Source organism: Ischnura elegans, chromosome 10, assembly GCF_921293095.1.
Source record: "Ischnura elegans chromosome 10, ioIscEleg1.1, whole genome shotgun sequence".
NCBI classification, from domain to species: Eukaryota; Metazoa; Arthropoda; class Insecta; order Odonata; family Coenagrionidae; genus Ischnura; species Ischnura elegans.
This window is the reverse complement of record NC_060255.1, coordinates 38,401,136-38,473,224: the sequence shown is the minus strand read 5'-3', so window position 1 is coordinate 38,473,224 and position 72,089 is coordinate 38,401,136. Positions and strand designations below refer to the sequence as shown.

The following is a 72,089-nucleotide window of genomic DNA, read 5'->3' as shown; positions in this document are numbered from 1 at the left end:
AAATCACGACAAAGTGAGCTTAATTAGCTCCTATTAATAAACAATGAAAATTTATTCCAATCAGATTATCCATTCAGCGATCGTCTTAGCTGACAATATCCAGCGAAGGTTATTGGAACCATCTATATTTCCCGTTGCTTAATAGCCGATCAAGATGAGCGAGGCCCATTTATCATGATTGTTTTTTATTTTCATCAATCAGCAATTTTTTTCTGATGGTACAGGGGATGATGGGGCATGAATAAAAAGGGAATAACTTTCGTCATTAGACATCATGAAAAAAATTTCTAGCGATATCAATGCCCGAAAAAATTGATCCTCGTCCATAAAATTGAGTAAGGTTGATTAATATGGGGATGGCGGGAATCAAAAAAACGTCATCGGTAATCATCACACTCACAGAACTAAGTCTGTCATTAGCACCGTCATCAACAAAATTACTAACGACTTGGAAAAAATTAACACCTTTTGACAGGCGATTAATATCTTTATTATAGCTTTGTCGAAGGATATTCGAATACGTATTGATTATAATTTGACATCAATAACTTACAGACCATTACCACATAAACACGCATTAAAACAGCAGTCATAAAAAATCTCCTTCAGATGCCAATCATACATGGTTCGTACAAGCGTTTTACCAGGAAGTGAGGAGACAGAATATGAAAGTATGGGAGAGGAATCTGGTGAGGGGATATTAAATAAAAAATACGGCACATTTTTATCGGTGATTCCTTTGTAATGTAGGTAAAAGAAACTGACTATAAAGGTGGCTTCACACTGTCAAATACACGCTAAATTCCGTTCGAGACTCGTCCAATAAGCTTCCTCGATTGGATGAATGGATATGACGCCATGTCAACCGTCATGACTGCAAGCAGCTTGTCTTGAATCACTTCGTTTCCATCAAATTCGTCTGGTCTTGAACGGCTCTAATTTCTATTGAATCTCCAATGGTGTTGAAGCGTTTTGACCAATCAAAGGTTATCTAGCCCCCTCAGCACTACCTTGGAGATGGGATGAGTATTGACATCATGGTCGCCCTCCTTATATTTAACGAACATTTACGTTAAGCTAAAATCCACATGAAGCAGAAGAGAAGTTCATCACTTCAAGAAATGCATACAAATTATTTGCCTGTACGTTAAATTATGATCATAATTCTCTCTCGGTCCCTTTTTACGATTGCTATTATTCTTCGAATCAATTCAAGCATTTTTACAATGGTGTGAAAGGCCGTTCAACTCGATTCAAGATATGTCAAAAAATCGCTCTTGAAAGGCGGTCTCGAATGGTCTTGAATATCATTTAGCGTCCATGATGACTCGTTCCGCGTTCCTTGCCCAAGACATGTCAAGTAGTGTGAAAGATGCATAAGGAACACAGGCTGAACGGGAACGCGTGTGATAGCTACGTGAATTCAGTTTCGGTTGATATAGCGCAATTCGTATGAACCCTAGACTCGTGCGAAGTAAATTTTCTCCTCTGACATGCTCGTGACTTCCTGATACCTAGGGTCCATTTGCTTAGTATCTCAATTGTGTTGCACCCCCCTCTTCCATAATAACTAGGTTATGGTGGATCGTAAACTTTAGCCATTCGCTGGGTAGCCGATCATTTGGAAGAGGCGATGGCCTCTTGAGGTTACTCGCAACACTACGGAAATAAAGAGTATCCTTTTGGCAGGCTGTCCAAGTCCCTTGAATGATGGCTAAATTCATGTCACATCCACAGAAAACAATATTTGAATCGATCGAAGTCATGGTTGTCATGAAAGCTGATACATTTTTCGGAAAGTTTCCATTGTTCTGTTTCATAGATATAATTTTAAAACACAAAAAATTTCCCAACAAATCTGAATGCATTCCGAAAACTTTTGTAGAAGATCAGGCAATATCACTTTAAAAAGTTAAATATACTCATTACAAACTACTCGCGACTCGAGATCTATTGGGAATTTCATTAATTTAATTTATGAAATTACACCTTGAATAACTGTTATTTATGTGGACCATAATACTCAATATTTGGGTAATAATCAAAGGAAGGGAGTTATGGGCCAAACTCATAGAATTATCAAAAATAAATTCATTTCATTACGCAGGAATTTTTGGTTATTTGAGACTACTAACTATGTCAGGTTTATTTTGTAGAATAATGTTGACATTTTTGGCTGTTAAGCTGCATCTTTACGAAGAGTCAAATTGGTCAAACGCGGAATTCACTTGATGGCAATTTCCTTACCATTAACATTCAGCCACTAATCGGTGCGCTCAGTTCACAGAGAGCTTTCTTCCTGATTTTTCTGAGAGCTTGGCATCTTATAGTGCAGCTAACTTTCACTAAAAGCTAACAGTGTTACAGTTCTACAATTATAGCAGTTATTCAAGGTGTAATTCCATAACAAAAACAAATGATAACACCCAATAGATATCATATCACGAATTTTTTTATGCGTTTTCTGAGGCCCGTCATTGAATTTTATGTGCTTATTAGCATGGAAAAATGTACGTTTGAGTGTATGAAACAATAGGCATAGAAAATTTCCAATGTTCTGCTATCTCACTTCAAGAGATTAACATAAGTTTTACAACTTTTTTGTCACGGGCTTCTTAGCAAAAAGTAGAGAAAAAAACTTCAAAAATATCTGCACATGATAGATTCAAACAATCAAGTATTAGCAACTGACATCAAAATATACTTATAGGTTTCCATCCACAATTTTCTCGGTGAATAATAATTGAAATTTTTCATAATTTGGAATAGTGTTTCTATAATTTCGACAGTTTCATACTTCACATCAATCGCTGTGAGAAAAAAATGCCTTGGAACGGGAATCGAACAACGGACCTTTATCTTCCCTTTAGGACCATCATCCTCGGTATATTCTCATTTGAAAATCATGTACTTGAATATCGTAGTGGTCTGCGCAGTACCCCGGAAGGTCCGTGGCCCGATTCCCGGTCAAAGGAAATTTTTCTCTCATGGTAATGCATGTAAACTTCACTGCCAGCAGGAAGTTTTATACTTTTTCAACGCAATTACATTCCATTAACAGCAATAAATATACTAGTGCCTTATAAATAATAATTATTATTATTCATCATATTATTGTTATTATTAAATGCAAATAAGTGATTCCGAATATATGTATTTGATTGTATTTTGCAGCAAATATGGACTGCCTTAAGAAAATAATCTAAAAATATCACAGAATTACCTCCTCTTGCCCCATCCTGAACTATTTGCCATAAAACTGACGATAAAACTCCCTTCCAACTTATCCAGATTATAGCCGAGACCTACTTTAATAGTAAAATTGATATTATCGCCCACAGAGGAACCCGTTTCACAAATCTGCACCCATCCATAACGCTTTAATCCCCTTCTGGTAATACGGTCAGCCCAACAATAATAAAAATCAAAAAAATTTCAATACCCAAGTGGAGCTGTACCATTTCTTCACACCTCCATTCCCTACCATAACGGCGGGGGGTCGCCCCGAGAATCACCGGCCATTACGCTTGCCTCCCATCCCTCCGCCTCCATTAACGGGACGAGCAAATGCGTTCTCGTGTGAAGAGCGCCGGCGAACGCACGCGATCAAACAATTTTATAACACCCCGCATTCCAGCGGTCAGCCTCAAGGCGAGATCTCTCGCCGCTTACGTCCGTCCGTCTTTAAAAACGGTCGGCCGCCGATTAAGTAATATGCGCGCGCAATTTTTCGGTCGAAATGGAAAGGCCTTCTTCGGCTGCCTCCCTCCCACTCATCAGAAGAAGATTCCTTATAAAGAAGCGACGAAACCAGAGCAACCACTATAGCACCTCGTTAGCAATCTCACCCCCTCTACCCTTGGGGTGCCAGAGAAAGTTGGGTCCAAAAGAAGAAGATATCCAGAGCCTTCGGTATCCAGAGCTTCTGGAGAAAAGAGATGCCGTCGGCTATAGGGATGCCTCACGGGAGCCATCGCACTTCGTCTTAAAAGGATTACGTACAGATGATAAGGAAATAGGATGGATATACAGGGCGGAGAAATATTGTGTCAGAGATTTTTAACCCTGAATAACTGATGCCAGTGTGAGCCAAAATTACATAAAATGTTTGGCATTCGCGTATAAGAACAAAAATAAATAAATTAATCGGGATAAACCTTACCCGAAAAGGGAGGATGATAAGAAATTATTTTATACATAACTTCCATTGGTTAGAACACTATGGAGGATGGCGAAGAGGAAACGTGGATTAAAAAAATGAAGACACGTCGAGGGACAAGTGGATAGAATAGAATAGAATATTTTTATTATGCTCTAGGTAAAATCTATGAGAGCATAAAATGGAAACTACAGGAAATTTTCTACTCTTAATAAAAGGCATTCTGACAAAAATAAGGCGTTATGGAGATTATTGCTAGGCCAACAAGTAGTAGATATTTATACAAAAATGTAAAATATTCAATACTAATAACACAAAAATATAATTTTTAGCTTAGACAGTAATGAACGCACCCATAAATATACACATTTATAGAGAGTTTTGATAACAGAGAGTTCCAGAATCTAGACGCAGTTGGATGAAAAGATTTGAAATATATATTGGTGCGGGCTTGGGGAATTTGAAGGTCAGAAACACGGCGGGTGGAAATCGCAGTAACTTTTTTGCGGGGGATCAATAATTCGTGTGGATAGCAAGAATGAAGAAGGAAGATTCCAATAAAATATACGAATCAAGTAAAGATGGATGTCAAAGAAAGGTGAGTAGAGGGCCGCGTCAAACCAATTTTGAGAAACCGACCAGTAATAATGAGAATTGATAAAACAAGTATACATATTAATCATAAATAACGCAACAGTGGCTCAAATTCATCGTTCTGATTACGATTATCCGAGCGATCGTCCTGACGATAGTTGGCCGAACGAGCAGTGTGAATGCATGTCCTGACAATAGCTACTGTATTTCCGAACGTTGCCACTTCACGATGGTTTGGCGCTGGGAGACCGCAAGAGGAAGTGACAAGAGAAAGACGAAAAGTTCGTGAATCTCCGTTTGCTCGATTTTTTATTCATGCATTTCTCCAAGCAAGGAAGAATATGGACGGAAGAAAAATTATTGGTTAAACACACGCTGAACACAGTAATATCTTGACCATGCATACCGCAAAAGCTTTGCTAACCGTCAATTTCTCGTTCATTTTTGATGTCAGCACTAGAACGCAGCACAGATTTTAACCAACGTTGTGTGAATATACGATAGTTCCAATGATTGCTGGAACAATCGTATTCTGAACGAGGCAAAACAGATGTTGAGTGTCAATATTGACAACACTCATTAACGCTATTTTGCGTTACATCAGAGCTTGTTTGGATTTTATGCCAAAAGATAGCATAGATTAGAGCATTACAATTTTTAAAACATGTGCACATGAAAAATTGAATTCAATACAAATGAAAGAATCCGTAGTCCAAGAAAAAACCACCCTATAGGAACTAACAAGGTAACCGGTGAAAAATCGTGTACTTCAAGTAACTCCATTCCAAGCAGTAGGTAGAGCATAATAGACAGAGAAATTAAAATTCTCCAGGAATACTACTCAGTATTTATGAAGTCCTTTAAATGTTAATTATAAGAGAAATTTCATATTTTTAAAAATTTCAGAATTTTCTCTCCATAAGAAAAGTCGCTGCGCTTAGTGGAAACCAAGACACCTTCGGAGTGGAACGCGTCACGTCCCATCCTCATCTTAGGAAAGTAGAGAGAAAGAGATGAAGGAAACGGACCTCAGCCACCGGTGGCGAAAGGGAATGGAATAATTTAACCATTCAGCTCACGGCGAGTTCTCACAGATGCTCCGTTTAAACGATACGATCTCCAAAGGGAGTTGCGGAGGCGCTTCCTAGAGGCGTCTACGCGTGACAGCCGGCAGACGAACAACGACATTCCAGAATGGGACGACACCACCTAGTGACCACGACACTTCACGTCACTTGGGAGGAGATTTATCTAAATTTATACGCTATAATGACCATATCTTCACAATACCCAAGACCAGATAAAATGCATTCACCTATCAAGTGAAATAACAATTTTCTAACTAAAGGATGATAAAATGTGCACCATAACCATATACTAGGTATAAAAATCACAAAACCATTTATGCTGTCCGAAAAAAATAGCCGAAAGGTCGGAGTTGCCCAGAGGAATAAGTTGGAAACAATGCCAGATAGAAAAGAGCTTTTCACGTTCGACTTGAAGACGAAAGCAAAATGGCTGTCGCAACTGTCGCCACTCGCAACAGACGAATGCGGCTGGGATACCACGAAAACTGTATTCATCATGAACATCGACAGAGGAAGCCTTCAAAAGAATTTGATAGCCTGAGTGAAATCCGTTTCATAAAAGTCAAGAAAATTTAAAATTCGCATCCAAAGACACATAAGAATAATCAAAAATAGCTCGGCAACTCGGCAATTCCGATATGACTTAGAGTATTTAAATCATAATATCAACGGCGAAGACATAAAATTAATTTAAAATAAATCAATTACTCTTCAAATTAATCAGGAAATCAATCGAAATCCAAATAACTCCTATTCTCCATGGTGAAAAATGAAAAATGTGGTACCTACAAGACGTACAAAAAATGTATATGAGAACCCGGATTTTGAACTCAGTAGCCCTATACGACGAGACTAAATCTGCATCTCACTGCGGAGCCTGGAAAGTAAAATGCTTTCGTAAGGGCAATTTTAGAAACAAAACGTGGAAGCCAATCAACAAGCCTCGGACTTTTAACAAGAAATATTATGACGCTATAGATATTGTGATTAAAAATCAGTTTGAATAATGAGAAAAATGAGGCACTATTTAGCGTAACTTTTTTATTGAAATTTTCTGTTTCCAATTACTGTTAAAAGGCAAAATTGATTTGCAAGACGATGAGTTCTTTCCTCGCCGAAGTGAAGACACCCTCCTCAAAAACGAATTCTTAAGGTATTCACACCGAATTATACTAATTATGAACCACAATTTTTCCTCAGGAATGAGCGAATAACGAACACTTTCAAGCGAATTCATTGTTAAGGTTTTCACTTTTCTCGGATATAGGCTGGTTCCGCGACCGCCTCAATTTTTTATTCCCGTCATGTAATCATCCTAATTTGTTCAATTCAAAAGTTATTTTTCATCCATGTCTCAAAAACCAGTTAGCTTCCATCCAGTCACCATTCAAATTTTAATTACTACAAATTTTCTTCAATATAAATGCATCCTTAACCCATTTCCCAACTTTATGCTGATAGCGATATATGATTTGGAAAAATCTACATAATTCAGAAGAAATTTTTGATTAGAATTGAATTCTGATTCGAAACTCTAGAAATATAGAATATATTTAAGTGAATAAAAAGTATAAACGTCGATTAATACATTCACTGTATTTGCTAGTGGAAAAAAACACTGTGCTACAAATTCAACCACGGACCGTCGCGTCGCGTCGGCGTCCAGGGTTATCTGGTAGAAAAGGCACTATTCAATCCAATACAAGGTTCCCGTGGATAACTAAATACGACATCGGCTGTGATTACTATTTTTAAGGGAAGAAATACCAACTTGATTACACTAAGCCACTAAAATATCGTCGTTGAATCACTAGCAAAAGGATAAATATAAATAAACGGGATATAAACTAGAAAAAGAATGAAAAATATCCTACTGATAAAAATCGTCACCCTATAATTTTCAATATCACGTTTTAAACGGCAATAAGAGACAAAGGCTAAAAGAAACCTTTAATTTTCAATAAAAACCAGGGTAAATTAATTGAATTTACTCCACTTAAAAATAATGGACAACGATGAAAATTATTTAAATTACAATTGCTCGTATATACTTAGTTCTGTAGTAAAGAGATGATAAAAAAGCGCCTGGAACTACAATAATTCTTCCTTATTTTTCATGTTAGAAAGAGAGAAGATGCCTTTGCACTGGCAAAGCAGAGAAAAATTTTGAATGGGCAAATCCAGAGAGGCTTTCAATGAAGTAGCTACATTTATACTCATGATTTTTAAAAAAATTATAAGACTCGGATATAGGCTGGTTCCGCGACCGCCTCAATTTTTTATTCCCGTCATGTAATCATCCTAATTTGTTCAATTCAAAAGTTATTTTTCATCCATGTCTCAAAAACCAGTTAGCTTCCATCCAGTCACCATTCAAATTCTACTCTAAATCTACTCAAAATCAACTGCGCTTAATATCAGGTGCAGAAATTAAAAAAATATTGTGATAGCCCATTGCGCTACAATTTGTCCACGTTATAAGCCTGAAAGATTTGCATACCTTCAATGGAGCAAAATTCGTTTAGCAACCAGAAACAATTTTTTTTTTTTATTTTCGGAGTGTTCTAAAAAGGCAAATCCTAGATGAGAATAATACCTAAACCATCAAGGTATGTTTTGCACTTCGATAGAATCGGTTATCGGTAATATCCAAGTACTTCTTTAGTATCGATATGCAAATTGATGTTTGAATCGACATATTTTCGTAAAAATGCGTCTAAAGTAAGGACTTTGCCATAAAAATGTGTCTCTAAGAAATAACATTTTAAGATCGCAAAAAACGATGTTTTTAGCTTCGATAGTATCGAATATGGAAAGTATCGAAGTTACCGATACTTAGATAGTATCGTGTAAGCGAATTGCAAGGTCTTATGTAACCACTAAATCACAAGTTTTGCTAAGTACTCATACTTAAGTCCTTACCAAAGCTTACGTCCTCTAAATGTACAGATAAGGGGAGGTGAAATGTGTTAGAAAGGTAATGAAATTGAAATTAACAGATGGGAAAGTAAGTGGCGGGCTGAGTGGCCGGCGCAGCGTCTTAAAAATGTATCTTCTTACACATACAAATCGTTTAAGTAAATCATGCTCGTTTACTAAAAATACAATGAAAATCTGCCAGATCAAAAGAGCCGTAATCCTCACTAATATTTTAAAGTCTGTCCACGTTGTGCTGGTACCCAAACACAGAGACGTCCTGAAAAATATTTACCACTATTCATTTCAATGGTAAACTCCTTGCGGTACTTTTTATAACTCAAATTTAAACCGGTAATCAACATTATTTTCAAAAATCACGAATAATCCTTCGAAGTTTATTTTTCAAAGTTTTGTGTATACAATGATGCATGTGACTTAGTTTGGGGTGAGCTCTACCGTCCTCAATTGAACCAATCTTTACGTTAAAACACCGACTAAGTGAGTGAACCTTGCAGACAAAAAATCTTTTGAAATACCAGTGGACGGATGAGGTCAAGAAAGAATAAATTCCTCGAAGTGGAAAATATTCAAAGGAAATATATGACTGTAAACACGTTTTTTTAAATAACGATGAAGTAAGACATAAGTGTAATATGAGAAGAAATTGATCATGGAAATATAATGCTAAAAAATAAGTAAAGAGAGCAGAAAATATTAAAAAGAGGATATTCTCAAAATATATAATCCCCCTATATTTAAGCCTGCTCTATTCAATTATACATTTACATCATCCTTTATCAGTCGAATAATCATGATAATAAAACGAAGTACCAATTTATGATGAAATTTCATTTCTTAGCGGTGGATTTCATGGTTGATTCAACCCGATGATGTAACGCATAGAAATATCCGCCACGAGGTCTCAATGGTTGCTATTCCCGGCGAATTTTGAATTTTTAAAATGGAAAAAAATCTCCCAGCTGTTTTGCTCTGAAACAAACAATCCAAAAATGTCTTCAAGGATTTGATTCCACAACAACATAAGGTCTTTCATCCAGGTTTTGCAAAAACGGTTTAATGCGACCATACCCTTAAATACACATAGACTAGCAATAATATACAGGGTGTCCCATTTATCTTGACCACCCAAAATAACTTTTTGTCCAGATGCAAATTCAAAAATGTGTCAAGCAAATGTTCATTATCCGTCAGGGGAACATTAATCAGCATGATTGCCTTCCTTGTAGCTTTGTTATTTACAAAGATATGAACAGCGGTATGTCTTTTTTAAATGGGACACCCTGTATATAGTGAATCAAATAACATTTGGCAGTAACAATGCAACATGAGAAAGATAGAGCGTCTATTTGTGAATAAAAACGAATCCGAGTAAACTTTGACGGCACTCGGAAGATCCCCTGAGGATGATCAGCAAGTCGCGGATCGAAACGTCGGGAGACATGGACGACCGGTGGAAAACCCGAGAAACTTTTCTGTAACTCATGACGTTTGATTAAAAATAAATAGGTTGCACAGGATGAGATCTTTTTGAGCAGGCAGAAGGATTCGTTATAAGATTAAAGGAAAGGTAATACCACAAACTCAATTCACTATTTACAACACAGCAAAAAACATTTTTGTTACACAAGTTTGATTATGGTAAAAACCACACGTATACGCAACATTTCCATGCCATTTTAAGGCTCTGACAGACGATAATGGTGAAGAAGCGAGAAACGTCTCTGAAATCCACTTTGAATAAGACGCACATTCGGAAACACGAAATTTTTCACACGCGACAGCTAGTTCATTAGAAACTTCCATGGTAGGAGTACCTGTCGCACACCTTTGCGTGACTCGAGCATGAGGAAATGAAAATTAACTTAGTGACTCAAGGGCAATTGGTCAAAAACAAAGTGAGAACTAATTAAAACATCATGCTTTTATTGATGGGGATCCTGACCTCTAGTAAACACCCAAATTTCTGTTGAACTAGAAACATTTCAATTAAGGTGGGAGTTCTTTTCTTCTAAAGGCATTATTAAAATTACAAACTTAGGCAATAACCTACTCTAGAAAAAGATGACGAACGCTTTCAGGAACGGACGATGACTTAAGCAGGAATAATGAAGTAGACTCCAGGTTACCTAACAAGAGAGATACGTACATGAGCATCGGCCAAATGTGTACCTTCACCCGCATAACTGCTTCACATAATAAACTTACAGCTTAATGCACCCAAAAATTAGAAAAAATATGAAATTATACATCAAAGCATAAAAATTAATTGTAAAATTAGGGAATCATAAGCTTTAATTATTACTTTGTTTGCTATACCACTGCAGATAACATAACATTGCAATGAAAATAATAATTTATCTTAAGAAAGTTTGGGAGAAATTGAAAAGGAGTAACTTAACACCCGTTAACAATTATCGTACAGCCTGATCCAGTGGCAACTTATTAAGTGGTAAACCTGCGATATTTCGTACGTATGACGTCGGTAACAGACCAAGAATAAGTGGATTGAGTTGTTTACGCAATAACGTGCAATCTCCGAAAGCACGGGAACCTAAGGTATAATATTCTTGCTTGAGAATCTTATAGATGAAGAAATCAAAAAGGCACCAATTAATAATTTAGCCTGTAAATTATTGTATTAATTGTTCATACACATTATATATTTTCAAACTGTTCGGGGTCACGAGACCTTGCCCCACCTGCACCACATAACTACACCGCTGCGCATAACATAACATTGCAACGAAAATATTCCTTCCCAACATTAGTGTTGATAATTTGAAAAGAAATAATTCAGCAACCGTGAACGATAACGTTTCAGGTTGTGATAATTTTACAAAACGTATTATTTACAGACATGTGATATCTCTCTGTAATCACCTCTTTTTACACGTCAACCTTGGGAAAGAATAGTATTGTTTTCAGCGTCTGGGTATGATTTTTCCATCGTAGTTTGCAAACGGTTGCACTTATTTACAATCGTTTACACTGGTTAAATAAACATTTTAGGAATAATTCCATGCTTTTGTTCTTCATCTTATGAAAAAACACAATAAAACTGCAATTATATTATGATATAATAGAACTGACGATATATCTGCAGCGTCAGGCTGTTAATAATTATCTTAGATATAACTTTAAAATTCTATTTTACAGGCCAGTGAGTCTCCGAGGTCTTCACAAGAGATGAGTGCTTAACTTTCAAATAATCAAACTGCAAAGTATGGACTGATATTTTCCATGGTCATTCGTGACACTAATGAGGCTAAGTCCTCGAATCGGAATTGAAAGGTCACGAATTCGTGTCTAGTCTGTCTGGAGCGGAACTATTCTCTCCGAGTCATGGTTAAATATTTATCCATCGTTCTATATTATATGGATCCCTCAACAATAAAAAAAAATTAAAGACGAAATTGAACATGCACGCTAGAATGCAACTATGGTGCAATCCAATCAAAAAGTAATATTTGCTATTTACGATAAGAATTCCTGGAAAAAATTTAGACACGTTGCCTCCAATGCAATCAATATTTATTTGCACTTTAAAATTAACCACTGTTACATAAATATAAGCATGTTTATACAGTGACAACTCTGCTTCACGTTAACAATCATACCCAAAAAACTTTCATAATAACATAATTTAATTAGATAATTTTACAAAAATGTCATTTTTCGAATCTAGATCACATAATACGTCCAGAAACCGATTTTCAATAGCGTCATAGGTATTGCGTCATAGAGATTTTAAAAATGTAAGAACAGGCAGAGAGGCCAGAAAGGACCTCAGGGCGTTTCTAGGGTGTATGAAATCCCCCCAGCGACCGAATGCGAGTCATATACTATTAACACGAGCCTTATCGGAGGGGGTGAGAAGCCAAGGGGTAAAAAAGATTTTCTTTTCTGAACAGAAACAGAAGTTAGGTACAGAAACTAGACAAAGAAAACAAATGAGATATCCTGGCCTCGGTGGCGGCGGGGCAGAGTCCTTGTCTGCCAGACAGGTCGCGGGTTCGAATTCCTCTTGGATAGGAAGCCCTATCCGAGGCATGGTTGTTCGTGGACGTATTATTGTAAAATTTTGTTGAACATATTGATGTAACATACTTCATATGTGCTGTAATAGATGGTAACGGAGTAAATAAATATTATTCAGTGAAGCATTTGATTACACATTCGATTTCAGCAAAGAACAAAAATTCACTCGTATCCCTAGGCCATCAAGTTTTTTTTTATATTTCCTTTTCAATTTCTGAACCTGACTCTGATTAGAAAGAAAATCATTCGTAACCTTTGGCTTCTCACCACCTATATATTTTTAAATTAACCGCTCGGTGTGTGAAGAATTGAATCCATTTGATCATAAAGAAACCATGGAAATCTTCACGATGTAACCAACGGAATACGGAATTGATAAAGCTATATTGTTAAATAGCTTATATATATGTTAATTGTTTTTCGGGTTAATGCCGCGTCGACTCATTTTTGGTGGACGAGAGGTTCGGGCGCATTCCAGCTTCCGCCTTCGGATCCAAATCAGCGCGCGCCTGATTAGCCCTATATACGAGGGCGTTTTTTTTTATCAACCTCCGATCGCTCAGCAAAAACAGCACACAAGCGACAGGCGGATACTGCGCATCTTCCGCACACCACACGCTCAGGTCATTTCTGACCATAAGTTGTTAGTTTAAGGTTAGTAGCAATCTCGTCAACTACACTGCATCAATTGATTCTCCCGCCAAGGGTGCACTGTGGAGCGACAGCCAGAAAACTCGCCGAATGGATTCAGCATTGACGTGTCTTGACCTTAATGCCGATAAAAGAGAATTTTTTTAAAATCGAATGTGGCTAAAGTGTGAAACAGTGTGAAACATTACGCCCGTTCCCATTCAAAACAAAAGAGGAGACATGCTGACTTCTGGAAGTGTTCTGATCCATGACAATGCCGGTAATGTCAGCGCTGATACAGCCCAGCCGCTCCTGGATAAATTTCAACGGGACATTTTCGATCACCAGCCGTGCAATGACAACCTAATGCGATGTGACTTCCATCTTTAAGCTGAAATGAAGAATTGGCTAGGAGGAAAGCGTTTTCAAACGGACGATGAGCTTCAAAATTCATTGGAAGACATTGGCGGCAACACCCTATGAAGAAGGTATAGTAAAACTTGTCCACAGGCACAACCAATTCCTCAATCGCTGAGGCCATAGTTTTGAAATGCCATCACAAGTGTGCTCAATAATTAGCAATAAAATAATTTTTAATCAATCAATACGTCTTCTGTTTATGGCCCATAGGAGGTTGAAAAAAAATCCGCCCTCGTATAAGGAATAGAAGCTCTGTAGACCATTTGGACCCGAAGACGGGAGCTGGAATGCGTCCGAAACTTTGGTCACCAAAAATTAATCGACGCGGAATTAACACGAAAAACAATAATGAATTTAATAACCACGGAATCCTCCGTAACGAACGTAACGTATGATTTTACATGGCTTAACTTTCCCGGAGAATAAAATGAACTTCTCTCGGGTTTGCGCGAGGGTAAGAAAATCTAAGGCAGCCAATCATTTTCCTTACCCGCACGCAAGAAGTAAACGAGAATTGACAATAAGGAACTGATTAGTAATATTGTGAATGGTTGTTACTACTAGGCTACTACGAATGGTGTGCCATTAGTTTTAACATGGTGAATTTCGAAAAAAAAAAATTCAACGCGGGAAATTCTGGCGAAAATTATTCGACTTTAAGGCCATGTAACTTGTTAAAAAATATAAATTTTGAAAAAGGAATCGTATTGAAACATGCAATAATTCATTGACAACAATTGCGCAAAGTTTTAATTTTAATACTCAAAAAAAACATTTTTAGGTTTTGGACAGCATTTTTCAATTTCAGCCCACAGTGCGATTTATGCGTTTATTCATCAATAAAGCTCCCTTTCAGCGATGGCAGCAGGTGTAATGAGGGCTTCACGTCGCGGAAGCAGGGCAAACTGCAGCAGATTTGCATTCCCTAGCATCGCGAGGGGGGAAAAAGCGACTGGGCTCGAGAAGAAGAAGAAGAATGGGATGCGCATCCACGAGAGTCTTCTGCTTCGCGGACCCGTCGCTCTTTTTTTTCTCTCTCTTGACCTCGCGCTCTCCAAAGAGTGTGGGTGCAGAACGCGAGCACCTCTCTCTCTCTCTCTATACCCCCAACCCCTCTGCACCCTCCTTTCCCCACGATACCTCTCCCACCATAACGTACTCCTACTAACACACACACTGGAACGAGTCCTCCGGTTGCGCAAACCGTCTCATCTGGATCGAGGAAGAGTAAAAGGCGCGGCCGGTTCCCACACTGATGCGAGAGATGTATTGCACGCCGCCAACCCATCCTCCTAAACCAAACGACCAACCGGCTTAAGGGGGTACACCACCGAGGAGGAAAGCGTTACGCTCGAAAGTAAAACCAGCGATTATTCCCCTCATTTTTTATTAAAAAAGCTATGCAAAAATACATTTAAAATAAAAAATGTGAAACGGTTAAATTAAACCATATTTCGTGTTTAGTCGATAACGCTGTTTAGAAATAAGTGAAAAAATCCAGCGATACCCGTAAGTATTAAAAAAGATTTAAAGTTTCATTCATAAATGAGATAGTGAATGCTACACTTGTAAATTAATATCATCAGTTGGTCCTCCGTTTTTGTACAAAAAAACCTATTCGAAAAAGCATTAAAAATAAATGGTGGAAAAAGGTAAAACGAAAGCATATAGAGTTTTGTCTATTATGCCGTTCTAACATAAGCAAAAATCTAGATATTTACGTACATTAAAAGAATTTTGCTTTTCATTCATACATGCGTGCGTGCGTTACGTTTGGAAAGTAATTGCAGCTATTGGTTCCCCATTTTTTTGTAAAAAACATGCAGCAATACAATTAAAATTAAATGGTGGAAAAAAGGTAAAACAAAGGCATATTAAGTTTCCTCAATAACGACGATCTAACATAAGCAAAAAATCTAGAGATAACTGTAAACACTTACAATGATATAGTTTTTCATTCTTGCATGAGATAATGCAAGCAGTATCTAATCTGATTGACTTCAGCCACAGTAGTCATTTGCTAAAAACTCAAAAAGTAGTCCAAAGGCAATCCTAAATTTATATCAACATGAATATTAACGAATAATCAAAAATCAGTTTTTTGTCAAAAAGGCGTTAAATATTATGGCAGTTAAGAACAATTTACCCGTTCTTGGACAAGCATAGGTAGCCAAAAGAATCCGTATGAAAATACAAACTTTTAAACGGAACTCCAAAAAAAATAGTAAGAAAATCCTATTCATTTGCCCGCAACAACGAAGAACAATTAGAATGACAGATCCTGTAATTTTCACGATTGTGACTTACACTTTCTTTCTCGTACCTCAATTCCTAAATTTGTATCTACCTACATGAATCTTAAATAATTACGAACAAATCAGTTTTTTGTCAAAAACACACGAATATACTATTGCATTTATATTATGCAAAATATCAGACGGAACTCCCATAAAATATGGCAAGAAAATCACATTTCTTATACTTCGTTTCTCGCATTTTAAAATCTCTCCTGGCAATATAAATCCTAAATTTATATCGACAGAATTTTAAACGAATAGCAAACATCGGTTGTTTGTCAAAAAGGTATGACTATATTACAGAATCTATGAACAATTTACTATTCCTTAGACAAGGATCGCCATAATAATATGTACAAAAATGAAAATTTTCAAATGAAACTTTAAGAAAATATAGCTGGATAACCCTATTAGTAAGACCGTCAACAATAAAGAAAAATTAGAAGAACAAATCTTGAAATTTTCACGTTAATACCTTATACTTCTCACATCATAATTCCTTCATTATATATGCATGAATCTTGACGAGTAGTAATAACACATCAGCTTTTTTGCCAAAGATACGTATATATTGTCGCATTTAAGAATAATTCTCCCGTGATCAGGACAAGCATCGCCATAAAAGACAGTAAAAATGTGCAAAATTTTAAAAAGACTAACCAGGAAATATAGCAAGAAAAGCCTATATATTTATCCTTCAACGATGAAGAATAATTACTAGAACTAATCTTGAGATTCTCATGATTATCAAAAGCATAAGCCTTAAGGGCGTGATTAAAAATGCAAAATTTCAAATGGAACTCCCAGAAAATATAGCAGGAAAATTCTATTAATATGAGCGTCAAATCATTAAAAACAATTAGAAGAACAGATATTGAAATTTTCATGTTTATGACTTATACTTCGTTTCTCGCACCTTCATTTCTAAAGTTATATCTACATTAATCTTAAAGAATAATTAGTCAGTCAGTCGAACTAATCAGTTTTTTGTCAAAAAAAACATGTTTATATTATCGCATTTTAGAACAGTTAGCCTGTTTTTAGACAAGAATCATCACAAGAACCTGTATAAAAAAGGAAAATTTCAAATGGAATCCCAGAAAATATAGCAATAAAAGCCTATATATATATTAATCTTCAACAATGAAGAATACTTAGTAGAACTAATCTTGAGACTTTCATGATTACCAAAAGCATCGCCATAAGAGCGTGATTAAAAATGCAAAATTTCCAATGGAACTCCCAAAAAATATAGCAGGAAAATCCTATAAATTTGGCAGTAACAATAAAGGACAATTAGAGGAGCAGATCTTGAAATTTTCACGATTATGACTCAAAATTTTTTTCTCGCACCTTAAAAACTTTCCTGGCAACATATATTTTCCTCTTGTTTGCCCTCCTTCTGGACTGCACCTTTTCCCTCCAACTCTCCATAGACTTCCTTCAAAGGTTTTCCCGCCCCCTTCCACCGCCAAAGCCCATCCTCACGAGGGGAGGGAAAGAAGATGAGACCCCTTCTTCTACCATCCCCTCTCTTTTCGTCCCTTGCCGATCGGAATCCCAACATCTGGGGTGGGGGATTGGCGAATCCTCCTCGGATGCATATATAAAGGGTTGGCTGCGCTTGCTTGGACATCACTCACCACTCTCTCATCTCTACGGTACAGCCACAGAGAGCAGTAGAGCACCCTACAAACAGCAGCAGCAAAGGCTGTAGCAGCTAACTTCCAAACCGACGTCATGAAGGTGAGCATTAGTGAATTTTCTTGTTCAACGCTCCCGTCTTCAACTGATCAGGATCTCGGTTCATAGCCTTCCCAGTACTTAAAATCCTATTTCTCCGTTGACCAAGAACAAAATTTTTATTTTAATCTTCTCGATGGTTTCCACAAACTAAAGAGCCCAACTTCTTTCGACGTGATAGAAAACGCAATTCTTTTCTCTGGCGCTATCCTCTTCAACTGATCTGGTACTGGGTTCATAATCTTTCCGTGACCTAAACCCAATTTCTCTGCTGACCGAGTACAAAACATCTTTTTTAATTTTCTTGATATCTTAGCGTGCCCAACGTCTTTAGTTCTGAAAAACAACATAATCCTTTTATTCAAAGCCAGACTTTCAAAAAAAAACTTCAAAACTTTCGAGTAACTTCCAAAACAACGACATAAAAATGGATATTAGTGAATTTTTTTCAACTTCTATCCTCTTCATCTAATCTGGATCTAGGTTCGTAACCTTTCCAGAAATTTAAACCCTGTTTGCGTGAAGATTTCTCGGGATCGCCACCAGATCAGGAACTACACTACTGCCGACGTTTCAATATCCGACTCGGCCATCACCCTCAGGGCTTTGAGGACGGCGGCTGGGATTTGAGGACTTTGGCCGAGTCGGACATTGAAACGTCGGCACTAATGAAGTTCCTGACCCGGTGGCGATCCCGAGAACTCTTCACGCAGTCAATTCGCCGGAAAAGCACTTAATCTTTCTGAAACCCTATTTCTCTGCTAACCGAGCACAAATTTTTGTTTGAATTTTCTTGATAGCTTCGATAAACTTAAATGCCTAACATGTTTAGTTTTTATAGACACTATAATTCTTATGCTCAAATCCAGCCTTTCGAAAAATGTATTTTCCATATAACTCCTATGAAATAATAATAAGAGATCATCAAGCTTTTTTAAAAAAACAATCAGGGTTAGGAACAATGGACAATACAATCTGGACAATACATCAGAGTCAGGAACTACATTACTGCCTAGGGTGTCCCGTACGAAACTTTTCCCCGAGGCTTCGTGCGATAATAGCTGGTTGCCATGGATAAGTGCTTACCATACCAACGGGCATTGTACAAAAAATCTAATATTAAATCTTCAACTATAGACGCCCCCTTTAAAACCTATTCATAAATAGGTGAGTCCGATTTTTCCCCTTAAGCAGTAGTACAAATCTTTAATCTAATTGACCATATAGTTCTGAGTTCCACTGAGTTGGACCTGAAATCATTCATATCCACAAGGGCAGCCACAATAATCGTCGTTACCTTTATTCTGCCTCAGATCGATATCCAGCCCAGCCCTTTAACCCTATTTTTTCCGAGAACAACGGAGCGCAAGTCTAGATATGGATCTGAGATAACAGTTCTATTTTATACTACCACGAGAAGAGCACCCCTTTTAGTCACTTTGAATACACTGAAGTCTTGCACCGTTAAAATCGTTTCTCTGGGGATGGGCATGGACTTTGCAAACCTAGCACGCATGGGCATCACCCCAAAAGAAAGACAACCTAGACTTAAAGTCTAAAACCTATAGAATATTGCGTATCAGGAATAATTGCTATTTTAAATTGGGAAATTTTCTCCGACCAGACCAAATAGATCAACGTTTTCTAGAGTCTAAATCCGATCAAAATCAGTCAATTCTACCAGCTTCAGGGTACTTTTTTCTCTAAACTCACCGTTTTCTTAAAGTAAAATACAAAATACCTCCTCTCGAGGCAGGGGATGGGATTTTCTTGACGAATGTCGGAGTAGCATTTTCAGTTCATTGAGATATATATCGAAAGATAATTTTTGAAGCAAATAATCTTATTAATTTCGCAAATTTAATCGACTTCAATCTTGATCTGCGACTGTTTCATTTTTTCATAATCACTTTTTAAAACCTCGCAAAAAAACGGAAAATTCTTACATTAATTTTTTTAAAGCACCAATAAAGTAATTTTATTAGCAGTATCACTCACAACAATTGGCACGATGTAGTTCAAGAGATAAATTCAATACGGTAAAATATTGAACTAACAGAATTATGGAACATAACTAAACTTCTAAAATGAATAATCTGTCCGATACGCTAAAGTAAATCTATTTCAGGGGACCTAATACCCAAAGAGATCTTAGAACCAATGCCACATTCAAATTTGCGTGCAACTCACTCACTAAAACGCTACGAACTTTTTGTGGAGAATATCAAAGATTACAATTCACTTTATACGCAATGGAGCGATAAATAGTATTTTTTACTCATTACCAATAAAGAAGATCTCTTTCCGCTTCACTGATTAAATTTAAAAACTAATGCCCATATTTCAGCACTTAAAATGCCACGGGGCGATCGATAGGCCGAGTTTTTTTTAATTCGCTCCTTTTATTTTTTCCTTCATGTAGCTTTCGCAACACTTTTTTAGTACATGTCATGCTTTAACATTTACGTAAGTATTAAGAGCACACGAAAAAAAAATTAATGGAGAAAATAATTTCGATAAACAAGCGAAAGAATGTTTATATTTGAGACAAGTACGGTGCAAGTTGTCGGCCAACAAAAAGGCGAGGGCGATACTGCCTCCTGCAGTGGCCATTAACCGCTCATGCAACGCCAGCTTGCCCCGCCATGAATCACGCGAAGATGATGAGAAAAAACGATTCGTCATTCAAGGAAAGTGGACTCCGACGCGCTCAAAAATGACGGTGACCTCTGCTCTCTCTAAAACCGGGAAATATTTAGGGTTGAGGCAACAAGCTCCACAAAAAACACATCTGTAGCAAAAAAAACATCAGTCTCAATTCCTCAAAACTGGATGCTTTACTATGAAAAAAATCTCATTTAAAACATCACGCCATAAACCGGTTGCGCGCAATATTCTTTAAGCCATGCAGTTCCCGTATGCTCCCTTTTGAATCGTGATTATTATAGGCTTTTTCTCGTGAATTTCATGCACCATAAAGATAGCATGATGAAGAAAATCCCGAAGTAGATATGCGACATTAAGAAAGGCAAAATTAACTCTCACATCGGCTTTATTTACTCACGCTGTGCTTCTACCCCTTAGCTTAGGTAAGGATAGAGTTCACCCCGGTCCACAGGGTTATGAATTTCACATTCAAGGTAGGATGGTTAGTTCTATTCCCTTTTCCAACTCGCATATCGAGGAATTTAGCTTGAGGGCGTCCAAAGGGTTCATCGGGGGATTGATACCAGGACCGTTGGATCATTAGCCAAGCACTAGGCCACCAGGCTTAGAACAGTATTATTCACTGCCATACCGGAGAGCCATGCTTGGCCGGAATAGACATATGCGTTCATAAAAATGATGCTACCAAAGATACACATTTTATAAATAGTAATCTAAGAATATTTTTTGCTACTTAAAAACAACATTTGCCAATATTAACAAAGAAAACTTATTGCGCACTCCTCGCAATACATATCTAGGAGACCCATATCTATTATTTCACGGATAATGGCTGAATATTTCATATGACTGAAACGAATTAGGTCTTAAAGCCATTTAATCCTCATGGTGCCTCCTTCTTGGAAAGGCAGTGGCAAGAAGTACAGAAGGTATAATAATTAACGTAACATCTTCGAGAAAAACATTTTGAAACGAAATTTTTTTGTTTATAAACAAGTTTTTTATATCATTATATAATTTTTGAACTGTAAAATTAATCCTATTTTTTATCCAAATTTTATTTTTTGCATAATTATTAATTTCAAGAAACTCATAACCGATATTTCGGCTCGTAGAACTTTTCGCCTGAGAAGTAAAAGCCGGTGTATCGGCCTGCAGCACTAGGGCTCGGCACACGCCTTCCAGTACACCGGTGAGGTTTACCTCTACAGTTTTACAGATAAACCGGAGAATAAGTGCCAGCCACTGCATGCCAAACGGCACAGGTGACCGGAGAAGAACCGAAATTCAATTCAAGCAGCGTAGCCGTGTAGACCTGAGCGTGTGTGAGAATCACTCCGGCACGCCTATACAGTTTTTAGGTTAGTTATGACTAGCTCCTTAAATGGATATCATCTTCTTGTATGCTCGCCATCTCTCAATTGAGCTAAAATCTTCCAGTTTACCCTATCGTGTCTGCGCTCTAGCCTAGCCTGTGCACAGGTATACCTCTCCACTTTAAATGTGCATGTGTACTTGACAGGTATAACGTAACACGAATGCTGGGCCTTAGAGGGATAGTAAGAAAACCACTCAGGGCAGTGGCGTAGCAAGGAATTTCGTTCGGGGGGGTCCAAAAGCAGGGGGGGATTTTTTTTAAAACAGGATACTAAGTAGAGTTTTTTAAACTAATTTTAACACTTTCGAAAAATCGAAAAAAACTTAATTTGCTAAAGAAATATTTCGTAAATTCATGATATTTCAATATTTAGTTTTCTTTTATGAAGGAAAATAATTGTGTTTTTATATTTGGGGGGGTGGTCCGGACCCCCCGGACCTCCTCCCTGGCTACGTCATTGACTCAGGGTAGCCTCTGAGCTTGAACCTTACCGCGATCTAACCATACTCTTTTTCTCTTTGGCAGTCCCTGTTGATCCTCGCCGTTGTGGCTGCCGCAGCCCTGGCCCTCCCTGAGCCTCCCGCGCCGGGAAACAGCTACCTCCCACCTTCGGGCAACTACAACGCCCCCTCCAGCCAGTACGGAGCACCCTCTGGTTTCGGAGGCGGATCACGGAACGGCGGCGGCGGCGGATACCGCAACGGCAACGGAGGCGGACGTGCCAAGGCTCCCTCTTCGTCCTACGGCGCTCCGTCCTCACAGTACGGCGCCCCCGGCGGTGGATATGCCGGAGGCAACGGAGGCGCTGACCCATACGCGGTAAGAGATCTTTGGAGGGCGTTCGATGTCTTTCAAAGGGATACCAACAGGAGGCCAGGAACAAAGGAGGGGCAGAGGGGAAACGTGCCCCGGGCGGCAGATTTCAGGGGTGGCAAAATTTGAAAAGTCTAAGTCAAAAAAATATTTGATTTTTCTAATTAAATCGTTTAACAATAATTATGAATTTATGATCAAAATCCGAAGATTCAAGCGTGATGTAGAGGAATTTTTTACAATATTTACAATTTTTTATTTCAATATTAATTTATAAATTATTGAACAATAATATTAATAAAATGTCTCAATAGTAAACATTCGGTACGTAATTTCAACTAAAATCTCGCATAGCGCGTATAAACACATTTCAAAAAAGTAGTCTACGGTGGTATTATATTTTAGTGGTGGGAGGGGGAGGGAGCATGGGAGGATCGGGGGAGGAGGTCGGCAAACTAATCTTTGCACCCCTGAAAAAACTCTTTGATCCAGCCCTGATAAATAGTATAGGTATGGTATGGCACATGGAGGATGCGACAGATAGCTAAGATCATTAGCGCCATGAAGGAAGGGCATGGAGGGAAGGGTGTAGAGAAACCCGGTTTCGGAATTATCCTCCTCTTAACGAAATGTAGACCACGGCTAAATGTCCCATCAGACGGACGGAGTACTATACTTGAAGTGCCCTCCACAAAGCACTACAGCAGCGATCAGGTAGTCCATGAAACATTTCTACCACCGGAGGGATTCGATCCCTGGCCGACAGGGTAAGAAGCCAATATTCCAGAACTCCAACCCCAATGGCCTATGTTAGAATCGCGGTGGTGATGGATATTATTATCTAGTACCCTAAGGGCCGTTTTAATCCTTTACGTACTTTTCTCAATGACTAAGTCCATAACCTCTTCAGGCCTGAAAGTGATTTTTTCACAGAAAATTTGCATTTGCCTCATCTTTATACATAAATAGAACTGAAAAATAATAATCCGCGTAAAAAAGATGTAATTGTAGCGAAAGTAACCCCTTGCATAACCCATTATACGTGAAAAAAATAATGCAAAAATTACAAGAAAATAGTTTTGTGCAAAAACAAAAAATGCATTGATATATTGCATTCATAGTATTGATGTTACATAAGGTCCTGTTAATGAAATAATATCAAAAATAGAGGTACCTCTCTTTCCTAACGCCATTCATTGAAGTATAACACCAAAACTGGAATTTTTCGTCATCAACCAAGCCTGAGATTCAAGAGGAATACGGAAAAAAAGCTTAATAAATATTCAAGCGCAGATTGTTTAGAATACGATACAATTGGCGCTCAGCAATTGGACACATTCTTAGATCAGGAAATGATAAAAAAATCAGGCGTATCATATTCGATACACTGGAACTTAGAGGGATAATGTAAGAACTCTAATCATTTCACCCTTCATCTATTTCACCAACTTTTCAAAGCACTTCCTTACTTCAAAGCCTTTTTATTTTCACTCTCTCTAGGAAAGACTCCACAAAATTAGACCTCATTTCTCCTCGACCGCTAGCTTGAACTCGTCATAAGAAAACTCATATTATCAACTCTCTAACGACAGTAAGTGGAGAAAGTTCACTATAAGTGCGCAACTTAGATAGTCCATTATCGCCTAAGTGACCGTTATGCAAGCATTAAATAGTACTCATTTAGACTCCTTGCTCTGAAGGAAGTAGTTACCTTCTTCCGCAATATAGTATAGTTCCTTCTAGATGAAAGAAACATGAAGTTGATGCACAAAAAATAATTAACTCCAGTAAAGGTAGTCTTCGTAACCAAGGACCATCACTCCCGAATGATATCATTCCCAGTAGGTTTGTGAGAAGAAGATTTTTCAATGAGGAATGGAATGAATTAAATACAATTTTCTTTGATTGATACTTCAACGAATTATCGTACAATTACAAATTATTTCCCTTCGCAGTAAGTTTTTCCAACTATGGACTGATTTCGAAGTCGCCCGGACTCATATTTTGGAGACTTCAACAGCCGAGTCGGCATCAAAAGCTCATAAACATAGCCCTATTAATCTCCAACAGGCGCGATGAATCTGATATGCACCACACTATCTCATACAGACATCTGAGCCCGTAATTCTTAGCAGAGCGACGACGGTCATAGGATTAAAAGAAGAGAAGACACTAATGGCGACAAAGATAAACGCTCCCTTTTTTCACTTTTACTCCGAAAACCAAAAGATAACAGCGTATCCTATGGCCATATATCTACTGTGACTGGAACGAAACAGAAAATAAATGGAAAAAACCTGATATACCTGTTGCCGCGACTCGAGTGATGATATGAGAGCTAGCCTCTCACAATGCCATGATCGCCCAAGATTATCCTCGACGAAAATCTTAGGCGATTTTTGCATCATTCTTCCTCTCCTTAGTTTACCAAACATTTTCACTGTTTTCAACATCCCCTCCCCGCCAAGTACTCTTTCCATCCATACCTTCTGTCTCCTCCGTATCTCATCTGGAAGTTGCTTCTCCTCACCCACCATGTCCAGCACTTCGTCGTTACTCCCCCTCTCCGTCCACTTCACCTTCTCCATTCTTCTCCACGCCCACATCTCGAACGCCTCCAGTCTTCTGTCGTCCTCCTTCCTAAGCATCCACATTTCCGCACCGTAAAACGCTACGCTCCAAATCAGACTCTTCACTAACCTTTTCTTTAAACTCTTACGTAGCGATCTTCTCATAATCTCTATCCTGTTCTTTATCATATTAATTAACTGAAATTCGTTTTTCTGAATTCTTCCCCAACAAAGGAGCCTGCCAGCTACCAGTTCGAGTACGAGGTGAACGACCCCGAGTCCGGCAACAACTTCGGCCACAAGGAGCAGAGGGAAGGCGAAAGAGCCCAGGGCGAATACCACGTCCTCCTCCCCGACGGTAGGACGCAGATCGTTACCTACACTGCCGACGAGAGGGGGTACATGCCCGAAGTGAGATACGAGGGCGGCAACGGAGGTGCCGGCGGATACGGCAGGGGTCCCGCTGGAGGCCGAAGGAACAACGGATACTAAACCCATCCCCAAGACAAACTCAGACCTACCCGGGGCACTAAAGAGCCCTCAAATGCCTTGGACGACGAACCGGCCGGTTGAAATGCCAAAGGCACGGAGGATGGCGACCAAACCATCCGGTGCCGAAAATTTACGCTTCTTGGAGAAGAGATTAGACGATTTTTATTTAATATATAATTTGTTGTATGCTGCATGATTGGTCCTTGAGGGTCCCCCGCCTAAATACTGCTAGGATTCCACGGGGCGCTGCTTAACACAACGATGATCTGATTTATGCAAGAGTACAAATATTGTACAAAGGTTGTAATATATATATCCATATGTGTAGGTGATGTAAGACATTTATGGAAGAGAATAATAAAATTCTTGTGATTATAATTTCTTTAATGATTATTTGAACTCAATTACCTCAACTTAATGTACACGACATTATCCAAGCCTCATCACCGCAGCTATCGTGTTTCCAAGACAAAATTATTCCCTGCTGAAGAGTAACTATTGCTGGAGATCAAGAAATTCTATCCAAATAAATGGTCGCCGGCTTTCCATTGTTCGTCAAGTACTAATTAATTAGTGCTCTGTACGAACTGCGCATGGATAGATATTATTACTATGGATAGAGTATGATACTAAACTAATTCATAAAAACGCTAGATTTTCTCGAGCCTGTAATATCATTTCTTTTTTCTAAGGAATCCATCATCTCTTGTCGATGATATCTTCATCACAATAGATATAAGAGAATAGAGCTCTAAGTGGTGTATGGACGTCATTTTGACCAGGACCTATATTTGCTGAAAGTTAGTTTCTAAAAGAGCTGCAAATAAAACAACTGGGTAAAAATTCAAAGTATTAGATACCTAAAATGACACTGAGTTGTGAGTACTAATCCATGATTCGGAGGATTAAAAAAGAATACTTATTCAACATACACAGCGATTTATCCTTGGAAACTTTTAAAATAACCTTTCATTATAGAGAAACTTTTTAAAACACTGCGTAAAAGGTAATTCTTTGTTGCAGCGATATCTTCACTCGAAATAATTGCAAATTTACCTATGGATATGATTAAAAGTGAAGCAAGTAACATCAATAATATAAATAGCTAACCGCTAAAGTCTTCCGTGTAGACACTACGGAAGCCAAGCTCTTTTGTAATAATACACTTATATACAATATTTCTCCGTTTTCGGTTTCATTCCATTACAATTGCATCGCTCAACTTTCTACCGCTATATCCTAATTCACATTCAAGAAAAAATAGCCTACTACGGTAAAATAAACAATTTTTCAGCTAATCACGCAATTGAGGAAAAGGCATATTTTTGCTATTGTGAAGCAATGCATGATATTTCTGGAGAATCTATGTCTAAATCAGTTCATTTTCAAATAATACGTTAGATATAATTTGAACCAAAGGTATTAGACGGTAGTTTTAAAAGAATCTTAATTATGATGGTATGCAAATAAAATTATATAGCAAAGAACGCAGTTACATGTACAGCAAAACAATTTATACCACATATGTTTAAATGCCACCCTATTGATACATAGTATGCAAATAAAATAGGAATTGAACGGTTTCTGTGCGTCAATCGTAATTCGATCGCCTAACAATTATCCAAACTTTTGGGTCTTAGTTCGGCAGTTGAGTACCCTGCGCACTATGTTCACGATGTCATTTTGAGAACTTAGAAGGCTCAAGAATTGAAACTTTAATTGGCAACAAAACTTCATCGAAAAAAACTTAATCTCGATATCAAAGGAATACAAGATATAAAAAATGTGACTTAAAATATATCAGAGGCCGCAAATCAAGTTAAAAGCCTATAATGCCTGAAAAAACCAAAACAAATAAACAGTGCGGTGCAAAAGTGAGCATAGAGAAAAGTTAAAATGTGTTTATTGAAACTCTGTGAAAGATAACGTCAGCAAAGAAGTCCCTAAGCCCTCAAAAGCAGCCATCTGGAATGATATACGCGATGGCATTTTTAAAAGTAGTCCACTATTGATTTTTTATGCATCACATATTTTAAATGAAAGCTATTGAAAAATGGGGCTGTAATTTCACTGCTACATACGTTAAAAAGTGCTTTTTTTTATCGAAAAGTTAGTCACGTTTCATTATATAATTCCGCGCCCCTGCAGTCTATATATTCACCCGCAAACACTGGGTTTTCTCGAGCCTTTGACATTTTCATTAGATATTTGCGTCATTTCGTTGCGCATAACTAAACCAATCTTTTACAACCCCTTAGTCTACTAAAGGATGAAAACTAATGGATAAAAAGTTTATTCAACAGGCATTTCTACTGATCACAAAGTCAGATGAAAATAGGCAGGTAATGGTAAATGAACAAGTGAAGGTGTTCATAAGCATCGCTTTGACGGTGCCAAAGTAACTACCTACTAAATTTAAGATAAACGCAGCAACTTCAAATGCAGCATAACTTAATTTACTAACACAGCACGGTAATGTAAATATATTATTTATACTTGACTATAACAACAGATCATCAGAAAAGAAAAGAAATACTGAAGGAGGAATATGAATATCAAATGGACGGATACGGTGAAAAACGAGATTCATCGAATAATAGGAGAATAAAATTACCTGCGAAACACATTGAGACAGAAAAAGCACCCGTCATGCAATTAGACTGTAATTACCGATCAAATGCGATGGAGGGAAAAATCTACGGGAAAGTCCCTGAGAAAGTCCGAAAAAGTACCGGATTGGGGGATATTAAAGGACAAAGGAAGACTACTACCAAGGAACTAAAGCAACTAGTTTGGGAATAGAAGATATTAAATACAAATCTTAAGCATTCAACATAATGAAAGCACTTGTCTATTTCAACACTCCTTTTTTTTCTACTTACAGGTTTCGGCGCAAAATGACATTTTCAAAGTATTAAATGTTTTATGTGCCGAAAATTGGGTCGTTAGAAAATAAGAAGTGTGGAAATGGAAATGTGCTTTCATTATGCTAAATAACAAAAAACTTCCAACGAATTACGTCGGAAACTATCTTATATTCAAGTCTTAGTATTGTATACCTACTAATGAAACTTTGCATCGTATCAATCAGCCGAAAATTCCCGAGAGAAAACATTCACTGCGACTCGTTAATATCTCACAGAGCAGTACCACTTTCCAAGATTCCTAATTACTACAGACTTGTATGCGGTCGAGCTGATTGTCTTAGAAAGTAACCGCCAAGGTTCCAACAGAGTCATCAACTTTAAATGACGAGTTATGCGCGTGATTGATGTGATTTACGACTGGCCATTGAAGACAGCGCATAGGCTAATTGCTCCACAGTTTCTAATTGAAACCGACACATTCTCACAAGATCATAATCGTAAGAATTTTTTAGCCATTTTTTTCTATCGCTATAGCAAAAGCTATAATCTTCATATTCTAGGCAATAACCCTGATCGTTTAAGCCGAGTCACAATTTTCATTTGAAAATCTGGCCATTCATATCAAAATTAATGTACAAACTGTTTATTTTCATAGCTTTAACTGCTGCCTCGTTAAATAATTTGGAATTTAATATATTATCATGATGAAATTAGATTGCGCGTGGCGCTGATGACCCAGGCCGTCGACGCACCCGTAACCCCAAACCTACAACGGTTATGCCGGGATGAAAAGCAAACAAACCTCACTATCGTAGAAGTTTTAAAAACGTACCCTTCCCAGTAGTCTACTGCCTATCAATAAATATACTGGGCTTCTTATATATTTTAGGTTATTGAATTTAAAAAATTCTCTTACTTATTCCTCGCATGAGCTCTAATGGCGAGGCAGATAATAATGAGGTAGATACGGGTAGAAAAATGTGAATAAAGAGTAAAACATGATAGTTTAGAGATACTGATACTTTAATATAGTCACAATATGCTGCCCTTTCCCAGAATTTCCCTAAATAACTTTCGTTTTTCTTCCGCGCAGCTTCTCTATTGAACTCACTCCCTCCACACATTTACATATTTGAACTTCCACTAAAATCCTTTTTAGGCCTTCCTCTATCTTATCTGTCAAATGAATAGCTTGTTTCTGCCGATTCTTTTAAGATTTTTTGTAAATTAAACTCTTGTTTCTACTTATATTGCTTGTTTGTACTCAAACTTATATACATCAACATGGCCACTATAAAATGGTTACACTACTGTAGGAGGTTAACTATCTTTAAAGTAAAGTTAAAAATTAAAAAAAAAACTTGAAAAATACATCTATATAAAAACAGCTGTTTTAAAATATTGTAATTTTATAAAGATTCGATTGTTTAAATAATTTGATAGTATAAAATTTACTGTAAATATTTAAATGAAATTACTGCAAATTCGGCCTCAGCGGATCAAAAACATCATCAATAAACGTAGCAGACAATGTTAAAGTTTAAAAACTCTCGAAAACGGTTTCAGAGGATGGAAAACATTTTAACATTCTCAAGTTCAAGCTACTGTTTCATACTTGGTACTTTGAGTATTAATATTTCTCAAACTCTCCATGAGTTGATTTTATCACATCCGGTTACGGAACGTCTTCATACGATGTCGCGTTTACGAAATAGTCAGTTACGTATTGTAAAGTTACCAATTATCACGGCTACGAGATGGCGGTTACAAAATAGACGTTTAAGTATTGACGTGATACCGGCTATGAGGTCCCGAAAATTTCTACCCCGAAATGAGGATCTATATACGCCTCTACCTCAAACTCCGTACAATACAAGAGTGTACCCAGGATTATAACAAGCCATGGTCTAGGAGGGGGCAAGCAGAGTTGTGACATTTGAAAAAATAGTTTTATTTTAGTTACATACTTTATGCTAATACATATCATTTTTCGTGGGTTTGAAGAAAATTTTGTTAATACTTTCATTTCAACTCAGTACTTTTGCGATTTTTGCTACTAGGGGGAAAGCTGCTCCCCCCCTACCCCCTGAGTACGCCAATGGTACAATATTATGCAATAAGTAAGTTTCACTAGTCCTGGGCAACAACTTATGTTCAAAAGACGGCCGTCAACCTCACCTTGATCCATGAATTACCTCTGGAATCATAGAAAAGGCTAATTTTTCAAGCATTACCTGTAGACTTTCCGCAACACTGCCCGTTTAGGAGAGAAATTTGACGGAGTAGCACGCCCTATGAGCACACCGATATGTTGCGATGGTGCTGGCCTCCTGCAGTGAAAGCGCGCTGTGCCGCGGTGTGAGAGTTGTGGCGCCCTCCGACGGACAGATAAGGAACTCACTGGAATTACTCGCTCTTCCTCCATCCCTTCAGCGTGTCACATCGCGCTGTCACTTCGTGAGAATCGGCATAGAAAACCAAGGTCATGGCTAATTAAGGTAACTTGGCAAACGGAAATTTACAAGCAGGCTCGGCAATATAATTTTTAAGATGGAAATGCAAATATCTAAATCCAATTTTATGTACTTTTCAGATAAGTGAGACAACATCCGAAAAGTAAGAAAGTGCGACTTTATAATGACATTAAATACAGAAAAAAGTCATCAACTAAATTTAGTAAATTTCTACGCACCTAAATTGATGTAAATGTTGACTGGCTTCAGGAGAGGTATGATGAAGGCAATTTGTTGAGGGTATGCAAAACCTTCAATTTGTGAAATAATTGGTACTCTTTTTAATCGCGATTTTATCAATTGTGATTTTGATGGTGATTTTAATTTTTTGGCTTTGATGTTTCATAACATGTTTTATCTTTTTACATATAATCCTTACTTGTTTAACCTGATATTTTAATATTTATAGAAAATGGTGATAGCGGTTTTAATAGGTATTTATACTTCTCCTATAGGTATATAAGTTTCATAATATCTAATACTTCACATTTATTGTTCTCAGTTAGAACTTTTTTCAATTGGTTTTTTAGATTGTATAGAATATTTTGATTGCGATACATAATTACTTAACTATGTATGTAAACGTAGTCTGACTACTAATTAAACTATGTATTTCATTACTATTTAAACTATGTAAGTTTTAAAATATATTTGATATTTTACGCATTGATCTAAGATCAAATTTTATATGATGTTTTAATTTAAAAAAAACAGGTTTGATGTACAATTTAAACTTCAAAAAGTACCCCCCGATGAGTCAATTGACTTAGGCTGACTCCTGTGCCCTTGACTTTTAAAGGTAAATTAAAATTAATTTCGCAAAGCTATAATTCTTAAATTTTTACTCGTAAGGAAAAATAATTCATCTACGCTTAGTGAAAAATACGCTATTTTCCGGCTGCGTTGCCGTTCGACGGATAGAAAATTAAAATTGAATGGTCTTTCATAGAAAAATCAATATAAAGATAACAATCTCTTCTTACTATACCATATTCCACCTCGGTGGCGGAGGGGTAAAGTCCTCCCCAGTTGAATCGAGGGCCATGGGTTCGAGTCCCTATCCAGGTCCACATCCATATGTAGGCCTGGTGTTAGTGTTTATTATCGTCTTAAATTTTCATTTCTTAGATTCCCCCTCTGTAACTAACTTGTACGCACTGTTTTCCGGGGAGATAAAAAAATAAATTGAATAAATTATCATAAAATTCCAATACCTATGGAGACACTCCAAAGAAATTGAAATGCTCCTATAACATTACAGTTTTGTGAATCCTGGAACAGAAAACGAAAGAAAAATGTGAATCAAGTAAGTTTTCAGCAGGAAGATCAATGTTGAACGCTTAAGCTAAAAGGCAGTAGCCAAAATATGTTATTGTCATTACCAATATCCACCATAATTTTCGACATACGGTAACAAATGAACGCGCGCAAACGGATATTTTGCAAAATAGGATATTTCTGGCTGTGAAAAAAATCAAATGATTTACATACGCATGGAGAGTATGGATATGAATTAACCACTCTGGACGACGAATTCATTCGTCATAATAAAACTAAAAATCGTCATTGAAATGGTAACTGTACCAATTTGCCCCGAAGTCAACCATTCGGTCCAAGAGAGGTTCACAATAACAGCCTAAAAAGAAGGAAAAATACCAATGAGTAATTCACCAACAGACAGCAAAGTCTATTTTTGATGCTAGAGGCACAATAGGGTGGTTTCCTATTTTATTTTTATTGCCTTAATCGAAAGATTATTACTCCTGGAGTACGTATTTCACGCTTTTAGATTTTTAAATGACGATATCCATTTTTCGCGATTTTATGAAAAGTGAAAATTTTCAAGCGCGCGAAAACGCGACGCGTAAGTATGAATGCCGGGAAAACTCCGTGTGACGTCGTTCTGGTTCCCGCTGCCGCAAGTGAGGTGATCATGGGGCGAGGCTTTGAGCGCTGATACGACGCAGGATGCCAGCAGGTAGCAGAGTACCCTACTAGCTGGTAGCACTTGGCATAAATAAGGATTATTAATACCTTATCAAACGAAGAAAACTTTCCGACCTTAACCAGTTTTAATAGGTGATTATTAAGACATGTCTCCATGAGCTCTGTGAATCATGCATGAATTGGTAATCTCAGTCGATGTAAAACTCCTATCTACTCGAATAGAAACTAGGTCCCTGTGACGTCACGTGGAGTGGCATAGCATGGGCGCCAATCTGTCCTTTTTCAAATGAGGATAAAATTGACCATTGCCATTCGTCTAAACCGGTATTTCTGAAAACAAATAATTTGTATATTAAGAATACACTAATGGTGGGTAACGAATCGCAATCATTGCCTTTCGTTTTCTTTGATGAAGGAAACTACCGTATTACGACCCACAGGGTCAGATGTCTCGGCGGAAAGTTCAGATTTGGCAGAGATTTCACTGCCCTCATAATAGAATGGAGTACTTCCCACGAGGAAAGAAGTCTGTAGGCCTTTTTGTAAGCATCGCTAAGAACTGATGATATCAGCGCACTAAAATACTCTAGAGACAGCCACACAGGGAAAGAAAAAATATAATTATATTTCATTTGCTCTAAAATGACGCCGTTTTCAATTTTTGAAATTTCAAAAATAAAAACAAATTATTCAAGTCTTATTTTCGGAAACTATTCTATCACGATGGGATAATAATAAAATTATCCAATATTGATCGGCACTTAAATCAAAAAAACACGCTGACTCGTGATTTAATCGTAAATGTCATTGTTACAGTTCACTTTTTCACATTGGAAATGGCAAGATTTATATTCAATCAAATTGCACATTATATCATGCTATATTGTAAAATTTACATTATTTTGTAATTTGGTCAAAAAATACCAACCTAGTGGGAAGAGTTTATAGCTATAATGTTATTTTATAGGCTACTTTTGTGTGTATTCACATTGATACTTTTTATGCATTGTTCTTGTGTATTATTTGTTTGTATATTTTGTTGTATGTTTAGTGTAAAAAAATAAAAATTAATGCTGCATGCTAATTCTAAGAAAATCTAACCAATATACTTTTGCGATGATGCTTAAAAGATAAAATAAATGCTTGTAGTAAATAAATATGTTCTATTTTATGAGAATACTAACATTTAATAAACTGGAGAAAGAACTTTCAAGATAAAAAATGAACAGTTGAAAGTTGGTTGGCCAAAACTTCAAACTGCTCCATGACGAGATGGACGGTAAAAAGCATCACATGCGCTCTCTAATAAACCGTATGCAGAGTGAAAGTAATGACGAAACTGTCCCACGGATCCCAAAATTCACATCCACGAAAGCATGCTTTCACACAAAGCAGAGGAAAATGTGCATGGATCATGTGCTTTAAAGAGATGCAGGTATTGGAAAACATATCTAATGAGGGATTAAAGAATGCAGAAAACTGTGCGGGCCTAACAGAGGGGAGAGAGGAGGAAAAGAAAGCCGAAAAAAAATTTTAACGCAAAAAATATTTGAAGCCATCAACTCCAAAACATCCCTAGCCAATTCAAAATGTTTTTAGACCTACCACTGTTTCTGAACATATTCAAAGATGCCACTTCGACGTTTTGCCATGAACGCACGATTTAACTACTTCATAAGACATTAATAAAAGATAAAAATTAGTTTTTATAAAAAAAAACAACCTTTTTATTGTGAACTAAAAGGAATACAAAAATTTACTGTGGGACAGAGTCTCTGTGCTTCATATACAACGAAAAACATTGGGCGCATGTTCCACTATAGGTAACATCCATTTTGCAAAAAAAATAATTTCTGTGACTCTGTCATTTCGTTCCTTTAAATATATGCAGCACCGCCATTTGATTTTGGTGGCCATTTTTTGGACTAATATACATATTTAATTTTCAATTCTGAATAACAATCGAGACACAATTATAATCAGAATAAATATGTTATAATATTGTAATTTAATTGCGAGTTATCCCGAAAGCTTCAAATTGACAGCTAATCGGAAAGTGGGTTAAAATTGAGTTGAAAGATTTGACTCGGCCAAGAAGACTAACTACAAAGTGAGTTTATGAAAATGCTATAAAAATGACTGGAAATATATTATGTTTGCACGAGGTAGAACCTGAATACACTCTATACATTTAAAAAGGTTGAATAATACCTTTTTTCTACGGAGGGCATGGAATATGAATATCTCCTACGATTTTTGTGGCGACATATAGGAAGCTGACACCATAGAAAGCTGACACTTTACGGCGCTCGTTTAAAAGGAATTAATCTCAACCACAAACGCCATGAGACAGGTTATCAGAATCGGCATCGTGTAAAAATAAGTTTTTTTTTCCACGAAGAAATATATCAGAGAGCAAACCGCCAGTCAGCAGGGGGGAGAGTACGGAAGAGATTCCGCGTGATGAACCCGACAAGATTAGGGGGTTTATTAATCACGGGATGCGATCACAGAGGCCGCTGGAGAAAGACTCCCTCCCCAAGACCACGACCATCAGGAGCTCAACTTGGCAATTTGGAGAAGGGTCCGAGGTTGATAAAATTCACCGGGGAAGTCATCTTTCAACAACTAACACAGAAAACTCGTACAGAGCATAGAATAGGGTGGTTTCCTATTATTTTTTTATTGCCTAAATCGAAAGATTATTACTCATGGATTACGTATTTCACGCATTTAGATTTTTAAATGACAATATATATTTTTCGCGATTAAATGAAAAGTGAAAATTTTCAAGCGCGCGAAAACGCGACGGGTAAGTATGACTGCCGGGAAATCTCTCCGTGTGACGCATTTCTCGTTCCCGCTGCCGCCCTGTGAGGTGACCTTGAAGGAGGCTTGAGCGCTGATACGACGCAGGCTGCTAGCGGGTAGCTGAGTACCCTGCTAACTGGTGGCGCTGGGCTTAAATAAGGATTATTAATACCTTATCAAACGAAGAAAACTTTCCGACCTTAGCCAGTTTTAATAAGTGATTATTAAGACATGTTTCCCTGAGCTCTGCGCCTCATGCATGCATTGGTAATCTCAGACGATGTATAACTCCTATCTACTCGCATAGAAACTAGGTCCCTGTGACGTCACGTGGAGTGGCATCGCGTGGGCGCCAATCTGGCCGTTTTCAAATGAGGATAAAAATAGACCATCGCCATTCGTCAAAACCGGTATTTCTAAAACGAAATAATTTTTATATTATGAATACACTAATGGTGGGTAACGAATCGCAATCAATGCCTTTCGTTTTCTTTGATGAAGGAAACTACCCTATTCTCCACATGTCTCAATCAGATTACGATTCTCCAAGCGATCGTTGGAACTATCGTGCATTCACACTACGGTAAAACCTGTGTTGCCCTTCAGTGCTGAAATCTACAGTGAACGAGAAACTGACGGTTAGCAAAGATGTTGAGCTATACAGGGTTAAGATATTACTGTGTTCAACGTCTATTTAAGGTATAACTATTCTCCCACCTATATTCTTCCTTGCTGGGACAACTTCATCAAAAAAATTGAGCAATGGAAGCTTCACGAACTTTTCGTCTTTCTCTTGTCGCTTTCTCTTCCGGTTTCGCAGCGCCTAACCATCGTGAAGTGTCAACGCTCGGAACTACGTGTACCATTGGTTGCACATGCGTTCACACCGCTAGTTCTGCCAACTATCGTTAGGACAAATGCTGGAACAATCGTAATCTGAACGAGGTTTCATTGAGACTTAAATCGATTTCGATTACAATCTCAAATCGAGGTTCAATAGTCAAATGTCGAATAAATCGATATGGAGTTCATTAAGTAATAATGCGAGGAGGAAGAGTATGATATTTTATTTACACTTCCCTATTTCCAATAGGAAAATTACTAAAGGGTATAAATCGAATATCGAGTTTTAATTTTCAAAGATTGAGGATATTGAAATCGAGCCATGAACTTCGAGTTACGATCTAAACTCGACTTTTAAACTTAGATCTTGACCATTTCGTTTGATCTCAGCAGCGTCACTATCGGCCCATGATAGCGTCATCCGTCCCACTTTTTGTAAGACTTTCCTCTAAGGCCGGTAAAGTTGGAAAAACACACCCTCGATTATAAGGAAAGTATATGCATCAGCTGACACTTCTTAATAAATTAAGTGACGACAAATGGTTCCAAGAGGTGATCCCGACATTTTAGTTTGTCAGCATTATAACGTCATCAGTCCCACTCTGTGTAAGACTTTCCTCTAAGGCCGGTAAAAATGGAAAGGCACGCCCTCGATTATAAAGAAAAAATTTCCATCCGACCCTTGAACCTTCTTAATAATTTTAGGGAAGCCAAATGGTTCCAAGTGGCGATCCCAAAAATGTAATGTGTGAGCATTTTTACATTTTTACTACTAATAATTCAAGCATGTATTCAGAGAAGACTTTTTTCTACCACTTCAATGTGTATCTAGAGTGTTTTTCGGGTGAATAATGTACACTTTTAATGCACAAAGGTTAAGAAAACACTTACCTGTTTCACAAAATAAAATATATTGCGACCGGTTTCGATACAGCGTATCATCATCTGGCAATTACAAGTATCAGTACACAGAATTTATACTCTTGAACTATCAGCAATACATTGTATGCTTCACAGATTATGATTGATTCCATTGTCGAATTACAACAGGATGAAGGAGCTAAACACAATCAAAGTAATTGCATCCAATAATGGGTACTCCGAAGTTACCCCTTTCTCCACCTCCACTCTACCACCCCTCTAACGCCTTCAAGAGTATAAATTCTGTGTACTGATACTTGTAATTGCCAGATGATGATACGCTGTATCGAAACCGGTCGCAAATATATTTCATTTTGTGAAACAGCTAAGTGTTTTCTTATACCTTTGTGCATCATGAAGGAGTTTCACCATGTTACGCCAACCACCATCGCACGTACACTTTTAATAAATTACACAAATTTTAAATAACATACACAATAATACACATGCAGTGGCGTAGCCAGGGGGGTTCTCCGTGTTACAACCCCTCCCCCTCACCTTGAGTCATTAAAAGAGGCAACAAAAACGAGTAAGATGGCCTCAATAAATTACATATATATATATATACATATATATATATATATATATATATTCGTATAAAATCACTGTTTTCAAACCCTAAAAATCACGTTTTCAACATCCAAAATCCCAAAATTTTCCGGGGGAGGACCCCCATTTGCCCTGAGATGTTTTCCATACACCCCGGATGGGCCCCGAAATCTCCGGTAAACTCTCCTCCAATTCCAAAATCCTGGCTACGCCACTTATTTTTTTTTTTGCTCTAGAGCCGTCGATTTATTTCGATCAATCGATATTTTGGTTCAAATTTCGATTTTTGTTGAAAATTTGAGCTTTTTAGTTCGATTAAAAATCGATTCCATTTTTCCATCACTAGACAAACGCATCAATATCTACAATAAAATGAATAATTGATAAAAGGGAACTCAAGGTGGCTCCGTATTAACCAATAACTCATACCAACATTAGGAGACCTAATTTTCATATTTATAAAGGGAATGAGGTAGCAAAAAAATGAGATAGTTATACGTACATGCATTTTATTGGTGGAGTGACTGGGCTACTGATCAGAGGGTTTTCTGTTAAAATATTTTTTTATATATATAGAGAACCACACACAGCAGTGATGCCATTTTATAGTGCCCAGGTAACCAGTGGCGCAGCGAGAGGAGGTTTTGGGGAATAACCCCCCTCCCCAGGGCTCAGAGAATATTTAAAGTTTAACAGTTTTTACTCAATTGGACTAATATTACTTATGGAATAATGTAAGGATTATAAAAATATCCCTCAGAAGGCCGTAAAACTTACCATTTTGAACCATTTATCTTAATTTTTTTTCTGGGGGAGGGCCCCCGCACCCCCCGTTTCCCCTGGTGGGTATTCCATACCCCCTAACTCCCCAGTATTAGTTGTGCCTAAACCCCCCCCCCCCTAGCCTCAATTCCTAGCTGCGCTCCTGCAGGTAACAATACATATATTAGAGGACAAACAGGCAATATAACAAGCAGAAACAAGAATTAAACTTACAAAAAAAGACAACAAGATTCTGCAGGAACAAGCTAGTCCGGTGACAGATAAGATGGGGAAAGGCTTATAAAGGATTTCAATGGAAGTGCAAAGGGGGTCAATGTGTGAAGGGAGTGCGTTCAACAAAGAGGCAATGCGGTAAAAACGAACGTTTAGTAAGTGAAAGTCTGGGAATAGGCACGTGGAATAAGGGATGTGAACGGGTGGAGCGGGGTGGATCTTTGAAATTGATAAAAGAGAGCAATTCAGTACAGCCGATGGTGGAAGTGAGAATATTATAAGTAAGTATTAAATCAGCCGTGAGCCTATGGGTAGTGCGAATAGGGATGGAGAGGGAGGAGAGAATTCAATTTAGTTTATGATACAGCAGGGGCGCAGCTAATAATTAAGGCTAGGGGGTTTTATGCGCAACTAATACTTAGGGGTATGGGGGTTTGCATACCCGCTAGCGCAAGCAGGAGTTGCGGGGGCCCTCCTCCAGAAAAATTTTAAGAACAATGGTTCAAAATGGCAAGTTTTACGGCTTTCTGAGGGATATTTGATTAATATTTGATTAATTCTAACACTATGCTATAAGTAAAACTGATCTAATTAAGTAAAATGGATTAAACTTAAAAATTTCTATGAGCTCTGGGGGGGGGGGGTTTATCCCCAAAACCCCCCCTCGCTGCGCCACTGTGATACAGTACATCATATTTAATTGTGGCATACCGGGACCAATAAACTCTGACCAATTAAGAGGCTACTGTGGTTTTCAGAAGCATTTCCTTAGAATTAAAATGTTGCAACTTAAAATTGACGACTAATTCAATTAATAGTTGTACCATTTAATGGATGACTGAATGAACGTTATGAAATTCTCTGAGTTTCCTAAAAGGAGCAAATACAAACACATATAACGATTTATGTTGAATAATAGACATAATAAAGACCTGGAAAAATTCTATTTTCAACAAAAAAACCGGAAGCAAATATTACCCCAAACAATGAGAGCTAACAAACAAACATGAGGAAGAGAAAAATTACAAAATAACTTGTGACAGCTCGCCATAAAAATATAATATAATTTACTGACATAATGTCTCGCTGAGGAAATAATTAAAAAGATTTTATTTGAAAATGGATAGATGATAGGAATATTTGATAGACGATGGCAGGCAATTCCATACATTACAACTAGATACGATAATAGAATTGAGATGAGTGTTTGCCCGAGGTATGGAACGTAGGAAGGGTCAATTCTAGTGGTTCTAAAATCAGAGACTGTTCTTTTTAACATGGAAAAAATGTATGCTCGATATTCATTCTTAAAGAGGGTGAATATATATGAATCAAGTAAATATTTCGCACGAGAAGAGGTTCTAAGCCATGACAAATCGTGGAGGTGATGGGAGATGTGATCATCTTTACGAAGGTCAAGGACAAATCTAGCACAAGAATCTAGGAGCAACTTACCCTAATGACGCGACGTTTCGATGAATGACTTATTCATCGAAAAATCGGCAAGGATGGAAATAGAGCATCTTTCCCGGTTGGAAACCCGAGAACCACTTGCGTCAGCCATTCGCCGGGAGGCAGTTAAATCTTTCAAAACTATAGTGACTATAAAATGAACTACAACATAAAAGTTAAGAAGTTAAGCAGACCCTTTACAATAACGTTTCAAAAAAATCACAAATTGTTACCCAATTATATTTTTATCGACTGAAAAAAATAAAATTGGATAATAATATGGTGATTTTATTTTTTTATCGATAATAATGGTATTTACCAAAAGGATAAGATTCTTTACTTATTATGATTGAGTTTCGTGGATATACGAGAGTGTATCGTGCATATTCTTTCAAGTTCACGGCAAACAACATAGATGTCAATTTTATATTACGCTGATTGCAATCAACCGTCAAAAAAGAAAGTCATCAGTCTAAGAAAAAAAATACAAAATTTATGGCCTTGAGGGGGCGAATCTTCCGCTCCAAAAAGCGTCCTTGAAAATCGAGCATTCTCATTACCATACAATGCACACATGCCGCTCAAATGTCAATAACGCGTATATTCGGAGTAACCTGCGCAAGGATCCGACGAAGTGATGATGTGACGTCGGGTCGCCGCTGGCAACGGTGACGGCTGAGACCTCCTTCGACTCCCTCACCCAATGACGTCAGGTTGTTAAAAAAAAAAGACTGGCGACGAGCGTAACCCACTTTCGGGGGATGAGCCTTCGAACCCACCCAGATTTTTTTTGTTTTGAGTCGTTGAATAATGCAACGTGTCGAGAAAACCAAGACAGAGTTCGCGATGAGCACCGTGTCCGAGGTATCACATATCGCCCGAGGGCGGACGCCTTGGATGTCGAAGACGAGCCCAAGACGAGAACGTTAAGGCGTTAATGGGAGGATGAAAGCGAAAATCGCCTAGACCATAACAAATCCAACCGAAGATTTTGGACCATTGGAGGAACGCCGACTGAATCCATAATGCGAGTGTAAGAGCTCTGCAAAAGTCAACACTGAAAGGTGAAGAGTTTAAGATGAGTAAAGGTTTTACCGAATGGTTCTCTATAGATTCTCAGGTTTATACTCGGAATGTTTTTTCTGTATATGGTACCTATAGATCAGCCCTCGGCCCGCCGGATAATTTTTTGTGGCCATTAGAGGTAAAAGAAAATATTGTTTCGCGCCACAAAATATAATACATAGATCTACACACTCGTCAAAAATAAATAAAATCAAAAATCGCATTAATTGATTGAACTTTTTTGCCAATAAAGATTATTATAATTTGAACTTATACATTTTTTATTTGATTGATTTGGTGGTAAAACGAAATGAACCATTGTGACCCTCCTGACAATGTGATATCCATCTTTGGCCCTTGCCTAAAAAAGGTTGTACAACCCTGCTATAGGCATGTAACTTGATACCAGAGAATATAAAGGTAAATAACGGTAATAAAAATAAATTCTTTGAAATTACGGCGGAATATGTAGCTACTCACTTATCTGAGAGTAGATCATTTAAATCATATTGTTGCTTTACCTTTTTCTAATTCATCGTATTCTGGTTAATAACTGGTTCAGATCAAAACTTTATTAAAATATTATTCAAAAATTGGTCAATTTTTATTGAAAAGTATAAGCATCAATGATTTCTGGAAAGGTGTTCTCACCACAGATTTTTCTTGGAGGCTTCCTGAAGATGTCTACATTTTTCTATGAAATCCTTTTTAATATTTGGTGAATACTGCTATTTTGGTAATTAATAACAACTTAAATTACTAGATAAATTACGGAATCAAATCCAACCGAAGCTTTTGAACCAAAGAAGGAACGCAGACTGAACTCATAATTCGAGTGTAAGAGCTCTGCAAAAGTCAAACCTGAAGGGTAAGAGTTTAAAAAATTAAAGGCTTTACCGAAAGTTGCTTCCTACTTTTTCGTGTTCTCATACAGAATTATATTCCCTGTATTTGGGACCTATATGTATATAACTTGATAAATAGAATATAACGGTCAATAACTATATTAATCTCTGGCGCAGAAAAGACGTCTAGCTCGTCCTTAACTTCCGATGTCAAATCGCACAATGACGAGGGTAGCTCGACATTAGATTTTCATAATTTTAGAAATATTTATGGGAACAATATAAATATTTTGAAAGATTAACAATTTTAAAACATCCATAAACTGCATTTAAAAAACTCATATTTCATGAAATATGATGAGTTGGAAGGAATAAGGTGATTTTACAAGAGTTGCGAGAGCTGTGTTCTCGATGTTTTTACGGGAAGAGGGTTCGTTCGTGAACAGTATGAAATGCTTAGAGCAGTGAAATAATGACTTGTCATTTCACTGCTCTACGTTGATTAAAAACTATAAAATATCATTTAATTGCCTATTATTTAATCTAAAAAAACACGATAAATAAATAGAGGATAGAAGCACGACATTCAGGAAATAAATTGAAGTGGAACGGGTCAAAAATAAATTCCTTTAAATTACTCACTCAGCTGATTGTAAATCATTGAAATAGAATTTTTGCTTGTTTTTTTTTTAATTAATTTTATTCCTATCTGGTTCAGAGCGGGCAGGAGCAAATATACCGTTAAAATATTATCCAAAATGTATTCTATTTTTTGTGAAGCATAGGCATAAATGCATATTGGAAAGGTACCCACAACACAGATTTTTCTTGGCGCCTACCTAAAGATTTCTATATTTTCGCGTGAAATCTTTTAAAGTATTCTGTAAATAATTTTTTCGGAGAATTTATAAAGCTTAAATTACTAGATATTTTACAGAATTATACTATAAGATAAAGTTCATCTCTCATTCCATTACTTTCCTATCGGATGACTGAGCACTGAATTTCAAAGAACCTCCTCATGAAATCGAAAATTTTGTGAAATTCCCAGTTCATCCGGATAATCCATCCATGTCACGGTCCTCCTCATAAATTCTAAAATTCATTTGAAACCCAATTTTCCGGTTTATCCAACCATTTCACCCTATCCATACATGGTCTATGTGGAGTCTACTAAGAATGGAATAAATCCTAATAATGAGTAAAATATAAAATTCAACCGTAAATTATTTTAATTGAAATGAATCAATGCAAAGGGCAATAACTCGGCCCAAACAAAGCAGTATTTCTCTGCAAACATCATGTCTAAGGAAAAAACATTCTCAAATGCTATGAAGTTCCAACAAAAGTTAACTGTTATGCAAAAAAAAACAAATTAGGGCACAGAATCACAAGGCTTTGAAACTTCTAATTTCCATCCACCCTTTTATAGCACTTCCCGCGAAGACCCCCGACATGTTCCTCCAAAAAAAAAAACTTCTCATGGAGGTGAAAACCAAGGTACTGAAGAAAATTTAAGATGCTCCACCAAAGAGTTTGCGTGAGCCGAAAAGGAGAATAAAAGGAAAGTGGAAGAGAGAAATATAGCATACAGACGTGCTAATTAGTGGATGCCAGACACGGCCACAAATTTTCATGATCATACTCGAGGAATTCTCGCGTGTCTTGGATATTGGCACAAGGTCTCCCTCGCCCGCCTTATACTCCAATTGGTAAGCAGACTGCACCGTCGAAGAGAAATAAAATTCATTTGCGGCACCATCATTACAAGGACGTGACAATGACTTTGTCTTGTTCATTAGTGATTCCACCAAAATGCAGATGTGAGTCTCAGTGAAAGTTCCGAAGACTTTTTTTTCTATCGCGCAATCCATAAGCGATCTCTATACATGAGTCTCCAACCAAAGAGATGGCTTAAGGAGCCAGTATTGACGGAGAAAGAAAGAATTAGTTTGTGGAGATTTCATTTAGGATTTCAATAGTTGAAATTTCCACGTTTAGAATGAGGGGACAGGGTCCTTTCCCTGGGCTACCTTGCCCTGCAAGGATTTAATTTCAGTGTGTCCGATGGCTTCACCCGAGATTCGAAACCTAAACCATTCGTTAAGAAGCCACGCGCTAGACTGCCAAGCTCACTCCATTATTGCAAGAAGATTCTATTCATTAATTTCAACAATAATCCATTGACCTCATGGAAAACATCTATATCGCCGGACAATACCCGAAGTACAGCGACAACCGCGAATTCCTCAACTATTTTACATTTGCTTAGGCACTTACCTCAATTTCCTCTCATTATATGCAAGATCCTTCAACACGACTCTATTCATATTACTGTCGAAATCACTGCAATAGAAGAATGATGAATATAAAATTGGCCGTCCAAATTAACGGTAAGGACGAAGAGTGGAAGAAAAAAATAACCGTCCTAAATGCCCTAAGAAGACGGCGAAACAACTTAACTTAGCTCGAGGTGACCTTTACCCTCACCTGTTTAAAACAACCCATCCGAACAAAACAACTCTAGGCTTGTCTAAACAATTACATCGACTCACAGCAATTAAAACCAAATCAAATAAAAAATCAACAATTGATTCAACCCTAACGTTAGGTATGATAGATGAGAGTTAAGCCGATGACTTAAGGGAAGGTGCGAGAATTTCACACATCGAATTCAGGTGGCAAATTACTTTCCTTGATGCCGTATATTAAATCTATGCAGTTATTTCCCTCCCGCTTCTCTTTCACGTACCCTACGGCTGAATCGCTATAGCTCTCTCGAGCTTTTCTGTAAGGAGGTGATTTTTGAATTTGAAATTAATATAACAATGTATGGCTTCATTGAAATATTAACCTTTATTACGTCTCTTTCCATAACGTTAATGATTTTTGCAGCACGTATAAGGCACGAAACATTAACATATTCACCGACGGTGAACAAACTTATCTCTTCATTATCGCTCATCTAACCTCGTTGACGTTGAATTTATCGCCTCTTCTTAAAAAATCGTGAAGGGTAAAAATTTCCAATGCAGGTAGATTATCGGAATCACTTTTAACACATAACAATCTTCGTGATAATACTTGCGTGAACTCAGTAAAAATCCAGTGTTTCACGGCGTCTTTCGGCAATACATGTATGCTGGCGGGCAAGAGAAAATATACCGTTAAAATATTATCCAAAAGTTATTCTATTTTTTTGTGAAGCAAAGGCATACATGCAAGGCAAGGGCTCTCGCGGCTAGACTGCCGAGCTATGACTTCTACGTCATCCGTCTTCTGCCCAATGAAAAGCCGTTTAACGGCGCCTGAAGATTTTCCACATATTTTCATACATTTATAATGTAATATAGTAACTAAATGCGTTATTTTATATTATGTCTTTTAAGTTTTTAATGCTCCCCATACCATAAGCTAACACAAAAACACAATTATTTTACGATACAAACTTAAGTTCATAACCCCAATAAAACCGGGATCCTTGGATTGGCAGACAAAAGTTTTAATCGCAAGGCTATTACGCTCTTTCCTGTATCACCTTCGAACCCGGAACCTTACGATACTGAGTCTGAAGTTATACCAGTTGCGCCACAAAAACATATGGTAATAACTCGCTTTCGCTCGCTGGGGGACTCTGCCTCCCCCTAAGACCTCCCCAGAAAAGGCCCGCGGTCTTCTCTGGGGAGGTCTCGGGTCACTCTGCCAGTTCTTACAATCATTGTCTGCCGATTGATCCTTAAGGATCGTTTATTTTTTCGGAGGCATCCATCTTATCTAACTTGAATCCTAGGAATACCAAACAGTTTTTGGCTTCCGGGATTTCTGAATGTTACAAAATGTGCACATTAGTAGACTGCGATATTTCCCCGGCAAATAAATAACCTTCCTCTTCACCTCCCTTTCCACGTGTCTTGTGTTTTTGCTCTTTACTATCTTTTTCCAGCACTCTTTATTTCGATCGCTTACGTTAAAATTTCATGTTTGTTACTGCGTCACTGTAAATTGCCAGAAATGCTGTATGTGTGCAACTAATTAAATTAATAATGTCACCCAAAATGACCTAGGTGCCATTCAGGGGCGCAGCTAGGAATTGAGGCTAGGAAGGGTTTTAGGCATAACTAATAAAGGGGAGTTAGGGGGTATGGAATACCCACCAGGGGAAGCGGTAGGTGAGGGGGCCCCTTCCCGGAAAAAATTAAGATAAATGGTTCAAAATGTTAAGTTTTACGTCCTTCTGAGGGATATTTTTATAATCCTTACATTATTCTATAAGTAATATTAGTCCAATTAAGTAAAATGGATTAAACTTTAAAAATTCTCTGAGCTCTGGGGGGGGTTTTATCCCCCAAACCCCCCCCCCTCGCTGCGCCACTGGTGCCATTAACAAGCTTCTCCGCGATGTTCAAATTCCTCATTACCATCGATTTTTTTAACCCCAAATACCCTAAAAAAATTAGAGGCATAGAGTCAGTTGGCAACACTGTAATAGATAGAAATATTATTACTTCTACATTTTATCCTATGGTTTCAGACTATTTTAGTGGAGGTTGATTCCATGACTTTTAGTTATATTCTGTCTCCTTCGCCCCAAACATTTGTATGAATCATTCATTGGTCGGAAGTGAGTTTTCATAGTGAGTATGTTGATACTAAGGTCTACAAAACGCATTGCACTATTTGGTACCCATATCGTGGGAGGCGAGTGAGCAGAGTACTCCATTGCAGATCGAAAATTCTAAGATTCAATTCAAGTGAAGCGTTTAAATGTGCCCAGCTGATAAAATACATGTTAAAGCGTCTAACTATAAATTTCAAAGGAAATGGGTGACCATTTTCTTTGACATTCACATATCCACGGCTTAGCCCAAGGTTATCTCTAGCTCTTACTTATCGAAATCAATCTGTATCATATAAATTTCCCAAAACAGCACAAAGCTAATTTCATAGGACTCATAATGGCAAAGAAAACAATTGTCAAATAGTAAAAAAACGTAGACAATAATGATCAAAACAAAATTCAATAATATTCTAAAATAACAAACAAAGAATGATAGTTCTCACACGGTGAACAGAGGAATAAAGGAAAAATAAGGAATGATATGGTGCAAAAATATCTATCCGAACGAACTGAGTCTATTCTCAATAACTTCAACTAACCTGCTCTACCCTCACGCATATTAACTTATCTAAGGCTGGATACAACGATTTTAATTGCTATTTTTAATATTGGTTTAAAGGAACTACCTTAAATATTGAATAGACACTATATTAAGTTCCATTGTCATTTCTCTAACTTTTAAGAGTGTTTTCCAAAGTTTTCCTAATTTTTTACCCTTTTATTGCCTTCACGGGATATTATCGAATTATTTTCCGCCCATTACCAATAGAATCAGTCCTAAAAAAGCCATTAATTTTCTCTCCTGAATATTTTATCGAAGATCATTGAGATGTAGACCACAAATCTCATCAGTAGACGCCCACGGCGGTTGGGACCCGCTTATGCAAATCACTCCAAAAAAATACGTTTACCTGAGGAATTGGGCTGGCTGAGGATTTAAGTAGTCGTAGATTACTTCAGAAATGCGTATTAAGTTTACCTATAATTCAGTAAAAAAAAAGTACCCACGATGTTCCACATTTCTTTTAACGGCTACGAAGTAATTCAAATTCGGTGAGAAAACATGATAGGTTATTATCTGGATAATGTTGGAGGTTGTTGTTTGGGATGACAATCGCGTCACCATCCAAACCCCATCTGTTAAGCATAATTAAATCATAAGCAGTAAATGGAGTTATTAGAATATGACTTCAGTGGTCTGAGTATATGAATTTAGATTTATGATTTTTGTGGGACAAGGCAATAGAGGACGTTGCTAATGGCGCGAAGGCAAATGCGAAGGAAAAAAAGGAAAAATATAAATCTCAGCACTTAAAGAAATGAGGATTTTAATGGAAACTAAAAAGGAAAACGCACTCTAAATCGGTGCATGTGAATATGAAAGAATAAAACATGAAAAAAGACTCAAAGTGGGTGATTAGCCAGTCAAATAGCAACTGAAGAAAGATTTGATGCTTTCCCGGCGAATGATGTGAGTAAACTTCTCTCGGGTTTCCCACCGGGTTAAAGGCTTCATAATGGCCGACGTTTCGAGCTCCGACTCGGCGCTCATCATCAGGGCTACTGGATGCTGTGATGCGGGAATGGGCCTGCTTATATGCTGCCCTCCTCCGGTCAGGTTCCTCGGGATTGGCTGGTAGTTTCCCACCTGCTGGGGTTGACTCCGGATTGGTCTGTCCGTCGTATCGTCCTTTCCCTGTATTCGGTCAGTTTTTTTAAAACGGGTTTCCAAGTGCTGCTAAGGGAATACCCTGAATCGCGATTAAAGTTCTTCCTCTCCAGTTTAATTTCGATGGCTTCTTTGGTGAGACGGTCCCAAAAACTTTTGGCATGACAAAGTATCTCTGTTTTTTCAAATTGAATTTTATGGGCGTGTTCGACACTATGCTCAGCAATGGCAGATTTTTCTAGCTGACCAAGCCTCAGATGCCGCTTATGTTCTTTAAGCCTGGTTTCAATGGTGCGGCCAGTTTCTCCAATGTATGCCTCACCGCACTCGCAGGGGACACGGTAGACACCAGGAATCTTGAGACCGGCTGGGTCCTTCGCTCGTACCAGCTGTTCCTTCAATTTCATGGGAGGCTTGTGGATGGTCTCGATGTTGTGCCTCCTGAGTATCCTCGAAATCTTCCCCGAAACTGATGAGACATAAGGCAGGCACGCTCTTGCAACCGGCTTTTCCTTGTCCTCTATATGGCGCTTATCCCCTGGTTCGGAGGTCCTTTTAAGGGCCATGGAAATTTGGTGTGCATTGTAACCATTTTGTGCAAAGGTTTTCTTCAGATGTGCCAACTCCGAGGGTAAACTGTTTTGGTCAGAGATGGACATGGCTCTATGAAACAGGGTTGTCAGTACAGCTGAGCGCTGCGAAGGATGATGGTGACTGCCTCCATTCAAGTACAAGTTGGTGCTTGTCGGTTTCCGATAAACGCTGTGGCCAAGAGTTCCATCGCTCTTCCGTTGGATGAGAATATCCAGGAACGGTAGCCGGCCATCCTTCTCTAGTTCCATGGTGAAGGTGATGTTGGGATGCCGGCTGTTCATGTGCTCCAAGAACTGGTCAAGGTTGTCCCTCCCGTGTGGCCACACTATGAAGGTATCGTCAACGTACCGGTAGAAATACTTCGGGCGTAGCGGCGCTGAGTTTAAGGCCTTCTCTTCGAAATCCTCCATGAAGAAATTGGCGACGGCGGGGGATAGAGGGGACCCCATGGCAACTCCCTCAGCCTGCTCAAAGAATTCACCGTTGAATTGGAAGTAGGTGGAAGTTAAAACGTGGTGAAATAATTTCACTGTGTCGGGTTCAAACTTGCGTTCCAAGAGACATAGAGTGTCAGTCAAAGGAACACGGGTAAAAAGTGACACTACGTCTAGGCTAACTAGTAGGTCTGTTTTTTCCACATGGATTTCACTTAGTGTTTGCACAAACTCCGCGGAATTCTTGATGTGATGTTCACATAGTCCCACGTATGGAGAGAGGATGCCGACGAGATGTCTCGCTAGGTCATAGGTGGGTGATCCAATGGCACTTACAATAGGCCTCAAAGGTGCTCCGTGCATAAACACGGAGCACAGTTGTATTAATTAATTCCAAAAATATTTTTATTAATTCTTAACTGTATGAGAGAATGATATATTTATTTAAAAATGCATGATATTATTTAAAAATGTGAAAATATACCTAAAATTTGATACTAAAGAGGTATCATGAGACTCTTTCCGCTAGGCCAAAAAAATAGCACTACTGTTGTGAGTATATAGACAATTCACTGTATGTGAAATTACCTATAAAAATGAAGAGAGAATTTTTGACTTCGTAGAATCTCTAAGTGTCGTCATTAAAGCAATTTTTTACTGCATTAAAGTATTCCTGGGGAGGAAAAAGAAGTTCTAGGTAAAAATATAGTTAGTAAAAATTCCATTAAATTATATGTAAAAGACGAGCACGCTTATTCTACGTATTCGAAATGTATGCGGTAAAATTTGTTTAAGACAATGATGCAGTTGAACAGGTGGTGAATGGAAGTAATTTATTATAGAAAACTGAGATAATTGTTTTTGATATGATACGATATCTGAGCTTCAAACAGAAAATGGGTATAGCAAACAAAATCTATCTAGAACTATCAGAGAAGAATTGGATGAAATCAATCGAAGGAAAGATATACTCTAAACTTGAAACTTGTGCATGACTTTGTCTTTTGATTTTCTGTAATATTATCGCTATTATAACCTTTAATTCTGCTACGAACAATGGAAAGGATAGTTTTGTAGAAAAAATGTTTTAGTTCTCAGCGGTAGAAACGAATAGCATATGGAATTCTAAGATACTTAAATAAAGGAATTACGAAAAACGTTCCAGCCAATAAGTGGAAAGTTGAACGAGAGATAAAAGAATTATTAACTCTCTTTCAAGGGCAATAAAGAGAATTATAGGTTAAACACCAGACGTGTGGATAAAATTGGACCAAGACGTGTATACTGCTAGAAAATATGACGTGTTGATGACCACAGAGGTTCTTGTATAAAAAAGATTCAACCGTTCTTACCAAATGCCGTCAACTGAGAGGAATATGAAAGAAGTCATTGAAAAATAAAAGCAGCATTTAAAGCATAGAGAAGCGTAGCTCCGAACGAAAAAAATGATATACAAATGCAATCTGCCAAACCCTTTTATGACATACACACATACTATACATGAAACCCGAACACTGCGATAAATCCATTCATTTTCAGTTCCTCACCTCTGTGTCAAGCTTCCATTGTTGAAGCTAATTGTCAAGGAAACTTGGGAAAATCTCTCATTCATATACAACTCTCTCCCCATCCAAGGAATGCTGCTAAACGGTTATGACATCACCTCTCCATAACATCAAGTTTCTATTTCATCTGTGCGAATAATGATGGGGAAATGTTTTTTACGCCAATGAATAAAATAACTTTTCCTAAAAACTAGTTATGAAAATGTTATGTTATCTGTGAAAATAAAGGTTTAACCGTAAAAAAATATGAGTTTGAAAATTGAAATGTCAACAATTATTCAGGGTGCATTGTACAAATAAGCCAAGTACCATTCTCTTTGTGGACAGCATAAAATGAATGAAACATATTTCAAGCACTATCACCACAAGTTTCAGATTTCTTCATTACTGCGCATTACGTTATTCAGCGTAACTGCAACGTGTATTCAAAAAAATTTTTGCGTTGCCATAGCTCAGTAACTAAAGAGTTGCGACCCTATTTTTATGGACAAAAATGCTTAAAATTGTCTCTCGTACCTCCTCCTGAAGTATTGCAGATTCCTGTTGAGACACGTTGTATTTCCTTGTTTTATTTAAGAAGAATTGTTTTTATTTTAATTTTGATATGAGCAATGGAAAGATTAGATTTGTAGAAAACATATTTTAAATCTCAACGGTAGAAATGAATAGAATGTAATATTTACCATGATGATTGAGAAAATAAAATAAATTTACTTTATTTTTTGTAGTAAACAGAGTTTCTCTATAACTATTTGCGCGTATGATAGAAACTTAAGCGGTGTAATGACCGTTATTTACATGGGCGTACCCAGCGGGAGGCAGGAGGGAGCAGCTGTCCTGTCTTTCCCCTCCCCCCAGAAGATAAAGTAAATGTAGTTCAAAACGGAAATTTTGAAATAATTTTCCTTAAATACAAGAAAAGTGATATCATTATAAAACATGTAATTAAAATAAAAATATTTTATTTTTGAGCTAACAATTTAAAAAAATAATAAAGCACTGTTATAATTTTGTTGATATTTCAGTTACCTTAACCTTTTCTGTGTTACAACTTGAACGATCTCGGCTTGCCCCCCTCCAGTTTTGATCCTGGGTACGGCCTTGGATATACAGCATTCCTCCGATGGGGGGAGAGGTTGTAATTTTCCCCAGTTACCGAGGAGATTTGCTACAACTATGGAAGTTTGACACAGGAGTAAGGAACTGAAGATGAATGAATTCACCACAATGTTCGGGTTTCACGTATATTATAATAAATACTTAACGACCTACAAACATAAATGCTTCCCTATGCAGTAACGGCCTTTGTCTCTTTTCAATGGCCTCTTGCAAGTACCTGACACATTAAAAAAAAATTGCGCCCCCCTCTATTCTCTTTTCACCATTTCCTCTTATTTAAAACTTAAACCGGTTCTCACGCATAATTTCCCGGTCGAGAGAGGCATTGAAATTTAATGATTTTTCAGTATCTGACAACAGGTTCATTTTCCAGTTTTCCTCCGTCGCATTGTCACGGAATTGAGAGGTCAAACAACTGATTAAAGGTAGAGGAACATAGATATTAGCTGTAGGTGTCAAAACAAAACCATGAAGGTGAGGACTTGCAGGAACCTAGGAAGATGAATTTTATTGGAATTCAAGTGTATGCACCAAATTCCCTCACCGTCTTCAACCAAAGAATAAACCGTCGATTCTCAACAGCCCTGGGAATAAATTTATTCATTAATTCACTAATTACGCATCACGCAAACTATTGCTCCTCAGTATCCTCAAGCATGGCAAAGGAAATATGATTTCCGAGAAAATTGATTGTTTGAGGCGTAACTTGGTGAGTTAAAAAGTCTTCAATGTAGGAATTCGTCGTATAAAATCGCCCTATTGGACATCATATCAAATTATCTTATTATAATTTAGATGAAAATTATCGAATTGTAATTTAGATGAAAATCCTAAAAATAAAAAGATAATCGATAATTATATTCTCATTCATAAAGTTCTACGTCTTTCTCATTTGAGAATCTTCTTGATGAATTACTTATGACCTATAGTAGTTCTAATAAAATATTGCGACAAAAGTCGGATAAATTGATAATAACTTATGTCACAGAATATTTGCACATAACAAATCACAACATGCTACAATTAGCAAGTTGAGGACCTCTATTCCAAAAAATCAATGGAACAATCAGGTCCATTGCAATTACTTTAATAATAATACTAATTTTATTACTCCATACACAAATTACATGACAATAGCAAAAATTGAGTAATTTTAGGTAGCCTCGAAGAACAACTTGTTTGAGGCTACCATCCAATATAATAAAACATTATACTTTACTTATAGTGTAGCTCATTTTGTATTACCTTGGTAATCTATGTTAACAAAGCTTAAGTGCGTACATGAAAAATAACAACGAAAATAGTATTTATAATTCATTTACATAAATATTTTATAACAATATTCGCTCCACACTTTCTTTAGTGAGAAGCCAAAAATGTGCATTTTGCAAAAACTTTTCCAAAGACTAAGAAATAAAGCATGACTGGGGTAAAAAATGAAATATCTTTGGTCCTATATACAAAAACATCTTTTAACCAAGTCAAATTTGGTTGTGGTAAGGGCACACTGCTTTTACGCAGGGTAAAGGGAGAAGGTAGGGAATGAAATATTTTAGAGTTACCACTTCTAGCATTTGAATTAAAGATTATAAAATCAATTATATTATAGAAAATGAAAAGAAAATTCAAGCCCATGTCACAGTTCAGGGCATATTTTTCATTGATTGATTTTATTTTAACTTCGCCAAATAATTAACTAAAAAGCTGAAAGTTGGTCTAACCAAACAAGAAACTTCCGTCTCGAGTCATGACAGAGATATGGTCACTGCAAAGAATGACAGAGGTTCAGGTTAAAACACTGGGAAACAGAAGAAAATTGGTAGAAATCAAAACCAAGGAGAAATCTAACAATACGCCATTCCCAAGCCGGCAGAAATACTTCTTCAACTGCTAATCTACGGGGTCAATTGAAAGGTAAATTAAATTCACAATCTCTACCATTCAAGTTCTTTATATTTTAAAATAACGTAAAATTATTATGGTTCAACGATGACAGCGTAGACCCATTCCTTCTCGCATGCTTATTTTGCGTTTAAGTCACTTAGCCATGCGTCGGCAACATTTACTTACATTACATGAATTGTATCAATAATGGTGCGGCAATTATCATTTCATAATCCATTTTATTCGTCATATTGCTAGAAAAATTGTATTCCTAGAGGTGAAAACCTTGGCCCATTAATACTGGCATTTCTACATCTAAATTTTCTCAGCTGTCTACACAGACTTTTTTATTTGTACAACCTCATTCATGAATTCAATTATAAGACTGAATGCAGTGTTGCAAAAGAAATTCAACGAAATAATTGCGCGATTATGAGAATTAATGGACGGATGTAGAATCTACTCCAATTATTTTTAGCAATCATAAATATTCCTTATTACAAAATTCGTGTGTTTGCACCCAGTAAAACGATCTTCACACCTCTCACAGCCTCATATTTTAATAACCGAGGTGTGGTAACCTGGTCATTAGAATTAAAATTGAGGATAATTTGTTTTTGGGGATGCACGATAATTAAATGTATAATTCTCGTTCATAATCGCCGGAACACCATATGGGGATACAATCCTTCAGCTTGATCGGTCATTTTTCGTGATGTGTCACTGGTTAGAAATTGTTGCCATTATCTCGAAATATTCAGGGCGTATAAAGGTGAATGTAGTCAAAATTTCCCTAAATCTCAAACATGAATTTTTTACCTCAGTATTCACAGGGAGGAAAAAATCTTAAGCTTGAGATCATCATCATTAGTCAACAATCCAAATCGCGAGCTCTCATGTGATAATGATGACTCAACTTTCTTTTACGTGCAACAATTTTTGTGTACTGGCGAAGATGCATGTGATATTTAGTATTTTGATTGTACTAAAAAATACGAATCCCCTTATTACACGCTTTTTCTTGACTGGCCTCGTCTGTTTGCCTGTTTCAACGATAGAGTCTTGTTTGCTTACTTCTTATATCATCAAAATCATCAGTCAAGAATCCTAAGAATGGTTTGACGCAGCTCTCCATTCCTCTCTCCTATCCATTTCATGGCGGCGCATTTCTTATGTTTTTCATCCTTTAAAGCCGGTCCCACGTAAATCATTCGGGGCCGTATCTCGCCCTTCTTACCTTCCATCTGTCCTTCTACGATCGTTCTAATCAGGCCATCATATCTCATAATGTAGCCAACTAAGTTGTCATGTCTTCTGCTTATGGTTTTTAGAAGACTTCTCTTTTCTCCCACTCTTCTTACCACTTTCTCATTGCTTACACGGTCAATCCATTTTATCTTCATTATTCTTTGGTAGCAGCACATTTCAAATGCTTCCACTATTTACTTCCTTGATGCATTCAAAGTCCAAGCCCCGCTTCCATAGAGAAACATGCTCAGTACACATCTGATGCATTGTTTCCTAATTTCATGCTTGTACTCTCAGCTGTAAGAAGATTCCTCTTCTTGTAGAAAGCCCTCTTCTCCTGCACTAATCTACTGATTACTCAATATCTATACACCAGAAAAAATCTTAAACTTGAAGTACAGGTAACTGTGAGCAGTACCTGCATATAAGTACGTATGAATCCGTCTCAGGCTTGACGTGGTAGAAATACGATACATACGTAATCAAATATAAATACCAATAGTATTTTCCACACTTAAGCATATAACGTTGATTAGAGTCTTAAAGTAGGTCTTGAAGAATCGAAATACAGATTTTTTACAATGTTTCGGTATATTTATATATCGTACCTTCATCCCTTACGGCTACGAATGAATACGAGTATATTAATTTTTTACCTTAAGGTATAAAATGTTATTACAATGTTTTTTGCATAAATTGAATAAAAAAGAATTCAGTTACAAAATAATTTAAAAGAATAAGCTATAATTTTGACCTACCATATTTGCAATGAATTAGATTTGCTTATACATGGTAACTAAGCTAATACAGTTTATGGGTACCTATAAATTTTGATTAATCAAATAAAAATTAATTTTTATTTGATTAGGTAATCAAAAAATGACAGAATGCCGAAAGCATGGTCGGTAGTGGAGTTATATATGATAAAATGTGAAAATTAAATTTGGCATTTATGCTTTATCATGACTGCACGTATGTAACTGATCAACCTGATGCATCCTATAATTTTCCGAACGAGTATTACTCGAGAAAAATTCAACCGATAGATATTGAGTGATTCGTCCTCTAAATTCAATCACAAAACATACCGCATCACTTCTCCGCGTCACCCAAATATTCATGAGACGCTTGCAAAGACACCGTAGCGGACCTAATCGATTCAACTCACGATTCAATATCGGCAGGCCGATTCGAGTCAATCAAATTTCAAATTGAATCATTTTTTTCATCGCTGAGGAAACTAATAGAGACCTCATCGGCACACAAATTCCTTTCGTCTTCGGCATATTCCTTAGGAAAACCTGGACGATCGGAATCCACTCAAACCGGCAAACATATGATCGGCGATAAATTCTGATTCACACGGCACACATTCCTCCTAAAGAGGCGGCTGAATGCTTACGACACGGCTGACCGAGGTGAAACGAAATAAAAAAATGAAACAGGTTGAAAAATATCCCCCAACCAATAGCGTTCCGGGAGATGAATCATTATTTTATAACGGCCAGGTGATATATCGGCCTCGTGGACCTCTTCACGGATGTAGACGGCTGCGACCCCCGAAAATCCCTGATTGATGCCCGATGAGCAGAGAAAGGACGCCTTAATGTGACCATTATCATCCCAAAAAGCCGATTGCATACACGATGGGCGCCAAAAAAAATTTGAAGGCTCGCCCGCGCACGGGGAATGCGTCCATTGACGGAGCCCAAAGATGAAGAAAGGAAAGTGGTTCGTCCGCAGATTCTCGTTCTATTAACGGAGAGACGCGTCTTGAAAACCGTGAAAAAAAAACGGAGACAAGGATGCTCCCCGACCTTCGTCCAGAAAAGTTTTTTTTACGCGCAAGTTTAAGAAAAAAAAAGAAATAAATAAAAATTTTATCTCGGTGTAGGATGGACCGTCTTGAATTTGATGTGGTTTTCGGGAGGTGGGGATATAAAAAAAATAACACACTTTGTACATTAATGAAGACGAACGTCTTATGTCTGTGGGGAGGGTAGGGAAACTGATTAGAAAGCTAAAGACGCGATGACGAAATCTACCTCATCCCTCGTACACACGCATAATCTGCAATTCGATCTGAAGCAACCCCGAAAACGGGGCCCGTCCCCCCTCATAAACTCGGTCACCAGAGGATTGTTTGGACGAGTCCGGCCAGAATCGCCGGAGGACGAGGTCACTGCTCCTGTAAGAACACCACCATCAAGGAATTGATCACCCCTTGAGGGTGAAAGGATCCTCGGTGAAAAAAATGGGGTATTTTACGAGACGTGACACGTCTACAGGTTGACTCCGCTCGAAGCGAACAGATGTAGGGAGCGATATGTCTGACAAACCACATTTAACTACCACCAATCATACTCAAAGTTGGTACCTTGCATTGAAAAATTGTACTCGACCGGAGTGAGCGGTATGTACGTCAAATTTGGAGCATGTTGCATTTATTTAAGCTCCTTCGGGAAACTTGTTGGAAGTTGGGAATTTCATGGAAGCCTTTTTAGATATGCTCAAACCACAAACATATATCAACTAAATGAACAGTTTTTTTTTCAATTTAAGGACCAGTTGATATTGACATTTAAAAGAAACTTGGGGTATAAAGCAAGCATTAGTAGACAAAGAGGGCTACAGAGCTTTTCTACCCCGCTTCATGCTGATGCTACCTGATGCAAGTTTGGAATTTTATAGAAGTACTTTTAATAATGACCATAGCACTGAAGTACATCAACTAAAAGATTACGTATATTTTCAAATTAAGGACCTTACTATTCAAAGAAACTGAGGGCATAGAAAACTCAAAAATTCAAAGAAACTGAGACCAGTAGACAACTACAAGTACAACTACAAAGTACAACTAGTACAACATCAAAGTAGGCTACAGAGCTTTTCCAAATACGAGGTGTGTTCAAAAAATATCGCGACTTTTGTGTTTTTTCAAAAATTATTTATTTATTCATGAATATCTATTTTGTCCCCTTCAAAGTAATCCCCATGAGATATTATACACTTGTGCCAACGGTTTTTCCAATCTTCGAAGCACTTCAAAAAATCATTTTTTTTTATCTTGTTCAGCTCCTCCTTCGATGCCGTCTTTATCTCGTCAATCGTAGCGTAACGTCGTCCTTTCATGGGTCTCTTCAGTTTTGGGAACAAGAAAAAGTCACAGGGAGCCAGATCTGGGGAATACGGTGGCTGCGGCATCATTAGTGTGTTGTTTTTGGCCAAAAAGTCGCGCACAAGCAACGATGTGTGAGCAGGGGCGTTATCGTGGTGCAAAAGCCAATTTTTCTTCTTCCACAAATCCGGGCGTTTCTGGCGGATTGCTTCGCGCAAATTGCGCATAACTTGCAGGTAATATTCCTTATTGACCGTTCTACCCTGTGGCAAGAACTCATAGATATTCATGAATAAATTAATAATTTTTGAAAAAACACAAAAGTCGCGATATTTTTTTAACACACCTCGTATTAGGTGAATGTGCTCAGGCTGAGCACTAGGCTTACATTGCTTGAGCAAATAAAAAGACATACCTTTCAGAACGATGCATAGAACATAGTTGAACTGGACCGTATTCCTAGGTACGACAGAATAAGTTAAATAAGAAATATATTTTTCCGAACGGTATATGCGGAGCTATGTATAGAAATTAGTTATCCTCCGAACAATAAATAAATGAGATGTCGATCCCAGAAAGTCAAATATCTCACAAAGCGCAACTGAATTCTTTCCGTAGCTTTGAGCATTATTCTTCCTTATTGAATTTAAAATTTCGCTCTGTGTATTTGTGTAGCACAAAAATATATTAATTTCACAATCATATTTTTTTTAATTAAAGGACCTGACGATATCGACAATTCAAAGAAACTGAGGGTATAGAGTGGTTACGAGTAGACAGGGTGTTCCAGAAAATATCTTAACTGGACCGTATTTCCAATTATGATAGAAACAATAAAATGTTATGCATGATAAACAGAAAAACAAAATGGTAATTTCCACACTTTTAATGTCACAACTCAGCAACCGACCATGGTTTCAACACGTAAGTGTCATTTTCAAGGTGAAAAACCCAGTACTCTCTCGGTACAGGCCAAGGTAGCAGGTGGGGGCATATGGAATTAGGTGTGGGGGAGTGGAATGGGAAAATATACCGAGAAAGTACTGGGTTTTTCACCTTGAAAATGACACTTACGTGTTGAAACCATGGTCGGTTGCTGAGTTGTGACATTAAAAGTGTGGAAATTACCATTGTGTTCTTCTTTTTATCATGGGTATAAAGAACTTCCACAAAATCGAGCCGGATACGATTTTATAAAATAAAATGTTAGTATAAATTTTCCGAACGGCTACGCATGGGAATTAGTTTTTCCCCGAACAGTAAATAAACGCTTAGTTGAACCCAGCAAGTCGAATCTCTCATAATGCGCAACTGAATTATTTCTGTAGCTTTCCATATCATTCTTCCTAATTACACATAAAAATTTGCATTGACATGGTATTTGGAGTAGGCGAGTAAGCAGACAGCTGAGGTCACTTGCGCCGTGAGGGAAGGGTATGGAAGAAAGGGAGGAGAGAAAGCCGGCGTCGGCATAAGCATGCTCCTAATGAAAGGCACCACGGCTTGACGTCCCATTCGACGGACGGAGTTTTGAGCATGAAATGTCCTCCATACAAAATTCAAGCAGGGATCGGGCAGTCTCTGAAAACTCTCGGCCACCGCCAGGATTTGAACTCCAGCCCAGAGGGTGGGAAGCTAACACGCTAGCTACCACATGATTTTCGAATTTGTATCATAATTTGATTTCGACTCTGTCCGAGGGACGAGTGGATAAATGACCCCGATTGTTCCACGAGAGTCGCAAGAAGGAGAAAGGGAGGTGACATCATAGGACCTCCATGCAGTTATGTGCCGCGTTATCTCACCTCTTCAAACTTTCACTTTCGATACAGGTAAATATTATATTTATGGAGTAATAAAAATAAAATTGCATATGTACAGGAATGTGACAAAATTTCACAAATTATAAGAAAAAGAAATACTGATATAACTTCGATGATACGAAACGCGAAAATACATACACTCCCCCGGCAATAAGATGTGAAAATTCAGCTAAGCATTTAATTTTCCTGATATAGAGAGAACCAAATATAAAAGCGTGATAAGGACTCCTATCGTTTTCATCTCAAATAAATAATTGGTCTATATCATTTTAATAAATATCGCAGAGAAAAAAATACTATCAATAACATTTTTTTAATAACTTTAAGATAAAAAATGTTAGGTAAGTTCAACAGAAAAAAAGCATAAATGGACGATCATTCATTCCCGAATGCTAATAACAATCAGTCATTTAACTCGGCAATTAATAATCATTCAAAACTAAAACAATGTACAATGTACTAAAACTATAATATTATTAGACTTAAGTAATAACGAAGTACGCTAAAAATTATATCATATGGTCTTATAACGAAGAATGCAGCTAAAACAAATTCTAGGCTGAATTCCAAATAAAATTTCCACTTAAATATTCATATTAAGTCCTTATCTACCAATTGGATTTGAACAACCCTTGGTACACCAACGCACTCACACTGAATGAAGAAACTACCAATCAACAATAAAAAATAACGAAAAACCAGACGAAGGCTCGTTTAAACAGCTAAGTTCTGAATGAAAGAGCATTTATATTGAGGGATGAGCTATGCTACTTCTCTTGTAGAGTAAGCTAAGATTCAAGTCACAGCTAGAGTAATCCGCTATGCAAACCCATGCATAACTTACACGTAATTTACCGATTAAAATAGGTTAACTTGGAACAAAGTTTAACCTTCGTCTATTCCCAATCATTCTCAAAATATTTTCGCTCTTCAATTCGACATAAAAATCTCTTCTTAATCCATTAACCATATTCTCTGCCTCCACTTCAATCTACTGCTTTTTAACCGCATCCCTCCCTCTCTGATATTTTTAAGGATTTTGTCACCCATGAATACACGTTCCATTTACACCCTCGGTTTCATATTCATCGTCTTAAACACATTTCTCTATCACTGTATATCTAAAAGTCCTTCTTATCCCTCTCCGAAAGCATTCCCCATGGGGGAGGTGATTAATTCAGGGGTAATTACCTCAATCCTCTGTTATCTCCAGCAGTAAAAACTCTCCTCACCATAGTAGGGTCAAAAATAATTTACAGATGTTGAATAACAATAATGAGAAAAATTCGCTCGATAATCATCTAAGCATTTTGTTTAACACTTCCGTGACTTTGCCTCGAAAACTTACGCGACCGACTGCGAGGGGTATCTCAGGTACCCCATTTATATTTCATAAATTATGTGTTTTATTTTAGTATTTCCTGTTATTAAACACGATGGCTCTTTTTTAATGATGTAATTAATTTAATGATCTTGTTTTGTATCACTTATAAATACGTTGTAGGCTACATTTAGGTTTCTACAAAGGTTTTGTGTGAAATGGCAGGAATATTTCATATTTTGCTATTTCAATTGTACATTGACTAACTTGCTATTAAAAAGTGAAAATGGTGCCATCGTGTAGAATAATGGCGTTATTGACTTTATTATGTGATAAAATTTATTGCATCCAACTTTATTCCCTGCAAGCATATAACAAACAAGTTTTTTTCTTCCCACCAACAGCTGTGTGGGGTAACTCAGTTACCCCAACTACAAAATGTGAAGTTTTCAAAAACAATTTAAATGTAAAAAAAATCATTCATCGCCTAAATAAGGACAAAGTTGTTGAACTCAAATACAAAAATATCAAAGCGACAAAACGAAAAATAAAAACATTATACAACATTAACATAATTTGGGGTAACTGAGTTACCCCGCACAGTCACGGAAGGGTTAAATAGTGAAAAATAGTGAGTGAATAGTGAAAAAAGTGGGTTTCAGACTCAGTCGAGCCATCACAAAGATCCATGTATAACAACCAATAAAAGCAAGGTGTACTAGCTAAATTAAGTGACGAAAGCTTTCTTAACATCACATAGTAAAGCACTGCATGAAACAAGACTTTGTACGGAGTCACGCGCACGGGTGCTTGATAGCGTAATTGGCTAGTACACTTGACCGGCAACCGGGAGATGCGGGTTCGAATCCCGGCGAAGACAAATATTATTTTCACAGTTAACTTCATCCTTGGTGTATGTAACAGTAAATAATATAACGTCATAACCTAGTGTTTCGTGTAATTCTAAACAGATTAAAGGGAAGGCGACAACGTTTCATATCGAATCATTAATGATGGGTTCACGTGGAGATCACACCTGTTTGGTACAATGGTAGACCTAGATAAGAACTTGGCTGTTCATCTTGTAATTCACAGGAAAACAGTTTCCTTTGTTAAAATTGTCGAGGAAACTATCAACCTTTTCGTGTTAATTATAAAGTAAAATAATTCCCCAGGACCGGGAATCGAACCATGGACATTTGCATTTCAGAGCCATTGCTCATAGCACCCAGCATTACGCGTCTCTGCCTTACTCTGTACCAAAATTATAAGCCTAGTGTACAGCTCATAAGAGAACTGAGGACCAGCTACTATGCATCGTCGCTCAAGGCGAAACATTTAACCTCAATCATGTCCCTTCATCTTTGAAAGTGGATATTTAACTGTTGTCTTAATTCATTATTCTTGCGAAAAACTCCTGAACCCGAAATAATTACTGTGCTTCACACAATTCAAACTTCACTCATTGATTCAAACAGCTAAGCGGAGATATTTGAGGATTTAATTGCATAGAAATTATGCGGTTGGTTTATAAAAACAGATGATTAGTAATTATGGCTGAGTAATAGACACCTAGTTCAAATTTTTTAAAATACCCGTACATATTCACCACCCACTAAAGGTAAAATCCGTTCCCGTAAAGTCACCATTCGCTTTTTTACCCAAATTTTCGACGGCGACTACATTACATTTGAATCTTAGTGCCATATACTAAAAAACTCATTATTATTTGTTTGCGCTAATGGAATACTATGACTCCAAAAAATATACCATGGAGAGAAATCGAAGTTCACTTTCAACCTCGTTTACGTTCCAATGACGCCTTGAAATTGCAAGTCGCGGCGGTGAAAGTATTGCACTTCATTCACAAACTCAAATTGATAACTCGAGTTCATCAGCGTATTTGTCAAATATTCGGTTACCTACTACAATAATGCAAATAATTCTAATCGTAGATATTCCTAAATTTACAAGAAAACATCCTCATTTTAGTGTAAAAATTCGGCACGTAACAGTAGATGATGGAATTTTATAAGTTGATCAATATTGTTTTCAGCTTAATATTACAACGATATCGAAAATTCGTATCAGTTCCAAACACGCAGCACGTCGAGGCGTCCTACATTCTCAATCACTAAATGCTGCTGTCTATAACATAGCTAAAATAACCTGAAAAAGGTTGGCTCACTGCTAAATTCAAATGAATTGATAATTTACTGCAGCGAAAAGCGTTCACCGACATATCCACAGAACTACACAAGCACCGATTAATTTTTATTGTCAATATGCCAATTTTAGTTTTCCTTGCGTACATTTAAGCCATGATTTTTCCAGCATTTTATTTTTTCTAAATCTAAATCTCTGTCATATGTTATTGAATTATTGCTGAGTTATATACTCTAACTGAATTGTATATATAAGTGTGAAATCATTACATTTAATCCAAATGTTTTCCTGAATTTGAATTTTTTTCTAAATCTTAATACCTGCCATAGGTTATTGAATTATTATACATTGATTTAAGGGTACATTTAAGCACAGAGCTATTTAAACTGGAAGAAAAACATTTTAATTGTAAGTTAGAATTCACAAGTTGAACTACACTTCCGAATGATATTTTCAGTAAATAAGCTGTCATCGATGTTCACTAGAATTTATGCCATATACATGAATGAAAAATGGACTGAGACTAAAAATTGCAGTCAGTCCATTGTGTGCTGACTCCTACAGTTAAAAAAATGCCGAATGAAAATGCAGCGGTAGAGCGTACCTATTTTATTTAACAAGGTTTCCTCACAATATACGATTCAGAATAGATTAACGAATCCTTATTATTCCATCATCATTAATCAAATGAAAAATATTAAGTCACTACAATACTTGTCATTAAAATTACTATCTAATGTTTACTCTGGGATTTCCCTCACATTACTTTGGTATTATGCCCATGAAAAAGGGCATATGTGTACTCGTAGATTTCGATAATATGGAGAACGACAAGAACATTTTCTCCCACGAATTGCATTCACATGAGGCAAGGCTCAAAGATTACCTCCGTTCATTTTACTGTAAGCATACCATTCAACATTACATTGCTATCTAACTATAGCATAACCTCACTACCTTGATACGCGCCAGTTTTCTCAAATTACGAAACCATTATTACCTTTCATTATCCGTCTGTGCGAGTCTGATACTGTCCAAGTACAGCAAAATGTCAAATATTTTATGAAAGCAAAGGTGTTCAACCACTACGAGATAAATGTAAAAAATAAGATCTGAGAAGAAAAATTTCATTTAACTAAGTTATGAAATTTTTGTCAATACTTTTTTACATTTTATTAGCAGCAGACTTTCCATATTCTTCATCCTCGCAAACAAAACTGTATTTACACACTTTTTACAGGCTAAAAATCAGGATATTTGATGAAACATGTCAATCTTAGGTGATGTCACAAGCCTTGTGCACCTGTCGAGCGCGGTGAAAAAAATAATCGATGCATAGCTGTAATAGGTCAAAGAGTGACGGGATGAACTTCGGTAATTAGGGCGGCTTCGCTACACTCATGTATGTTAAATTGCTTCGTGCACGATGTTCATTGTACCGGCTAAGTTCAGCATTAGAGCATTCAGCACGAGAGTAACTAAGATCTCAGATAGAAAAGGGTAAGGAGATGCAAAGTTAATGCTATATTAGGCTACCTGCTCTGCTACCTGCTCTGCTACCTGCAGCACACAATTAAACGACAAGTAAACAAATTATTATTGATTTCAGAGACCGAAGTGATGCTTTTCATCGATAAGAAGGTATGGAGGTTACCAAAACCAAATTTAACGTTGCTTAATTTTTTTTCTATACAAGACCAAAGGTATACAATCTGTTAACCCAGTCATGTACTACTTCAAAGTCTGTGAAAATAAATTTTAAAAATGCTTATCCTTGGCTTCTTACCAATAAAGTAAGAAGCAAATGTTGTTGTAATTAATTTATTGAAATGAGTTGTAAATAAACTGTTAGTAAGTATCTTTCATTTACGAACTTACACTATAAAGAGATAGCCATGGCATCAATACACGAGCTCTATGTATCTTTAAGTAAAAGCATAACGTATTATTATTATTTGATGGTAGCCTCAAACAGATTCTCCTTCAAGGCTACCTAAAATCACTCTACAATTGCCATTGAAATGTAATTTGTTGTATGGAGTAATAAAACGTATCATTATTATATTTCCCATTGCATTGGCGGTAATGGTGGAATTCTTAATATTATATTAAATAGAGCCGTCAACCGACAGCTCAGGCCATTTGCATCGCAGGATAAGGGTAGGAGGAGAGCAGCTGACGTCAGCATAAGCCTGGTCATAATGAAAGGCGTCAAGGAGACCACAACTTCACGTCCCATCCGACAGACGGAGAGCTTTCCTTAAAGCGCCCTCCAAAAAGCACTAAAGCAGGGATTGGGCAATATCTTAAAAATATCGGCTGGTTGTGGGATTTGAACCCGGGTCCATAGGGTGTGAATCCAACTCGATCCCTCCATCGATAATAAATCCTAGGCAACATAAGAGAACGTTTCGGACGCTGAAGCAAGCTCTATAAAGTACAGGACTGTAACCGTAATTTGTACATTTATAAGAACCTCTGACTTTCAACAGAAAGTAGACAGAAGATGTTATATCACAGTTATAAATCTGAATTAATTGAGGTAAAGCAGAGTTAATCCAAGAGGATACTATGTAAAGGTACTTACTTAACGTTAGTATAGTTAGTAAGAAACGTACGTATAGTTAAGTTGTTATAAACGGGGTTTAAAGCCTGGTTTACTCATCGAAGCAGTAGAGAGTTAGGGGAATTACAGTGTTCATGACTCCCCCTTCCAAATTTAATAAAAAAAATGTTAATTATTATTAGATTATTGTTTGTGAATCCTTGTAAAGGAGTATATATAAATTCATGGCTACTAGTCTCAAACGGGAGAGAAGAGGATGCTTTATTTATCGTAGATCGGAGCACCTCTTATCGTAAAAAAATAAGCTTAAAAATGAAATAAGCCTTGTACAAACTAGTAAGGCATTAAGAAGCATGGATTTTTATCGTGATCCCTTCCTCCCAAATTTGATGCTAAAATCGTCCATGCATCGAAGTAGACTGCCATAGCAGTTGCCCCAAAGCGATATACCGCTACTATTACCACAGAAGAGTCCCAATGGCGCCAACATAAATACTCTACACTCACTTTCCATGCATAAGAACAGAAAACTTGAAAACTCGCGCTAGCCCCGTTACAAACACACCGCTCGCGACACAAGTACATAGGGCTTCGGATGAGAAAGAAAAAAACTGCTTGCCTGCTGGGGTCGGTACTCTTCCTCACTTAAGACCCTTTATCCGAAACTTCCCGTTCCCCTTCAATTAAATACAAATGATTCTAAATTCCGAACGTATACTTCGCCTAATACTATACTTGGACCTTCATATTCTTATTTCATGCGATACTTGAAGTATGTACTAAGTCTTTACAAAGAAGTAAAGAGATAAAAAAGCCATTGATGTGGTATTAGTGGGATCACTCGATATAATATATATAAACTCAAAGAGCGTCAACATGCTTTGCTCCGGCGAAGGTAGAAAAAAAAGAAACGACAGCGGAGCGAACGCAAAATAATTTCATTTCCAATGATTTGCGAGGAAATAAATTGAATGTTTGGCTAATCATTGATCCCTTAAAAGTATTGAATCGATAACTATATTCTTCGGATGCCAAGGTCCGTAAAGAATGTCCGTCCATATTTTAAGGGCCTTGTTTGGATGCGAAGTTAAAGCAATGTTTTCCGCTTGTGATATATGTATAGCCATCGATTCTTACTGCATTTAAAGTTGAAATGCTTCAACTCCGCTAATAGATCGAATGAAGATAGATCATGTTCTTAATAAAATAGCACTCCCTTCGCAGTCACTGTCCATGCGAGAAATTCGAGCGTAGAAGTCGATTGCTATAGCTACCGACTTTGTTGCATGAACAAGACTTCATATATTCCATTGTACCTTATGTATAATTGAGACACATGGGTGAGCGGTCTATAACATACAGAAGCAAGAAAATTTTCTGAGAGGGGTAAAATAAATTATAATTTTAAAAAAACCATCATGTTTCTTTGATGTTTCGCACAAATTTCATAATACGGCTCTGCATTTCAACAATTTGGGTGTGAGTTGGGTTCGCGTTGCGTGCAAGAAACCTCAAATCTTTTGCTGCCGACATAATAATTCAAAGGAACATTTTTTGGTACTTCCTATTAACTAATAACAAAACCTCCAACTCGCGGAGTGTAGTCCTAAGCAGCCACACCGCGCCAGTACCTTCAGTTTGCGAATGTTAAATAATTGCAAGTACCCAATTAATACACACGCGATTAAATCCAAGTGAGCATTCGCGGCCATGTTCAAGACTCTTCGCCTAGATTGACAAGTAAAATGCAAAAAATTACTTCCGGTGTAAAACAGCGAAGTAAAATAAGTGAGGCAACAAGGAATTAGAATAGTTTTCAATAATTTACTATCAATTCACTTGCAAACTGTTAAACGATACAGTGATTACTTTTCGTTCCAATCAGAAATGGTACAGTATCCCAAATACGATTAAGATAGAATGTATTTAAAACTCCGAAAACGCAAATGCGTACATTATATGTGAACACTTCAATGCTACTCCTCACCCATTTGCAGAATGTTCAATGAGGACTTGAAGATTTATTGAAGTTTTATTGTTTTCAAAGGCTATGCTTCAATGAAAAGTTTAGATGTGTTTAGTTTTTAGTTGTTTTCTATGCTTTGTTTGCTAGTTGGTAACCCAGCATCGAATTGTTTTATTTAGGAATACATACATCCCACAATATAACAGATTTTGTTTATGAATTTTTAGGAATAAGTACTGTGAATAAATTATTATTCATTATTGAATAATATTATATTAAAAGATTTACAGGAGTTCTTAGTTTCAGAGGAGTTATGGTCTTAATAAAAACAACTAATACAAATTACTAGTGTGACGTTTTTGAAATTTTATTTTCACCAAAACTTGTAACTCCATGAAAGTTAAAAATATACTTCGCGTGAAGATGTAGATATTTTATTTACTCAAAATAAAAATCACAATCCTCCACTAATTTCGCAGTGAAGCAACCATACCGTCAGCAGCTTTATCGATGGATAAAATTCAACCGCTCTTAAATGACCTATGCATACGCACGAATTAATTGGAACTGATGATAATATGCGTAAAAACGCGTTATAACTAACTTAATTTTGACATTCACAATAGGGGATAGAAAAATTGTTGTTTACCTCAATTCGTTTCTATCTATAGGTTTTTTCTGAGCTTAGATGAAGAAAATGATTGTTGCTCACTACTTGGTGGACATTTCGAAAAATAAATTTTCATCCGAACGTCTTAAGTCCTGAGAAATTAAAAAGACAGTTCCATAATGAATCTTGAAATAAGATTTTATTTTCATTCAAGCCTAAATCCCGAAAAAAGTAAAGAGATATTTATATTATCATGTATCTTTTAATTTTCTTCCGATTTCAGGTCCAGAGAATGATTGCTGCCAAATATTTCGTTGACATTTGGGAAATAATCTTATATTACATCTTCTGAGTATCGTAACTCTGGAATAATTAAAAAGGTACGGCCAGGGCCAATATAAATAAATCTAAATTTATTATTTATCCACTTGACAAAAATCCAAACGCAAACCGTCAAAGTTCAGCCTGAAGCAACTTTACCATAAAATAGAAGGTTCTTCCATTTCCAGAACTTCCCATACTCGTAAAAGTCCTATCTGAACACACGCGATCGCATCAAATAACTCAAAAACTTAGCTGACTTTTTATGAATTATATTTTCATCCCAATCTAATCTCCGGAAAAATTAAAAAATATATTTCGAGAATAAATATCGAATTCTATTATTTATTCAATCTCGACCACAGTTAAATCCCCCACCGACTAAGTCCAGCCTTAGGAAACATTTTCGAAGACCATAGTCGTAGAAGTCCTAAGTATATACACGCGATAGCATCCAATAATTTAACTGCATGTCTGACTTTTTAAAAATAATATGTCATCCCAATATTAACTCCGGAAAAATTAAAAATATATTTCGAGAATAAATATAGAATTCTATTATTTATTCAATCTCGACCACAGTTAAATCCCCCACCGACTAAGTCCAGCCTTAGGAAACATTTTCGAAGACCCTAGTCGTAGAAGTCCTAAGTATATACACGCGATAGCATCCAATAATTTAACTGCATGGCTGACTTTTTAAAAATAATATGTCATCCCAATCTTAACTCCGGAAAAATTAAAAATATATTTCGAGAATAAATCTTGAATTCTATTATTTATTCAATCTCGACCACAGTTAAATCCCCCACCGACTAAGTCCAGCCTTAGGAAACATTTTCGAAGACCATAGTCGTAGAAGTCCTAAGTATATACACGCGATAGCATCCAATAATTTAACTGCATGGCTGACTTTTTAAAAATAATACGTCATCCCAATCTTAACTCCGGAAAAATTTAAAATATATTTCGAGAATAAATCCTGAATTCTATTATTTATCCAATCTCGACCGAAATTAAATCCGCCACTGACCAAGTCCAGTCTGAAGCAACCGTTTCGCAGACGTTCCTTCAATTTTCGAGAATCCACACCACTCGTGGGAGCCCAATAAATACGCACGCGATCGCATCCAATAATCGGCATGCTGACATCTGGCCCTGGGGAGACAGAAGCGAGACGTTTCGCGAGACTGGATTGGTAATTAATGGATGCCCGCGCGACCTCTTGCCGAATGTGGGGAGCGGCGAATATTGGAGGCACATACCTTGCTCCTTCCTCAAGGAGAGAAAGAGAGAGATGGTGGGGGACCTGTTAAGGGGTCCGGCGATGGAGTGGGGGGCTCGAGCGACACCCCCGCACCATGGGAAGGGGCTTATAGCCTTACCCTTCTCTCCTCAATGGATGTACCGCCGCCCTCGATACGAGAGGGTGGGTGGTGCATCTCGAAAAGGAGTATATAAGCACCGTCTCCGCAGATCAAAATCATTCCACATCCATCCAACGAACACAGTTCGATCAAGGAGAAAGAAGCCAAAGGACTTAACATCCAGCATTCATCATGAAGGTAGGTACCAAACTCTGTGCCTAAAGAGGACTCAACACTCCCTTATCCACTAGCGTTTCTCCGTGACGAGACGCTAGCATAAAACTTACGTTTTCCTCTCAAATTTCAAGATCACATGGGCTAGACCTTTTTCTTATGAGGACGTATCTCTATTGCTCCTCCAATGCTTTACTAAGCACTTGCATAAAACGCGTTTTTCTTTTGAAATGTCCTGAACACGTAGGGTCCACCTTATCTTAAGAGGACGCATCACTATCGCTCCACAAGAGTTTTTCCGGGACGAAGCACTTGTATAAAACTTTGCTTTCCTCTTGAAATTTCCAGAACACTTCGATTAGACCCTTCTCAACATTTTTACAAGTCTCAAAATGGCAACATTTTACCTCGGTATTTATTCTAATGTAAATATTTTACATTTGATGAACAGGTAAATTTTGGAGTATTGCTATATGCACTCACAAATTTTAAAGACGATAACGTACGTTTAAAAAAAGTGGTTCCTCACAAAGATAGACGAAATACGGCCGGTATAGAGAGAGTGATTCGGCACCTTAATCACGTCTCTCTCACTGATTGATCCAGCTATATCTGTGGGAATATTTCGGGAATCGAATCAACTCGACGCCAATATGGTATATTTCTATTAAGTTCGCATGCGTTTAAACCGAAATTTCTACATAACAATAGACCAGCCGTCCGCGGTATTAGGGCATCTATAATAAGTAACCTTGGCAACCACATAAACGAGAAATTTTTACAAGAAGGTATAAAAATCGTTCAAGTGCACCGGACACATCAGGTTCAGTGGCATAGTTCTGATGTAACTTCACCTATATTGCTGTAAAGTAAAATCAGGCTATAACG

The 72,089-nt window shown here is 37.3% G+C and overlaps 3 protein-coding genes across 3 annotated transcripts in view; 2 read left to right on the top strand and 1 right to left on the bottom strand.

The window, feature by feature from the left end:
* The first annotated feature begins 17,817 nt into the window (after positions 1–17,817).
* LOC124166780 (pro-resilin-like) lies at positions 17,818–26,207 on the top strand. The gene is made up of 3 exons (XM_046544459.1): positions 17,818–17,912; positions 22,480–22,773; positions 25,572–26,207. Exons 1-3 carry the CDS (start codon positions 17,907–17,909, stop codon positions 25,827–25,829), a joined length of 558 nt encoding a protein of 185 aa, XP_046400415.1. The 5' UTR covers positions 17,818–17,906; the 3' UTR covers positions 25,830–26,207.
* Positions 26,208–32,464: 6,257 nt separating this feature from the next.
* LOC124166418 lies at positions 32,465–50,316 on the bottom strand. The gene is made up of 2 exons (XM_046543950.1): positions 49,173–50,316; positions 32,465–32,481 (listed from the first exon to the last, which is right to left on the bottom strand). Exons 1-2 carry the CDS (start codon positions 50,314–50,316, stop codon positions 32,465–32,467), a joined length of 1,161 nt encoding a protein of 386 aa, XP_046399906.1.
* Positions 50,317–71,160: 20,844 nt separating this feature from the next.
* LOC124167267 (pro-resilin-like) overlaps positions 71,161–72,089 on the top strand; it is a 6,103-nt gene continuing 5,174 nt past the window's right edge. Inside the window, exon 1 of the mRNA XM_046545162.1 lies at positions 71,161–71,225. Within this exon, the coding sequence (XP_046401118.1) occupies positions 71,220–71,225 (6 nt within the window). The 5' untranslated portion in view covers positions 71,161–71,219. The remainder of the gene's footprint in view (positions 71,226–72,089) is intronic.

Bases quoted from the DNA above. Each gene is read 5' to 3' on its own strand.
- LOC124166418 (XM_046543950.1), bottom strand. From the start codon at position 50,316: ATGCACGGAGCACCTTTGAGGCCTATTGTAAGTGCCATTGGATCACCC.
- LOC124166780 (XM_046544459.1), top strand. The intron at 22,774-25,571 runs GTAAGAGATCTT...TCCCCAACAAAG, and splicing joins GAGGCGCTGACCCATACGCG to GAGCCTGCCAGCTACCAGTT.